The sequence below is a fragment of the Physella acuta genome, unplaced genomic scaffold (genome assembly GCF_028476545.2).
Source record: "Physella acuta isolate Inbredline_101_S28 unplaced genomic scaffold, ASM2847654v3 ptg000037l, whole genome shotgun sequence".
Classification (NCBI taxonomy): Eukaryota; Metazoa; Mollusca; class Gastropoda; family Physidae; genus Physella; species Physella acuta.
The window spans coordinates 59,530-131,618 of NW_026731557.1; the positions used below are offsets into that span (position 1 = coordinate 59,530).

At 36.0% G+C, this 72,089-nt stretch overlaps 2 protein-coding genes and 1 long non-coding RNA gene across 3 annotated transcripts; 1 reads left to right on the plus strand and 2 right to left on the minus strand.

Annotated features, from left to right (window-relative positions):
- The first annotated feature begins 4,123 nt into the window (after positions 1-4,123).
- On the plus strand, positions 4,124-21,482 carry LOC131942867 (translocation protein SEC63 homolog). Its single transcript, XM_059302831.1, has 19 exons — positions 4,124-4,287; positions 5,575-5,671; positions 5,780-5,894; positions 6,065-6,180; positions 6,297-6,358; positions 6,735-6,793; positions 7,108-7,158; positions 7,453-7,561; positions 7,788-7,882; positions 8,109-8,232; positions 8,351-8,446; positions 9,183-9,328; positions 11,905-12,052; positions 12,596-12,795; positions 13,683-13,844; positions 15,911-16,204; positions 17,139-17,237; positions 17,432-17,539; positions 17,954-21,482. Exons 1-19 carry the CDS (start codon positions 4,164-4,166, stop codon positions 18,092-18,094), a joined length of 2,346 nt encoding a protein of 781 aa, XP_059158814.1. The 5' UTR covers positions 4,124-4,163; the 3' UTR covers positions 18,095-21,482.
- Positions 21,483-24,934: 3,452 nt separating this feature from the next.
- Positions 24,935-37,553, minus strand: LOC131942876 (uncharacterized). The gene is made up of 7 exons (XM_059302841.1): positions 37,508-37,553; positions 34,991-35,244; positions 34,017-34,165; positions 32,762-32,884; positions 30,013-30,163; positions 25,294-28,688; positions 24,935-25,075 (listed from the first exon to the last, which is right to left on the minus strand). Exons 2-6 carry the CDS (start codon positions 35,218-35,220, stop codon positions 25,316-25,318), a joined length of 4,026 nt encoding a protein of 1,341 aa, XP_059158824.1. The 5' UTR covers positions 35,221-35,244; positions 37,508-37,553; the 3' UTR covers positions 24,935-25,075; positions 25,294-25,315.
- Positions 37,554-39,483: 1,930 nt separating this feature from the next.
- Positions 39,484-41,022, minus strand: LOC131942885 (uncharacterized). Its single transcript, XR_009386821.1, has 3 exons — positions 40,882-41,022; positions 39,966-40,400; positions 39,484-39,538 (listed from the first exon to the last, which is right to left on the minus strand). It is a non-coding gene; the product is annotated as an uncharacterized LOC131942885 (long non-coding RNA).
- Positions 41,023-72,089: the final 31,067 nt, after the last annotated feature.

Here is a 72,089-nt window from a genome sequence, read left to right on the forward strand (position 1 = left end):
GTTTCCAACCTCTGATTCAGAACAAAGATTATCTATTTAAAACACTAAAATTGACATACTTAGGTGCAAAAAATATAGACGATGGTATAAGGCAGAGGAGAAAAACTGTTGGCATTAGTTTAATTGATGTCTTAACATTTTAAACAGAATTTCCAACCATCCTAGTTAGGAAATTATTATTAGCATACAGGGCAGACTTAACTTTAAAAAAAAAACAATAAGCATAACATGTGCGTCAAAAACGACAACTCCGTCCTCTTAGGCGTAATCTATTAATGAAATATGTAAGGTTAAGTTAGGTTTGGCTGGGACATAGGCCGCTGACAAGAGCTTTCCAGACTTCTCTGTCCTGGGCTAGTCTCTCCAACTGTCCCCAGGTGTATCCAATATTCTTGGTGTCTTCTTCCAGGTCACGTCTCCAGGTCTGCCTCTCCTCCTCCTGCTCTGTGGATTCCAGGGGAGGGCCTGTCTTGTTATGCTGGATACAGGCTTCCTGAGTGTGTGGCCAATCCTTTTCCATGTTCTCTGGAGGATTTCAACTTCAGCTGGCTGTTGTTTTGTCCGTTGCTATAAGAACATCATTTCTGATTGTTTAAGTATGTAATTTATATAGAAAATATATACTTCAACAACTGTCCGCCTTCTCCCCCCCCCCCCTCCCCCAAAAATTTTAAGTGCACGGAAAAAAAATGTCTGAAATTTACACTGACTAGGACAGGCACCAAAGATTGCAGTGGACAGAGAGTAATGGAGGAAGATGGTCAAAACATTGTACTGATCGGAACGAAATACACCCGCCACCGAAGTAAATTGGGGGTAACACCACAAAAAAAAAAGAATTAATATATCTGTTTATAAATATTTGTTTCAGTACAAAGTAAAATGTTTGTATTTCTAAGTAAAAGTCAAGTTACTGTTTTGTTTAATCATTCTTTGGTTGCAATCTGTTTTTATAATTCTCAAAATATTAAGCATATACTTTCATATAAGACTAGCGGAAAGACCTCTTTATGGACATATATGTATGACGCACTCAAAAGCGACAATTTAAAAACCACACCCTTCCCTGACCTTTTCTTTTATCTATCTACCTACTGACAGTTTTAATACAATTTTGCATAATTTTTAGCGCAATTTCCATTCTGGAGAATTGCGTTTATTAACTCGTCATTTCTGGGAATGGATGGATGAATGAATGAATGTATGGATGAATGTGTGTCCGGGCTTTAAGTCGTATCTCCTCCTCAACGAAGCAATATCGATGACTAGTTCCAAAAGCAATTATGTTAAGCAAGTTACGAGAATGAGCCAAGGCCATAAAAATTCCGGGTTTCTTTCATGTATTTCCCGGAAAAGCCAAAAAACCTCGAAAAAATTCAGTTTTTGGCCCATATTTCGGCAACCAGACCACTTAGCGACTTGAAACATGTACCAATCGATTCCTGCCATGATTTAGAACAATATTGCCAAAGAAAGTTTTCAAAAATATCCTCTCGTTCGGTCACAAATTTTAAAATTACATAAACACCTACAAACCGATCGTTCTTCTAGCTTGAACGCACCCCAGCATTATACGTCAGAGCTATTTTTAGATAACATAAGGAAATTGCGCATAAATGTCACTAGACTTTTTTAATTAACTTGTTTTTTCATTTATTGAGAGGTCTCTGGGATATTTTTAAACACATTCTAAATGCATTATTAAGGTGAATCAATTCGCGTGTGACACAGTGTTTCTTTCATTCGTTTTCTCCGTTTTCACACACACACACACACACACACACACATACATATATATATATATATATATATATATATATATATATATATATATATATATATATATATATATATATATATATATATATATATATATATATATATATATATATATATATATGCATGCTGGGGACAAACGCATTCCCTAAGTAAGATCGAGTTTCTTCCAGGCATCTCTTCGGGGGGGGGGGGGGGCGAAGAAAGTCTACCGCCCCCCCCCCCCGAACGAAATGGAATTTATATAGAAAATATATACATTTGACAATGTTCGCCCCCCCCCCCCCCCGAACGAAATGGAATTTATATAGAAAATATATACATTTGACAATGTTCGCCCCCCCCCCCCCCCCGAAAATTTCAAGCGCACCCCCGGAGAAAAAAGTCTGGAAGAAATACCGAAAGCAGCCTGGTGCAATAGAATGACATGATAAGCAGAAGTAATATTTACAGCCGAATGTTTTCTGTTCTACAAAAAAACTTAATCAATAAGACTAGATTTGTCTCATTATATATATCTAGCACGCGTTTTATTTCATTCTAGTGCACTTAGACCAAACAAAAAAAATATTTTTATTATAAAAAATTCAATTATTTTTTTATTAGGCCCCTATAAAAAATTCAATTATTTTTTAGCGCAATTTCCATTCTGGAGAATTGCGTTTATTAACTCGTCTTTTCTGGGAATGGATGGATGGATGAATGGATGGATGGATGTGTGTCCGCAGCTTTACGTCGTATCTCCTCCTCAACGAAGCAATATCGAGGACTAGTTCCCAGAGCAATTATGTTAAGCAAGTTACGAGGATGAACATAGGCCATAAAAATTCCGGGTTTCTTTCATGGATTTCCCGGAAAATCCAAAAAACCTCGAAAAAATGCAGTTTTTGGCCCATATTTCGGCAACCAGACCACTTAGCGACTTGAAACATGTACCAATCGATTCCTGCCAGAATTTAGAACAATATTGCCGAAGAAAGTTTTCAAAAATATCCTTTCGTTTGGTCACAAAAATTTTTTTGAATTAATTAAAATTTGGACCGAATTAGTAGGCATTTTATGCAACCACACCACACGCGTCATCACGTTCAATAGCTGCGCCATCACGTTCAATGGCTGCGACGTCACGTTCGGTAGCTGGGCGCGCAATGGTTTTTAGTCATGTTACTCTATTGTAAATAAAACATGTAAAATACTGAAAAAAAATTAATAAAAAACGTTTTAACAACTAACCAATGGTTTTACTAACCCTGCTCTTGATTTACGCTACGACAGAGCTATTTTTAGATAACACAAGGAAATTGCGCTAAAATTGTCACTAGACTTTTTTAATTACTTGTTTATTATGAAAAATTCATTTCTTTTTTTTTATTATTAACTATTATTTTGTTCACAATGTCTGTTTATTTGCTCGTTAGTGGGATTTTAAATTACTTCTAAGGCAGCGATTTCTATGCAAATAATTCGTATCTGATGACAATGCAAGCATATTTAATTCTTACTCTAATTAGACATTAGATTAGTCTTTAAAATCTAATTAAAAGACGACTTAATTCGATAATGAAAAGGAACATAACGAGATTAAGTATTAACGTTTCGCTTGCCCTATCTAGTTGACGATGATAAACTGTTGGTCATGGCTGGTTGGTTTCTTGCCTGAAGTAAGTAAGCAATGGGCTAAGAAAGGGCACATACATGTTTTTTGTGTGGCGATATTTGATATTTTCGGGGAGGGGGGGGTGTTGTGAATCGTATTTTGGCGTATTGAATGGGTATAAGAGTATGTGTGTAGTGGAATGTGTTATATTAAAAAGATGTTGAATGTGACGAGGCAAGTAAGGATTTGACGTGTGAGAATATGATTTGGGGACGACGACGCGGACACTGGTAAAAGAATGTGTTTTCTATATTAATTCCATTTTGTTCGGGGGGTGGGGCATCCCCCGTAGTGTTATATAAGAAAATTCGAGAAATTTTAGGGGAGATCAATCCCGCATTATTAAATTGTATATTTTAATTTCTAAAGTGACCCGTAACTTTAACAGAAAAATTAATGCACTTGAAAATCTAAATCGGGAAGGGTGTCACCACACACTCTTTTAAAAGTTGTCGATTTGTACTTAAAAGACTATTTAACTATAATTAATAATTAAAAGAACTGGCAAAAAAAAATGTTGTTCTGTACATTTTGCAAGTATTTGCCTTGGTGTCACCCCCTAAATGGTATAACCCCCCGACCCGCCCTCGCTACGCCGAAACCTTTCGTATAAAAAAGTTGCTAAATGCGATAACGGGAAGTGGTGGGGGTTTTTTTTTTTTGGGTTGTTTCTGTTGCTTTGAATGACCATTAAGTAGAGTAGTGTTTTTCAGCAGTCTTCGCCAACAGTATGGCAGGCATGCAATTTGAGTATGATGAGGAAGGAGGGACGTTTTTTTATTTCTTGCTTTCATTTTGGGCCTTACTGCTTATCCCTGCAACATACTTTTTGTGGCCGTCTAAACAAAAAACAGGTAACTATTGAAAATCGTGGTAGACATTCTAAATGTTGCGAATGTGATAAAATTGTTGATGATGTGTCAACATGAAAATATTTCCGAATCACCCACGGAATAATTAAAATAAAAAAAATCAAGTAAAACAGCGCTTTTTTTTTTCTCCAAAGATCTACACATTTTAACCTTTTTTAAATTATTGAAATAGAGTCTAATTATCAATGTTAACTTAAACTTAATTAACTAGATCTAGTTCTTCAGTGCCCCCATTCAGTCAACTGAACTTGTGGTTGATCTTTTACTTTACTAAATTACTAGATCTAGTAATAAGTTAACTCAACTTTACTGAGACTTTTACCAGTCTTATCCAGATGTTTATATTTTTTACAGAAATCTTACTAGATCTACTAATAGAAGAATGAACTAGATTAAATTGAACTGCATTTAGTTCAGAATAATAGACTATAGTGTGTTAGGGTCTAATATTATCTACTTACTACTTAGGCCTATAGTCTATAGTAATGAAAATTAAAAATAGTTAGTACTTGGGCTAGGTGAATGTGAAATATAATTCAATATAACTACTATTAGATTTTATATAGATCTAGTAAAGTTATACTATAATCTATCTTAAATAACGGGAAGAGGCTATTCCCCTTTGGCTGGGAATAGCCCTAAAGTAGTAAGGGGCCTAAGTAATATACTAATATGCCTATTCTCACTTGACTATCATTATCATTTTATGCAATAGAGGGCCTATATGACTGGGAATATCTTACTTTATTATGGGTAGTAGATTTTGAGAATGTTGCTATTTTTTATTATTATATTTTTAATTATTTATTCTTGTTTCCATCACAATTTTCAGTTGTTTACCCCCATAGCAGAGCATGCAAAAATTTAGGGCGCATCCCCCCCCCCCCTCTCTATAAATAATAATCGATAGTAGTAGTAAACATTATGTCGCAAGTGAAAATAAATGAAATACAATTAGCCTGTAAAATTGAAAACTGTTATTAAAATAAGAAGTAAAGTCACTCTTTATATTATGGAATAATAGCTGAAATAAATGTGGTGAAATTCAAAAGACTCTAACTTAGAGGGAAGCAAGTGTCTAATATCCAAACCTAGGTCATCTGGTGTGACAGCTGTACTCTCCTGTCCGACCCCATAGTCACTTTATTGAAATTTGTGAATATTAGTGCTATCTAAAGCAAAAGCAGGCATTGTTTTTAATAGCCTACATTTGTAAATGTAATTTAGTGTTGATTTATTTTTATTTTTTTGAATTAAAAATCTGTTTAGCAACTGATGACAAAAAGAGAAAATGTCAATGCATCCCATGTATACAAAAGCGAGAAGACATAGAAAGGGAAAAAGCTACTGTAAAGCCAACAGTAATGTAAGTTTCTTTTCATTGTCAATTTTTAAATAATAACTTCTGATTTTTTTTCCTACATCACATTTGTAAATTATAGAAAATACAGTTTCAATTGTTTTGCATTTCCAGCAAAGTTGTTTTAGTGATTGGCTGGGTTGTCTTTGCTCTACTAGCATGGAAGGTGTCCATGATACAGTTAGATTATGTTGAATATGATCCCTTTTTAGAGCTCCAGATAGATCGAGTAAGTACTATTCTTATTTAGTCATGACTAAATTTACAATTAAAGATATATTTATTCACAGTGTACATCAATAGCCATTGTACTTTGGCTGTAACTGTGTTAAACACCAGCCAATTTTATCTGTTCCGTTTAGACAGTTTTTTGTTATATTTAGAGACATTTATGTTTAGGGTGCATCAACTGCAGAAATAAAAAAAGCCTACAGACAGTTGAGCAAAGTTTATCACCCTGACAGAGAAACTGGTGACCCCAAGAAATTCATGAGAATAGCAAAGGCTTATGCTGCGTGAGTGCACTCTTTTAGTTATCAATTTTAATTTTTATAAAAAAATATACATTATTAAGGTAACTTTGATTTAATAAAGCCTAATTTATTAAAAAACAAACCATGTTTTAATTCAGTCTCACAGATGAGGAATCTAGAAAAAATTGGGAGGAGTATGGCAATCCAGATGGGCCAGAAGGTAATTCTAACAAAACAAGAATTAGTATTTAAATAAATTAAAAATACAATAATGAACCCAATTTATTTTATCAATTTAGGTTAATTCTGTTATGTTACCTCTGTTTAAAGCTTGGAGCATTTAAAATTTTACCTTTTTAAGGAAATCCTATTTTTCTCTTTTGAGAATATAATATTTCTATGAGGAAAATTGAAAATGTAAATTTTAATTATTTTTTTTGTGGTAATATTTCTTTGATATTAACTTGAAACCACTTTTGATTTCTTGGCCAAAACATCCCATTTCAGAAATGTACAAAAATGCCCTAATTTTCTAGTGGTCTGCCTACTAACCTACTGCCTATTAACCTACTACTGTTTCCTTCACTTTTTTTTAGCCACAAGGTTTGGAATAGCCTTACCAAAATGGATTGTTGAAAGAGAAAATTCCATGTGGGTAAGTGAAGAAGACTCAGGCAGGGTATGATGCCTTACATTTTATTCTCTGTTCTCTTCAGATTTTTCTACTCTTTTGAAGATTTATTGTTTGGCTAATTCCTTATACACATTTTTAAATCAATTAAAATTTGGGAAAATTGGAGAATAAAAAAACCTTGTAGTCTGGCTAATACTAAAGTACATGTTTTAACCAAAATTACCAATTTCATTATTAAATTCTACAAAATTTTGTTTTATAGGTCTGAATGTTTTTGTGTGTATTTATTAAATGTTCTTATCTACATTTAAATTACATTTTAAATTTCGTAACAGGTCCTAGCAGTATATGGTCTTGTTTTTATGATCATCTTACCAGTTGTTGTGGTGAGTGAACACTTTACTAGAATGCAATATGAATAATTAGAAAAACCAAATATTAAGTAGTCTAATTTCTTAATGTATGGGACGGCGTGGCCTAGCTGTAACCCATGTTAGCCCTCATAGTGCTGACCACACTATCCCTTCATATGCTGTGGTCAAGAATAATACAAACTTTACTTCATCTACCCAATGAATTGCTAGGTCTAAAGAAGAAACTTTTTTTTTTTTCTTTTATTCTTGTATGTATCCTTTACCAAAGAGCATGTTCATCTATAAATAATTACTTGCCTATTCCAGGGTGTGTGGTGGTACCATTCCATCAAGTTCAGTGGTGATCAAGTGCTACTAGAGACCACCAAAATCTACTACCATTTCATTAGCAAGATGTCTAATATGATTCTTAAACGTAAGTTGTACCTGTCCCACTGAGCAATATTGACCAAAATTAAATTGAAAAAGTTGGTGTGTCCAATCCAACCCCATTTGCACTTAGTATAGCTAACTTGTTTGTGGGATCTAGTAATATTTTAAGTTCAAAATATTAGAGTTGAACATTTTATGTAATACATTCTGTAATTTGATGTACCACATTTCAACTTTTTTTTGAGTAAATATTTTTTTTTATTGAACAGGTGCAATTTTTGTTCTTGGATTATCATGTGAGTTTGATCATATGCATAATGCAGAAATTATTGAAAGGCCTACAGATAATGAAGAGTTGCCACTGGTAAGTGTTGTTGGACTAACAAGTAGCAAAAATGTTTTTGTTTTTTTTAAAATGTGAAAAATTATTGCAGTTATTAAATTAGTAAACAATTTCAAACTGTCAGTTTAGATTTTAAACTGTCTTCATCTGTCAACTTTTCAATACTTATATGCATAATACCAACTAAATATGATTTAGAAGTGCTTTTGTTGTTGACTTGTTGAAAAACACTTGTTTCCTGCTACAGTTATTAAAGCAGCTCCCTAATGTACAAGAGAAAGCTAGAGAGAGACCATATTGTGTTAAATCCAGAGCATTGCTACACGCCCATTTCCAGAGGCTCGAACTCAATCCTGATACATTAGGAGCAGGTCAGATTTTTTTCCTTTTCCTATCTTTTTTATTAGTTTAATATTTTTATGACTAACATTATTTTTTTAAGTTATCTTTCATCATGTTTATCTAATGTCTTTTGTTGTTCTGATCCAGATCAAAAGTATATACTGAAGAAGTGTCCCTATCTTATCAATGACATGGTGCACATATCGGCCAGCTTAGTTGCCATTGCTATGAACTCTGGACGAGGTAAAGTATGCATTTGATTCATGGTACCCGACATTCTACATGAGTTTAGTTTCATTTTTTTTAGTGTGTGTATTTGGTAATTATAAGATGATGATAGGTTTATTTTGAGTTTTTTTTTTTGCTAGTTGCTACACCCATTTCTTTTCCTTAACCCTAATACTTCCTGACTACAACAGTCAACTTTACCTAGCTAGCAGAAAAAAATACCTTGATACGATACTACTGTAATGTCCTTTTGGATATCTTAGGAGTACATTTTTTATTATCTCATTTCAAAATATTTTGAATAAAGTATGGTAGCTGATGAAGAAATAAGGTTTATAATTTTTTTTATTAATGCTAAATCTAGTTTAGTTGTTATGTCGTCTGAAATTAAACTTTTAAACATCCTTTATCATTTAGAATTCCTTTTTTCTTTTGTCATTCCTTTTTAAACAAAATAACAGCTATTTTGAGGTAATGAAAAAAAATTACCATAAAAAATGTGTTACTTTTTTCTCCTTTGTTGTTCGTTTTAAAAACATTATTTTGAGTAAATGAAAAAAAAGGGTTTATGTTTCTTTAGCCATTCCCTTTTTTTAATAATATTGAGTAACATTTGAGTACATAAAAAGCATCAACTCTATTGTTTCAGAATACTTTTTCTTTTTTGTCATTCCTGTTTTTAAAGAAACCACTGCTATTTAGTCAATGAAAACAACCACCATGAGCTCTATTGCTTGATGATTTCTGCCAGGTATCCAACCTCCCCGTCTTGAGTCTATAGAAAACATAATGAAGATGAGCCAAATGGTGGTCCAAGCACTGGATGAGAAATCCAGCCCCTTGCAGCAGCTGCCTCACATTACACCAGACCTCCTGAGACATTTCACAACCCGTAAGGTAATGTACGATAAGATGGCGTAACTATAGTTACTGTGCAGGTACCGTTTATGGTGGTATTTAAAAATTGTTTTCTTGCTCTAGAGGCTAACCTTACAGTCTATAGTGCAAGTGAAGTACGGTTCACCTGTTCCTGTGACCTTGGCTTTTGAAGGGATAGTGTGGTCAGTACTTTCCCTAATGTGAGTTAGGTACCAATCAGAGCTGGGTGGACTCAGGGACTGTCTATTGTCTCTAACCCAGATTCAAACTCCAGACTTTCAGATTAGCACTGGGATTTGGGTGTTGATTCATAACTGTTAATGTTGTTTAGGGACTCATCATTAGTGTTATGGTTAAATTCTGTTTTTTTTGGTGGTACTCGTTCTATAGAGTCCTTTCATATGACGTCACGTCCGTTCGTGATACCTACGCCCGCCGCCACATTGGTGTACACCAGATGTAAACACAATCAGCTGTTCACCAGCGCTGGACGTGTTCACCAGCGCTGGACGCGTTCACTGTGTGAAAAGAACCGCACCCGCGGAAAAGGAAAAATATGTTAAAAAACTTGAACTCTTAGGAATTGAAGATCCTTATACTGTTATTGACAGTTTCGTAGATAATATAAATATGTGGCCAAAATTTCTAAATAAAAATACTGTTAGTAATACTGTTTGCGTTTAGAGTTTAAGTAGACGAATCTGATCAAATGCAGTTCTCGATACTTTGTTTCACGTAAGGACAGTAAAATAATAAACTTCATTTTAATTATAAAAGATAACTATTAATAAAAGACAAAGTCAAAAGTAATAATAAGAAGAATAAGATCTAATAGTAGGCATAATAATAGTGTTTTAATACCTAGATCTAGAATCTAGCTCTAAACATGGCGTAAACAAAATTTGGACCACAGATCTAGATTCTGGATTTAGGGCGACTGACTCCGCTGGGTAGACATAGAATCTAGAATCTACTTCTTTACTTAAATTTAATTACAAAATTTAGATCTACATTCGATTCAAAATACACCCATAATAAATCAAAAGTAGTCATAATAGGCCTAATAAAGCATTTAATTGTCTCTAAGATCTAAAATCTCGCTCTATAATCTAATCATTTTTTTAGCAAACGAAATTTTCTGAAATTGAAATAGATTGTATGACTAGACTTAGATCTAGAATCTGCTACTTAAATTAAATTGTAAAAACTTTATACAAGCATGTAGATCTAGTTGATATTACTGTAGTAGAAGGCTTTAATAAATTACTAAGGCCTACCTACTTTGTTGTCTTTTTACAGCAATATGTATCTGATACTGGACTGAGTTTAATTAAATTCAAATTCATATATAGTAATTGGTCTACTAAGTTTTTGTAGCCTAGTAGTACAATCTAGATCATACCAGCCAACAACAAATAACCACATTATTATTATTATTTTGGTTAATGATTAGGCTATTTTTTTAATCCACTGTTTATAAAAGAAACAAATCAAGCTAGAAACGTTATAAGTGAGATGGTTTAGAATAATAACAATGGACCCAGTCTACAATTGATACAATTGCAGGTCTACATAGGGCCTACAGTCTAGTAGTTTAAAGTAGGCACCTAGTGTGTAGCTAGTATACTAGTGTGTAGCTGTCCAGAGTTAAGATTCTTAATGCCTTAATGCTTTCCCCTGATAAGCCATGTGTGCTATAAATGACATAACATGACATCGAGGTGAGAAATGTTGAGGGGAGAGCAGTGGGACTTTCCCCTTTGTTCTCCCTGCTGGGCCCTGAGGGTCAAAATTATAGAAGAAATACTTTCTCTGTGGGGCTGGGTATCACGGAGGTGAGACATTTTCAGGGGAGGGCAGGGCAGACTCCTCTTTGGTTTTATTGTGGGCTAGATACAGGTGGCGGCTGGCCACCATGAGGGTTGAACATCAGTATTAATGTGTCTGATCACTTCCCTGCTGGATTATAAGGTCTTAAATTGTATAACATGCTACCCAGATTGGTTATTACCCATGGATTATATTAGTCGTTGAAGTGTGGGTTTGGTAGAAGTTAAGTGGTCTCACGTTTGCTACAGTAGATAACCTATAATATATTACTGCATTTGATCAGATTCGTCTACTTAAACTCTAAACGCAAACGGTATTACTAACAGTATTTTTATTTAGAAATTTCGGCCACATATTTATATTATCCACGAAACTGTCAATAACTGTATAAGGATCTTCAATTCCTAAGAGTTCAAGTTTTTTAACATATTTTTCCTTTTCCGCGGGCGCGATTCTTTACATACGGTGAACACGTCTAGCGCTGGTGAACACGTCCAGCGCTGGTGAACAGCTGATTGTGTTTACATCTGGTGTTCACCACTGTGGCGGCGGGCGTAGGTATCACGTGATTTAGGTCACGTGTTTGCAAGGACTCTATTATGTAGATATGACTTGTTTAATTTTTTTGGTACTAATTCTGTTATGTAGATATGACTTATTTAATTTTTGTGATACTAATTCTTTTATGTAGGCTTATCATCTAGACTTTAATGAACTATTTATGAATTCTGAAAAAAAAATTAACTACTTTTTTCACAATGCAGCGGGATATAAGACACATTAGGGACTTTGTGAGTATGGATGATGAAGACAGGCGGTCAATGCTTCGTAGCCTTACAGATAATGAGTACTGTGATGTAATGACAGTGTGTGCACAGATGCCGTATGTTGAAATGACCGTCAAAACTGAAGGTAACTCCTAGTTTTAGATTAAATTTTCTGTTTTGGGTAGGCTTGCACTGATTCAATAAGTTACAATACTGTGAATCGTAAAGTAAATCTTTAAAGTACTCTGATGTGTTGTTACAGTTGTTATGGCATTGTGGTGGTGATACTTATTTGAAAATAAAATCACTAAATAATACAGACTATCAGAAAAGATAAACTAAAACTGACAAGCAAGTAAATAATTAAAAAACGTTGAGGCAATCACAAATGAATCGGGGTCTACTTTTTTCATTAGCAGCAAAGTTTAATCATCAAATATTGGCTTAGGTTAAAATTTTGTTTTCTTGAAATTTGTTTCTAAATAGATGGATCTTATTTTCATTTTCTCCACAATCCCCTGTATATGATCTGAATCATACATTAAATCTTATATATTTTATTTTACATATAATCTCAATCTGTCATTGTTTTTTTCTAATTCATTTTCATGTTTGATTTTTTTTTACTATTATTAAAATAATTCACGCGTGATTCAACAAAGTTTCTGTGATGCTTTCATCAATGTAGTGCTTGATGAGGAAGACTCAGCCATAACAGCTGGCTCTATTGTGACAGTGACAGTGTATCTGGTGCGCAAGGACATGGGTGAAATGTTTGATAAGCAGATAGTTATACCAGCCATTGGAGAGGAGGTGACGGAGAACACAGAGGAGGCTGAGAATGAGGAGCATGAGGAGAATGAGGACAGGGAAGTTGAGGACAAGCAGGTACAGAAATCCAACCTTTTCATTTAATGTATTTAAATAGTGATTTTATTTTAGTTTTCTTTTCATGTATTTCAATTAGGGTTGTTTGTAGCTATAAAAAGAGTTAGGACAGTGATAAAATCAATAAAATTGCTTTAAATAACCCTCGTAGCATTCTTGAAGAATTGCCTAATTATAACTTTTCAGTCTAAGCATTTGAATTGTCATATACTTAACTAAACACTTGATATATATGCCAACAAATACATTCGATTTGCAAAATAAGCTTTTTTTTTTAAACAGCCGATAATTTTTTAAACTTTTATAACTAGTGGTGTATTCATTTATTTACTTTTTTTATTACTTTGAGTGAAAATAATCATCAAAGTTAAAAGATTTTTATTACTGAAATTTGAGCAAAAATAATTATTAAAGTTAAAAGATTTAAAGGGGTCGGCGTGGTCGAGTCGGTAAAGCTCATGGTTGCTAAACCGAAAAGTCTCGAGTTCGAACCCTCGGGCAGATGAGGCTCGTTAGCTGGGGACAGCCGCTATTCTAGGAGAGACAACTCCAAAATCAAACAACTGCTGCCTTGTAGTTTGTTCCTGGTTGGACAAAGGCTATGGAAGCAAATCCAAAAAGAAAAGCAGGCTGAAATCGGAGTAAATGGCCTCAATGGCGCATAACCAGTTGACATGTATCCTTAATTGTGATGGAGACGTGGTCGAGTCGGCAAAAGCTCATGGTTGATAAATTCGAAAAAGTTTCGAGTTCAAACCCTCTGGCAGATAAGGCTTGATCCCCTCCAACACTAAAAATTAAGAAAGAAGAAGAAGAAGAAAAGATTTAACTGAAACATGGGACAATCTTTATACAATTGTTTGTAAATGTCGATGTGATTTTGACAGGGAGATCAAGCTGGCCAGGTGGACAGCAAAGCTAAAGGCTGGGATAAAAACAAGAAAGGTAAAAAGAAGGCAGGAAAGGTGAAGGCAAAGAAGGCAAAGCAGGTGTATCAGTGGAAGGCTGCTGCACAAGCCAAGGCAGAGACAGTGAAAGCAGCTCCAGGGGTGAGTATGGCGATGTTACACTGTGCGGGGGGGGGGGGGGGGGGGGGAAGGGGGTTTGTATGGCAGCATGGTGGTGTTACACTGTGGGGGGTTTGTATGGTGTTTGTACAGGAGTGGGGTTTGTATAGGAGTGGGGTTTGTATGATGTTGGTATATGAGAGGGGTTTGTATGATGTTGGTATATGAGATGGGTTTGTATGATGTTGGTATATGAGATGGGTTTGTATGATGTTGGTATATGAGAGGGGTTTGTATGATGTTGGTATATGAGAGGGGTTTGTATGATGTTGGTATATGAGAGGGGTTTGTATGATGTTGGTATATGAGAGGGGTTTTGCATGATGTTGGTATATGAGATGGGTTTGTATGATGTTGGTATATGAGAGGGGTTTGTATGATGTTGGTATATGAGAGGGGTTTTGCATGATGTTGGTATATGAGATGGGTTTGTATGATGTTGGTATATGAGAGGGGTTTGTATGATGTTGGTATATGAGAGGGGTTTTGCATGATGTTGGTATATGAGATGGGTTTGTATGATGTTGGTATATGAGAGGGGTTTTGCATGATGTTGGTATATGAGAGGGGTTTGTATGATGTTGGTATATGAGAGGGGTTTTGCATGATGTTGGTATATGAGATGGGTTTGTATGATGTTGGTATATGAGAGGGGTTTGTATGATGTTGGTATATGAGAGGGGTTTTGCATGATGTTGGTATATGAGATGGGTTTGTATGATGTTGGTATATGAGAGGGGTTTTGCATGATGTTGGTATATGAGATGGGTTTGTATGATGTTGGTATATGAGAGGGGTTTTGCATGATGTTGGTATATGAGAGGGGTTTGTATGATGTTAGTATATGAGAGGGGTTTGTATGATGTTGGTATATGAGAGGGGTTTTGCATGATGTTGGTATATGAGATGGGTTTGTATGATGTTGGTATATGAGAGGGGTTTTGCATGATGTTGGTATATGAGATGGGTTTGTATGATGTTGGTATATGAGAGGGGTTTTGCATGATGTTGGTATATGAGAGGGGTTTGTATGATGTTAGTATATGAGAGGGGTTTTGCATGATGTTGGTATATGAGAGGGGTTTTGCATGATGTTGGTATATGAGAGGGGTTTGTATGGTGTTGGTATATGAGAGGGGTTTGTATGATGTTGGTATATGAGAAGGGTTTTGCATGATGTTGGTATATGAGAGGGGTTTTGCATGATGTTGGTATATGAGAGGGGTTTTGCATGATGTTGGTTTATGAGAGGGGTTTGTATGGTGTTGGTATATGAGAGGGGTTTGTATGGTGATCATATGCTGTAGGGCTTCGTAAGGTGATCATGTACTGTAGGGTTTTGTATGGTGTTCATATGCTGTAGGGGTTTGTATGGTGTTCATGGACTAAGTTTGTTATGAAAATGTTCATAGTGCAAAGTATCATGAAACAAAACTCATAACATAATCTGCACAGTTAAACCTATTCTACTTACTAGTATTGTCCCACTGAGTTCTTACTAAAAAAAGCATTGTTAAGTTTAGAAGGGTAGTGCTGGTAAAATTTTCATATAGAATAATGACATTCTTTAGTAACAGTATTAAGGGGATGGCATGGTCTAGTGTAGAACCTTTGATTGTTCATCCAGCAGTCTCCTATTTGATCCACCAGGAAAATGGTAAGATCCTGCCTAATGGAAATAGATTCTGTGCCCTTTTGCAGTCATCTTAGGTTAAGAGCATTATTCAAGCTGGTTATGCTTAAATAGGAGTGAGAGTAACAGCTCATTACACACCATCTTGCTGTCAGCATCTAGTGAAATGGATACCATTTTTATCTGTTAAACCCCACTTTTCTGATGCAGTGAAATTAGTTAGCTTTGCTTAAATCTGTATGCCTGAAGACATTAGAATGTCTATGCAATACGCCATAGCAAATGTAATTCTGAACACGTATTTACAAGTTGCCTATGATTATAGATGACTTTGTAACTACACCGTAAAATGGCATAACTTATTTTATTTAAACTTACATTTTCTTTATTCTTCTTGTTTTTAATTTACAAACAGAAGACAAACTCAGAATCCTCTGATTCACCCAAAGCAATAAAACCTCCAAAATCTGAGAAGAAAGAAAAGAGTACAGAGGACAAAGAGGAAGCATCAGATGATGGGAACAATGCTACAGAAGATGAGGAAGAGGAGAAGCAGGAGAGCCAGCCTGAAGAAAAATCAAAACCTAAAAAAGACGACGGTGACGAAGAGGACGACTGGGACAGTTACAAGATGGAATCAAAGAAAGAGAACTCACTAGACACAAAACTGAAAGAGAGCCATTTAGTGCATTGCCCTTACTTTCCAGGGGTATGGCTAATTGTCATTTCATTTTCATCATTAGATTTTTCTATTATTTTCTGTAATTGAATATTTATGTTTGCTGAATTGCCTACAGCATGCTTACATTTGAAAAATACTAAAATCATTTAAAAGAAATGACAAAAATGCAATTTTTAAAATATTTATATTACCTTCTGTGGGACTGATGTCGAGCGGTAGTGTGCTCAACTGCTAACCCAAAGAGCATTAAATTCGGATCCCAAATTTGAGTCTGTAATATCTCATCCTGTTCTGATTGGTACCTGAATTCCATTGGGGAATGTAAAGGCGGCTGGGCAAAGTACTGAGGTTACAGAAACAGATCAACTCTACATCATCTGCCCTATGCTTTGTGATGTCATAAATGGGCGCTTTCTTATATATATTATTATCTATATATATAATTCTCTTCTGGGAGCCGTTAGAAAACAAGCTGCAAGCTCGCGCCTTGCAGTCCCCTCTCTTCCTCTCTATCGCTACCCCCCCCCCCCCCCCCCCCTCACATGGTCAGGTGAGTTGTAGTTCACGCTAGGCCTAAATGTTTACAAAACAATCGTAGAGTCGGGTTTGGTGACGGCTATTAGGGGCAGATAATTCAGTTTGAAACTATTTTAAACTTAGAGGAGGTAACTAAGAGGAGGCTGCTTTTCCTGGGGGGGGTGGGAATGGGGGTTTAGTGTTTTAAAGCAAATATTTTCGGTGACAGCATTGGTACTGTCGAATTCACAAATTATGAATTACTGAAATGTAGGAAAAACAACTAAATAGCGGCGTATGATACGCCACGGGTCGGCTCGTATTTAATATTATGTATTCCATCAATGTGCCTCCATAATGTGTGATTAGTACACTTTTATGCTAGTATAAATGAAATGTATCCAACCATTAAAAGTAGACTGTATTCTTTTTCTTTATCACGTAGGAGAAGCAAGAAGCTTGGTGGGTGTATGTTGCTGAAAGAAAACGTCACTTATTAATTACGGCACCCGTCCATGTATGTAGTTTAAAGAAAGAAGAAGAGGTAGGAACTATTTTGTAATTTCAATACGTAATAGAATGTAGACATCTGGGATTTTAACCTTATTAATGTAGTTTCTTGCTTAAAGACGATTTTTTGAAGTCTTATATGCACAGTTACATTATACATAGTATGTATCATTTGTATTTACAATAATTTATACAGGACATATACAAATTTGATTTTTTCCTTTAAAGATTCAACTGAAATTCTCCGCACCTCAAAAGCCTGGGCACTACCAGTATTCAGTCCACCTTCGATCAGACTCTTATTTTGTTGATTTTGACCAGTCCCATGTTATAAAGGTGAGTGCAACTGTCTCCATCTATCCTTTTCTCTCTTAGGTGACTTAGAATTACAGCTGCACAGTGGTAGAGGAAAAAACATTTTTTGTACCCAGAATTCTTAATGAGTGTTATTTTTTAACAACTTTTTTTAACTTAGCAGTTTTTTATAAGTTTTGTGTTAGGTGTATTGTTAATATCCGAATTTGCTATGAAAAATCAATAGTAACAAGTTAATTGCTACAAAACTACAACACTTTATTCAGACATGATCATCCAAGCTAAAATTTGTTTTAACTTTTAAAAGAAAGCCAAAATGAAAAAAAAAAATTTATGTTGACTTTATTTCAAATAAAATTATAAATCTTTTAGTCCAAACATTTATGGTCCGTGGTTTCTCTGTTTCCTATTTGATATCCATGTTGTTTTCAATAGTTGGAGGTACAAGAAGCTAAAGTTGTCAAGGATCATCCTCAGTGGGATATCTCAGAGGATGAGGATGAAAAAGACAAAGATAATGAGGAGGATGAGTCCGAGGATGAAGACTCAGATTACAGCTCGGAGGAATCTGAATAACCAGCGCCCATTGCCATTGTTATGTTAATAAACTCTGAGAACATTTATTTATCTTGGAGAGTTCCATTGTGGATTTTTAAAAAAAATTTATCTGCCCTAACCTTGAACAACATTTAACTTTTTAAAAAAAGTGTTAGCCATTTCATTTTCAATATCTTCCTCACAAATTTTTATCAGAATATTTCGTTAAGTATGACAGCATAGGTTACTTTCTCTGTGTTAAAAAAAAAATCAGGGTATTTTATGGAAGCTCATAAGTAATTCTTTTGGTCTGGCATTCCTTTAAAATCAACACACTTGCCTGGTTGGCCATCATATCTGACATGTTTTGTGCTGTTTTTATTTCTATATTGCTAAATGTACAAAAAAAAGAACATACATTTAAATTTTTTTCCCATGTTTTTAATAATTTTTGTGTGTGTGCTAATTATAATTTTTTTTGCTGGGATCACCGGTAAGTTTCTCTGTTAAAAAGAAAAAAAGTGATAAGTTTTAATCTTCAATTTGTCTGTGTATATTTTATTTATTAACTAATAAGGTGTTGAAGTTTGTTAAAAATATAGCATTTTAGTCAACTGTGTTCCTCACATGAGACTTGTGTAGATCAGGCATTACAAATTTACATTTTTTTTTCCTGTAACTTACTACTTACATTTTGTTATGATTTCTGTTAAACATTTCATAAATTTTTTTCCTTCAAATTCTGTTATTTCAAAAGGAAATTTTAATCCATTATCAGTGTGTGGTGTATTGAGTTTTTTAAATTGTAGTATTTGAACAAAATCAAATGTTACATTTTTATTATATTATAACAGCCGGGAGTGAAACTCCTGACATATTATTTAGCTAACATTCTAATTGATGGTCAGAGGTTATTGTTGCTAAAACAGTTTTTTCAAAAGTAGGATGAGGTAAGCGGAATGCTTCTGACCATTCAAGAGTTAGTGGTATAGCTAAGGATGCCCTGCTTCTAAAGAGACTAAAAGGGATATTCTCATTACTGCATAGCTGGGTATAAACTTAAATAGCTAAGTTGAGATTGTAGGTGGGCATTATGTCTTCTAGATTCTTCCCCCTCTCCTACATAGAAGACATAACACTGCCCATGTTATGAAGAGGATACTAGTCACTGCATTTAAGTCCTAAAACTTGTAATCTACTCTACTTCATGGACTCAAGAGGCATTGTCAGCTATTTCAGCACTCGTAGTAGAAAATCAAAATCGAATCTGTTGGATATTTAAAAAAGTATCTTTTAAAAAAAAAAAAAACTGCCTTATGTTATTTGTTTCATTTATCGTAAACTGACATTTGAAATTTTCAAAGAGAATTTTTTTTCTACCCAGCATTAGATTAGACTTGTCACGAGACTGCAAACTATTCTGCAAATCTCCTTTGATTGGAAACTGTTAGTTGATGCTTGTGGAACAAAAAATATTTTAAACAACATTTATAAACTGGAATCAGGGATTATCTATGTTGAGCATGTCACAGACTCTCACTAAAAAATATTGAGTTGTCTATATACTGTATTCTGGCATATACGATGACAGGGTGTTAAAATTATAATATTAAATTTAGGATATACAAGATGACACCTGGAACATAAGATAATAAGATGATCTAACTTTTGAGTTGATATTCCAGGGTAAAATATGATAGTTTTTTTTTTACTTTTGACTCACCCCTTTGGACTCATCCATATGGACTCCATTTAGTCTCAAACTCCAAGTTTTGATATTTATTTAAAATGCATGATGAATTCTCAAAAGATTTCCTTAACTCTAAATAAAACTTCTCGTAGATCTAGTTTTATTGTTTAAAATTTTACCTTTGTTAATTGTCCTCTTAAAATTTTTTTTAGCTTCATTAATCCTACTACTACTACAATTTAGCTTTTATGGTTAAGGAAATAATTCTATTCATTTATGTGTAATGTGTTTTATTACATTTATTACACACCAAGAACAAGTGCATTTCTGAGTTTAAGTGTAATCCATGGGCATTAACTGAAACTATATTTAGTGGATAGTAAAATATGACAGAAACTTATATTAGTCAACATCATGATTTTTCTTAGAGTTTGAACAATTTATCATAACATATATTAAATTCACCTAAAAATAATAGGGATTTCTTCTTAAAATTTTCTGGTTTTTAATACTCCCAGAAATCAAAATGCTAAAACACTACTGAGTTTTTATCTTAATATCCTATTTAAATAATTGTATAATTGAAACTTATTTTTTAAAATTTTAAAATGTTATTTCCGAAATATTTGCATGGAAATCTTTCTTATTTTTGTTTTTCTTGAATTTTTGACCATGTAAACTATTTATTCTTTCCAAAAGACAAAAAGTGCAGAGCTATTCATGCTAATTGTAATTTTCTCTCTTCATAAGTTAAGTTGGCCTACTTACATGAAGCCTTTCATTTCTTCCTTGGAATAGGCTAAACCATACACGTTTTCTTTTGTTCATTGAAGAGCTGAACCATAACACAATGTTTTAATTAAGTATTCGTTTCTCTTTTCATTATTATTGATATGATACATCCTTCAACTTTTTTATAAGGCCAGTTAATACATTTTGCACATCCGTAAATTGAAAGAAATATACAATAGATTTTTAACAATAATCAATGCTACTTCACATTTTATGTTAATGATATGCCATCATTGAGTGAATTAGTGTAGCGAAACATTTTATAATTTTTTTTCTTCACAATCACAACACAGAAAGTTTAAAATATTTAATTTTTTAATTGTATGTTTTATTCAAGCACTACTAAACAATCCTTATTGATCTTTGATTATTATAATCAGACGGGAAAAACACAAGACTAAAGCTTTTTTTTTCAAGATAAGAATAAGATTCCTGAAAGGAAGTGACATTTTTTTTTTCGTTTCTTAATACAATAATAGAGCAAATATTTCTTTAAAAGTTATAATTCATTGTTACTTTTTAGAAACATTGTTACTTTGTAGTGACTTAAAAATAAAAATAATATTTCAAAACAAAATTTAAAGCAAGGGACTTGTGGAGGATGTTAGTAACTTTACTCAAGTGATCATTTATAACTAAATCTGTTGTTAAATAGTTAACACAAAAATGTATCACAACTGCCAACTTTTTGAAAATGTTCCATGTTTTAACTTCATGTTCTGTTGACATCCTGATGTGTGTATGTGTGGTTTATGTGGTACGTGATGTTTATCAATTGTTTTAAGGTTAGGGAACCGTTTTAGAAGGATGGCCTTATGGTTACGGTTTAATTAAATTTATCATACTATTGTTTAATTTATTTTGTCTGGTATGTCTGCTGGTGGAAGAGGCAGGAAAAAATGTCAATAGCCTAAATAAGAACTATTAAACTTTTAATTTGAAACTACGCAATTTCAATTTGTTGATTCAGTTAATTTTTTTATCTGAATGAGTACAATTTTCTTTGATAATTTGTATGCATTGTTTGATCATGTTACAAGACTTCATAATGGTTAAGTCATTAGTTACCCCAGTTTTTGCATCATACATTTAGATGTTAAATATAAGAAAATAACCTTTAAAAAAACACGATAGTAAGTATAGGTGTTATGTAGTTATTAAAAACAAAAGCCGAATAGATCTATAGGACTACTGCTGATTGATAACCATTTTAAAAGAAAGTTACAGCTAGAAGTGTTGTGTTCTTCGAGACAATTTGTTTAATTTATTATTATTAGTATCTTCTTCTTCTTTTGCCTTTCAGCTCCTAGTGGAGCACTGGTAATTTACAACTTCATTCTTTGCATTTTTGTACAGAGCTATTTTTTCCCCATTTATTTCCAACTCTTTCCAATAAAATTCAATCAATTTCTCTGCGTCAGGTATTTATGGGGCTACCTCTTTTATCTGATCCTTGTGGATTTCATGATATGCCATTGCTGGCAATACTTCTGGTTTATCCACGTATGGTCTATCCATCTCCATTTTCTTTTCCGATTTTCTTGTTTCACTAGGAATTGTTCTGCCCTTTCGCATACAGCTGTATTAGATCATTATTATTTGGGTCGCCCGTAGATCTAGAGACCACAATCCTGTTCATCCATGAAGTTGGTCTTGTTTAAATCCCCCAACATAAATTCAATTAATAACGCAGAAGAAGAAGATCATTAGACTACCATAAGCAATTAAGTCACATGCGCGAATAGTTTATTAAAGTAAACACGGAGCGCTTTTAAGCAGACGAAGTGTATGAATAAGTGATGTTGTTTTGAATGGTTGATACCTAATTCTAAATTTATATGTTCGAGTTCCACGCTTAATGCTCGTCTAGTGATGTCTTGTTTTCCAAGAATGTACCGCATCAACCTTCTCTTCCTTTTTTGTTATCTGACCTCTCGTTTGTCCTAAGAAGGTATCACGGACTTCATGTTGTATGCTAAATGTAAATCCAGATCCGTTACAGACCTGGTTAATCCAGTCATTTCGAGACGTTAGATCTTCTAAAGCCAGTGGCGTCTTCGTTACGACCGTACATTTCTCAGCTACTTGTTTCCGTGCTGGTAGTGTAGAATAAACAGATTTCTAAACTTCGTGTTATAACTGTAGTAAATACTCACGGGAACGCTGGAGTTGATTGTCTGAAATATTTCTCGCACGATGTTTAAAAAAAGGTAAATTTTGTCCAACTTCTTACCGATCGTAAACTCTGGTAGAAACAGACCCGTACCGTTGATTAGAATTTTAGGCGTGTTGCATATTAGATACACAGTGCAGATTAACACCATTTGTTGAATTATTAGAATTTCTTTTGTATTTATTGTAGCTTGAGGAAGGTCGTCATGTATTATATCATCATCCCTGTCTAAATTTGTCTTGTGTTTTATTGATGAGGTATGAAGATCCAAAGTTGTAAATTGTTTACTTTTCGCGACAGTCGTCAAAAATGTCCGACGAAACTGAACAGCTTTATTTAAGGATTTAGACATGGTGACGACACAAATGACTACGGCGGAGACGGTGAAGGCAGGGACCAAACAATCTCTTAACACCCAGATAACGTTGGTGGCCTGCTGGCGTGAGGGGGATATCCACAGCGTGATTCTCGTCGAGTTGGTCCTGGGATCCAACGCCGGTCTCATGCCGTTCAGAGCTAAAACAGGAGCTGAGCTCAGCAACGTCAGAACCGAGGTCACCGACACAAACAGGACGGTTCGTGTTTTGGTGAAAATATCCCGGAACTGGAAAGGTCTGGAGATACTTAAACAGCGGGCAACAGCCAGGTAGGTGATGAGTAGAACGCTGATGGTGTATGGCGTGCTGGCGATGTTGACCAACAGGACAAACACACCGTAAGGCTCGACAGGAAACCAGAAGAGATACCCGCTCCACACCTCGTAGACATGGACGCCGTAGCTTACACTAGACGTGATCACAGACAACAGGTAGAGGAGGTCGCAGCAGGCTAGGATGTAGAACGACAAGGTGACGCCATCTTTTAGTCCCATTCTATAAAAAATTTGAAGATTTATTGTGTTTCCAACAGCTCCGATTAGAGATATGGTTAGTTGCAACATGCACCCTGAGAATATCGCAAACTCTAGCCAGTCTAAACTTAACTCAGGTAAAGTCGCCATATGCAAACTCTAGCCAGTCTAAACTTCACTCAGGTAAAGTCGGTTTATGCAAACTGTAATCAGTCTAAACTCAATTAGGAAAAGTTGCCATAAAAGTTTATAACAAGCCTTTGTTTCCATATTATCTTAAAATAAAGGGTAGACATGGCTTCTATAAGGTTAGTAGATTGCTTCGTACCTTCATTTTACAATTATATTGCATATGTTGTTATTACAATGCAAAGCCGAACTATATTAAGCCCTCTTAATATTATGTACTATGATTCTGTGTTTTTGGTAGAAAAAAAGAAAGACAAATATTTAAACTTCTTAAAAAATATAAGACAATTAAAGATGTCAAATAATATGGTAATTCGTAATTGTCTCATCGATACCCCATAATAAAACCAAAATAAAATGCAAAGCCTCTGAGTTGTACAAATAGATCTATAAGTTATTCTATCATTACAAATATACATTCAGTAGATAAAAAACTTATTTCGGTTAAAAAAATGTATGCCCTATCACAGCTCATGTGTTGACTATTACATATAGGAAGCGTTGCAAAAATTTACATAAATATTATTTGGTTTATTTAAAAACATACCTTCCAAGAAAAAATCCCGATAGATGTTTAGCAAATAAAGTTCTTCAAAGGAATATTTAATTTCTTCAAATATCAAAGGAATAATTTGTAGACTTAAAACAATACAATTGTTCATTGAAATGCTTGGTTTTTACTACGCCATATTGATTTAAAAAAAAACTTAGCAGACGAGCGTTCCATTCTTTTGTGTGTCCTGGAAAAGTACAGTGATGTCTGATGTGTGATCACCGGTGTGAATAAATATTATGAGAAAAGGATTTTTGTTTTCATTTAACAGAGTTTTATTTACAATAGCCGCAAAGGTGTTAACTAAACAACCGATCTGCCCGCATATGTAAAGATAGAGACGATCTAGGGAGGGGGTGGAATGTTGGGGGGGGGGGGGGGGTAGATGAGTGGCAGGCGTGAGTGTGGAGTGGGGGTAGCGGGGTGGGGGGGGGGAATTTTTTTGCGTAACATTTTCAAAGATCGACATGCAGATTTCTTGTCACAGCTTTCCACAACCGTCAAATATTTGTCTGCCTCCGCTGCTGTATTCCCCAATGTTGACTCATTTGATTAGTATTTTAATTCCGAATAAAGCCATCGAAACATTGGAAACAAAACACAAGGTTTATGATCGTCATTGTGCATTTTTTTATTCGTATGTATAAATAAGAGAATATGTTGTATGAGGCATGCTGTTGCATTAGCCCCCGTATTTCCACAAATCGCACCTTCCGAAATACGAGTTATAAAGGTAGTTTTGGTTCAAGTTCGTAGTTGTCGGGGAATCATACCTAGATTAGAGTTTGGTTTATAATAATATACGCACATTTTTGTGAGGCGAGTGTGTGTATGTGTTTGTATGTGTGTGTGTGTAGGAGGGTTATTGTTTAGGAGTTTACTTCAGTGCGTTTATGCACTATATGGTATTTAAAAAAAAAACAAAAAAAAAACTAGCATATCATCTACATATATTTAGTAAAAATATTTTAAAGAAATATAAAAAAAAAACCTCTTGAAATTTTTTCGTGTGGTTAAGACTCGTCCGACTCGTTGTCCCCATCGTCCATGAACCCGCCCCCCACGGCCAGGGCGTTGATATAGTCGAGCACAGACAGCATCGTCTCCAGCGTGGCGCTGATGATGATGTTGAAGACGGACATGCCGATGAAGCCGTACACCGCCGTGAAGAAGTACATGCTCGTGGTCGGGAGCAGATCCCCGAACCCCGTCGTCGAGATGAGGACGTAGACAAAGTACACCGAGTCTAGGTAGGTCAGCTTGAGAGTCTCGTCTGCCAGGTTGTAGATCACGAGACTGCCCAGCAGGACGAACATGATGCCGAAAGCGTACAGTACCATGAGGGGGGTGTGGAATTCCGGTTTTGCATCTTTGACCTGCTGCTTGGATTCCTCATCCGACGAAGAGCCTTCATCCAGGCGAGGGGTCTTTTTAGTCATAAAGAGGTCCATGATTAACCGACCGGCTTTTAGCCGCTCTTCGTCTAGCATTTCCGGTTCCTCTTGCTCCTGTTCTGGTTGTCCTGAGGTGATGGATCCCTCCTCCCCCCCGCTTTGATTTGTGTTGTTGTTCCTTGCAAAGTCTGGTCTAAATTTTTCGTGGAGTCGCAGGAAAGTTTCGTCATGGCTTTGAGCACTGTTCTCTGTGGCGTTGTTTTTCTCACATGTCTTTGGGAGCGTGCGAGAATCGGGGCTTACACACACTTTATCACTTGAATGTATTTTCTCTGAAGGATTTTTCTGATCAGTATTCAACTGTGTTGATTTATTATTTTTGTAACCAGCTGTTACCTTTTCTTCTTTGCATATTTTACTTTCGATTTTACATCCCATACTTCCGGCCCGTTCATCCGTGCCATCTTTAAGAAAAATCGAATGTGTTTTACCGTATTCGATTGATTCGAAATTGTCAATCTCGTGCGACTGAGGGCTCCCTACGTCTGCTAGACTACAAGCCGTCGGGAAGAAAAATTTGGACCTGTACCCGCCCGAGGCAGCAAAAAATGGAGGAGACGCTTTGAAATGGGAGAGCTTCCTTGGGTTGTACATCAAGTCAATCTCTTCACCCCCGTCAGATTCTTTCGTACCTTGTTTGTTAGATGGCTGAACATAATTTTGACGTGTTTGTTCTCTGCTTCTGTTCCATGGTAAATATTCGCTGAAGTAGGAAGCAAATTTGTGGCTGGGTTTTGGTGGGACGTTATTGAAGGGCAACTTCTCTATTTGTAGAACGCGCTGAAAAATGTTTGCTAGTTTTTCTGTTTTTGGATCTAGAGTTTCTGGAACATTTTTTTCATCAGTCTTATCTTCGATACGATTTTCATGTCGGAAGTTTCGATTTGATGACGGTTTTTGATAAAGATAATTTTCATTTACAACAACCTCATGGAATTTATCTTGTTCACTGCTTTCATTTTGACGGGATCCAGTGTAATTCATTATGTTTCTGTCAATAGATTCATGACTGATTCTTGGATTATAGTTCAAAGGAGAATGATTCAACTCTGTTTGAGATTTTCTAGTTTCTGTGTTGTAAACGTTGCACTGAATTTTGGCCTTGTTTTGTGCGTGAGAAGATACATATTTAGTATCGTAGAATTCGTCAATCTCAGGGTTAGAGGCTTGGTCCATGTTGTCCGAGTCGTATTGAGTAGGTTCATGAAATGTATTCTTTTTGTGTTGGTGCCTTTGGTTAGAGTTATCCTGGGTTGTTTTATCTTCTTGGATCACGCCAATCTCTTGAGCTAGGGTGACGTACCTTAAGGTAGAGTCACCGTGAGCTAAAGGCGATTCACTACGTCTTTGAACACGGGGTTTGTTTATAACAGTGTCGGGCAGGTCGTTTGGTACTTGGTCTGGCTCAGCTGAAGGTGCACACGCAGACGCCAAAGGCGTAGAAACAACGAGAGCAGATCTGATTTTCTTCTGTCTTGTGTTTGAGCCACGCAGTTTGAGGTCGGCTTCTGCGGTTGGCGGGTCTTCACACAGTGAGATGGAGGTGTTGATTGTCGTGTTGATTGTCGTGTTGATTGTTGTGTTGATTGTTGTGTTGTCACCACACGCGCGCAAGTCGTAGTCTTCACTAAGACCAGCGTTATATTCACTAGGCGTGTCGATTTTTCTGACCCAAGAAGCCACTCTTTCATGACGATGGGATTCCGCTGGAATCGGATCATGTTTTCTCCTGACATCTTTCTCTGAAGACGGAGACCCTGCCAGAAACTCGTCGGTGTTAGAAGGACCAAGGGATCCATCGTTCGATATGTTATCTGTTTTGAAAGACACATGTACACCGCTTTTAGGCGATACATGGAATTCGTTTTCAACATTGTTTATTCTCCCATGTTCAAATTTATTATCGTCATGAATTCGCAGCTTATTTTCAGCGTCGGAAACTTGCACTTTCTCATAAAAAGTGTGTAATTCCTTTTCGGTTTTAGAAATGCGATCTTTTTCCAGAGAAGAATGCAAATTATTTTCAGTATCCAAGATAAGACTTGAATGAGGATAGCGCATCTCATTCAAAGAGGCTGCATTTTCATGCAGAAGATTGTCATTGGATGGCTGTTCGGGAAGGATGTCTTGTTGGTCCAAGCTTTCTGCACGAAACGACTTTGGTGGCGTGGTATGTTGTAACCCCGATGGACTGTTCTCTTCAACAGGCAACCGTTCAGTCTCGGTAAAATACCACCCTGTCTCGTCTTTTAAACTTAAGTTTGGCTGTGACACAGAAATAAACCTGCTGTCTTTAATCTTTGTGCTCGTTTCGGGGTAATCCGACGCCTCGCTGTCCATTAGGTCGTTCTCCGTGAACCCGGCAAACCTCATGCCTTGCAGGAACTCATCTCTCGTCATCATACTCAGCTGACCGGTCAACAAGATTACGTCCTGGATGGACTGAATGCGCTTGTGAGGCATGAAGTCAACGCTAGAGATCTGATCGTCGTATTTGGAAGCACACACCATAAAATCAACAGTGGATTGGAAACTGGCCAGGTAATCCTTAGAATAGTTACAATCCTCTTTGATCGCACGGCGCCAGGCTTGATCTAGGTCAGCTTTTGTTTTAGAGAAGATGCTGCGTCGTCGTTGGGGTTTGCGTTCCGTATGGCGGTTTTCCGAAGCGTCCCTGCTCTTAGTACGCGCCCAGTTCCCTGACGCGTCTTTGGAGGAGGCTTCTGTCGCAGACGCGGTCCGGCTGTCGCTGCCGGAAGTGCCAGTCTGGACGTTGGTCTCGCTTTCATCGCCCTCGTCTCCCTCGTCGCCCTCGTCGCCCTCGTCGTCCTCTTCGTCAGTTTTGCTTCCTGTTTTTGAGACACTTTTCTTTTTCTGAGCTTTGGCACCTTTTTGTTCCTTCTCGGCCCCCGCCACACAACGATCGTACAAGCTGCAATGACACGTTTTCACACTGCGTTACTCGACTTTTTAATTGTATGAGCACATAGAAACAGTCAAAGAAAAATTAAAACCTGCAAACGATGACAGAATTAAAAAGTAAATTACATAAATACTTTAAACAAAAAATTAACTAAGCAAAAACAAACATGCTTGTCGTTTACCGCTTGTGAAGAATGGAGAATTTATTATTTACACCTTGATAAGATTCCAGAGTTTTATGACTGTTTTGATCAATTACTAGAGTTTCTATCTAGCAAATTTAATCGAATTCCACATTTTGAGACTTAGTTTGATCTTTTTCTGCATTCTTAATTTTAGTGTTGGAAAGGATTCCCCCCAATACATTTAAGTATCACGCACTATATAGGCCGTGCACTTCGTTTTTTAGCCTCAGTAGCGTAGCGAGGGGGGGGGGGCGGGGGGGGGGACATATGTCCCCGGGCGCCGACCTTAGGGGGCGCCAAAATGGGTTGGAAAAATGAATAGAAAGGTTGAGGGGGGTGAAAATCGAAAGATTGAGGGGGGTGCAAAAGGAAATCTCGAGGGGGGGGGGGGGTGCAAATCGAAAGTTTGAGGGGGGAGTGCAAATCGAAATCTCGAGGGGGGGGGGGTTCAAATAGAAAAGTTTGTCACCAGGCGCCGGGAAGGGTCGCTACGCCTCTGTTTAGCCTGCTTATTTTTTGGATTTGCATCCATGGAATTTGATCAAACCACAAGGCAGCAGTTGTTTGATTTTGGAGTTGTCTCTCAAGAAGAGTTGCCGTCTCCAGCTATCGAACCTCATCTGCCCGATGGTTCGAACTCGAGACTTTTCGGATTAGAATCCATGAGCTTTTACGACTTGATCACGCCGCCGACACCTTAGTTTGATCAAGTTCCAGAATTTGTGACTTACAGTTTGATCAAATTCCAGAATTTCTGACGTACAGTTTGATCAAATTCCAGAATTTGTGACTTACAGTTTGATCAAATTCCAGAATTTCTGACGTACAGTTTGATCAAATTCCAGAATTTCTGACTTACTCAGTTTGATCAAATTCCAGAATTTCTGACTTACAGTTTGATCAAATTCCAGAATTTCTGACTTACAGTTTGATCAAATTCCAGATTTTGTGACTTACAGTTTGATCAAGTTCCCGAACTTCTGACTTACAGTTTTATCAAATTCCAGAATTTCTGACTTACAGTTTGATCAAATTCCAGAACTTCTGACTTACAGTTTAATCAAATTCCAGAATTTCTGACTCACAATTTGATCAAATTCCAGAATATCTGACTTACAGTTTGATCAAGTTCCAGAATTTGTTACTTACAGTTTGATCAAGTTCCAGATTTTCTTGTTACACAGCGACACCAGGTTACCGACATCTTGGCTGAGCGTGAAGAGGAGCGGCATGCCAAAAAGGCCGTACACAATGGTAATGAACTTCCCCAGTCTCGTGGAGCAGACGATATTACCCCAGCCTATTTTTAGATAACATCTACGTTTTAATCTCGTCAGGGAGTGTTTACTTTTAAGAGGGACACCACGTTGAAGATTTTGGTGAGCCCCTATCACTAGTGTATTATAAATAACGAGCCGACACGCGGCGTATCATACGCCGCTATTTAGTTGTTTTATTTTCTACTTTTCAGTAATTCATAATTTGTGAATTCGACAGTACCAATGCTGCCACTGAATATATTTGCTTTAAAACACTGTCAGTAGCTAGTTAAGGACGATACCCCCCTCCTTTCCCCAACCCCTACCCCCCCTCCGCCCGTGAAAGCAGCCTCCTCTTAGTTACCTCCCCTAAGTTTAAAATAGTTTCAAACTAAATTATCTGCCCCTAATAGCCGTCACTAAACCCGGCTCTACGATTGTAAACACTTAGCGTGAACCACAGCTCACCAGACCATGTAGGGATGGGGGCGGTAGGGAGCGCGCTTACAGCTTGTTTTCTAGGGTCTCCAAGAAGAGAATTATATATATATATAGATAATACATTTTCTAATAACTATGGAACCCAATAATTTCTTGGACCTCCCGCGATATTCACTCCAAGGAGCAAAGGCGCCTGGGCAAATTATATCTTGCATGCGCGATGCACTGAAATCATTATTTTGAATTCAACACAGAGGCGTAGCGATGGGGGGGGGGGAGGGGGTACATATGTCCCCGGGCGCCAACCTTAGTGGGCGCCGAAATGGGTTGAAAAAAAACAAATTAAAATATCATTTTAGCTTGAAAGTTTGATTGAGGGGGGGGGGGGGGGTGTAAAATTGGAAGTTTAAGGGGGGGGAGTACAAATTGAAAATTTGTTCCCGGGCGCCGGGAAGTGTCGCTACGCATTTGATTCAGCAAAACGATTGCGTAACAGGTTCTCAACTTCCGGGCAGCTGCGCAGGTTTGATCGTTTATCTCTTTACCAGACGTCCCCTGCCACAATCCGCCATCGCGTGTGGTTATGAAGATGTTGTGATGACGCAAGGTTGCGTCGGAGAGCTCAGATAGATAGCAGAAATACGGGAACTGACCGGTCACGTGAGACGGTCAGCTGACCACTGAGGCGTGGGTCAGGAGAGATAAGCGGAGTTTTTAGGTAGCTAGCGAAGAGTAGAGAAGGTGTTAGGAAGCGGTCAGAGACATTCGAGATGTGTAGGGCTAGATAACAGTAGATAATTAGGGAAGTGAACGGTCAGATAGGTAGATCTAGGAAACGGCAGACAGTAGTAGTAGTAGGGAGTATAGAATATGCTAGTTAGTTAGGTAGAACTTGGTTTTATAATTTTAATAAAGAACATTTATACTTGAACTTGTGTTATTGGATTCATTCGTGACGTCCTCTTAAAATTCCCCACCCTCACAAATGTTATAGAAGAGATCTGGTCTTTTGCAAGTGTTTAAACGAATGATACTTCTATTTACGCACAATTGACTCATGTGCTTAATGGTAGCCAACCTATCTGTCGTATGTCCTTTACTGACTTATTAGTAGTATTACCGTTACTGACAATTCCTTTATATATTTAACCTTTGACCTATGGGATTATTTTAAATTAATGCACACAGCGTTTACAATTTCAAGGTTGGGGTGGGAGGGGTGGGGTGAGTTTTAAAATACAAGTCGCCTATACCTATTTAACTAAGTAAGAATCTAAAAAAAAAACTTAATCGTAGAGCAGTAAGCTTCGAGAGAATAAAAGTAAATTCCAACGAAAAAATAAAAAAAATCACATTCACAAACAACAAAAAACAATACAATTACTGTTTGTCCCAGGGGCTACAATCTTAATCTTTTACGAGACAGATATGGTAAATCTGCATCGGATGAACATCATTAGCGTGTGGCACGAAATTAAAAAAACAAATAATCTAATTATTTATAATTGGTATTACTAAGTTTTTTTTAATTAAAAAAAAAACGTGTTTTTTTCTTGTCAGTATGGCTGTTCGTTTATGGGAAAAGAGAAACGGGGTTATTGTAATCTAGAAAACATGTCTAGTACCGACCAATTGTTGTGATAAATGGATAGCGTGTCTAGTACCGACCAATTGTTGTGATGATTGCATAGCATGTCTAGTACCGACCAATTGTTGTGATATGAATGGATAGCATGTCTAGTACCGAACAATTGTTGTGATGATTGCATAGCATGTCTAGTACCGACCAATTGTTGTGATATGAATGGATAGCATGTCTAGTACCGACCAATTGTTGTAATGAATGGATAGCATGTCTAGTACCAACCAATTGTTGTGATATGAATGGATAGCATGTCTAGTACCGACCAATTGTTGTAATGAATGGATAGCATGTCTAGTACCGACCAATTGTTGTGATATGAATGGATAGCATGTCTAGTACCGACCAATTGATGTGATGAATGGATAGCATGTCTAGTACCGACCAATAGTTGTGATGATTGCATAGCATGTCTAGTACCGACCAATTGATGAATGGATGGCATGTCTAGTACCGTCCAATTGATGAATGGACAGCATGTCTAGTAACTACCAATCGTTGTTATGATTGGATAGCATGTGTAGTACCGGCCTTGGATAGCATGTCTAGTACCGACCAATTGTTGTGATGATTGAGTAGCTGTAGATGATGGCGCCGTAGCCGGTCCACAGCTTCGTCTGTCCACCTGTAGTGTTGTCCGACTGGACTTTCAAGGTCGCTCGCTTCCGGTAGAAGTTGGCTGCAAAGTTGGAGTTTGATGGGTAGGGGGGGGGGGAAGTGGGGGGGACGGGGACGGGGAGGTTATTTTTGTTAGGTGGTATCCAGTGTATATGGATAGATGGTAGTATGGATGAATGGGTAGATGAATGGATAGAAGGATTGGTGGATGGATGGGTAGATGGATGGATAGAAGGATGGGTGGATGGATGGGTAGATGGATGGATAGAAGGATTGGTGGATGGATGGGTAGATAGATGGATAGAAGGATGGGTGGATGAATGGGTAGATAGATGGATAGAAGGATGGGTGGATGGATGGGTAGATGGATGGGTAGATGGATGGATAGAATGATGGGTGGATGAATGGGTAGATGGATAGGTAGTTGGATGGATAGAATGATAGGTGGATGAAGGGGTAGATGGATGGATAGAAGGATAGGTGGATGAATGGGTAGATGGATGGATAGAAGGATGGGTGGATGGACGGACGGACAGATGGATGAATGGGTCAATAGAAAGTGGATATTATTGGAATGATGAAAAAACGAACGGTTAAACGTATAAACGAAATATGGAACAATCGAATAAAAGAAAGAACTAAATGAGTAGTTAAATGAATGAATGAACGAATGAAAACATGAATGAATGCATTATAAAGTAATGAATGAATGAATGAATAAATGAACTAGTGAATAAACGAATGAATGATTGAATGAAAGAATGAAAGAGTGAAGGAATTAAAGGAAGAACGAAAGAGTAACTCAAAGAATTAATAAACAATCAAACTAAAAAGCAAATGTCTGAACGACTGAATGACTGAATGACTGAACGACTGAATGACTGAATGACTAAATGATTGAATGCATGAATTATTGCAAGACTGCATGACTGAATCACCGAATAACCGAATGACCGAATGACCGAATGATCGAATGACCAAATGACCGAATGACCGAATGTCCAAATGACCGAATGACCGAATGACCGAATGACTGAATGACCAAATGACTAAATGACCGAATGACCGAATGACTGAATGTCCAAATGACCGAATGACCGAATGACTGAGTGACTGAATGACAGAATGACCGAATGACCGAATGACCGAATGACCAAATGACTGAATAACCGGTGTGTTTTTTTGACTGATACCTAACTTCAGTTCGTATTCGGCCAGCGTTGTATCGGCGCGTGCGTCCCAATTCTCAGCGTTTGTCCCTAAATTCATCAGTTCTTCCACTAGCAGCCTCCGATCCTCCTGAAGATTATTCTGGAGCGATTCTTCGAGTGGCGATTCGATACTGCAGGGTAATTTTAAAACAGAGTGTAATCGATAATCCAAGTATCGGTGCGGTAAACTATTGTGTTGTCCCAAAGGTCTTGAGTTCGAGTACCAGGTACGAGTCTTTGGACGCCCCTGAGTCCACCCGACTCATACCAGGGTACCTGGCTCACACAAGGTAAACAAAGCGGCTTGGCATAGTGCTGACCACACTATCCCCTTATATGAAACACAAACTCTACTTCATCTGCCCCACGTGTCTTGGAAAATAGAGAGGTTAGAGATGATTGTAAATTTAACAATACCAGATGAACATGTTAAAAATAATATTAGCTGATCGCAGTAGCTTCACAAAGCTGATGTTATGGGACACCAAAGCAAAATATACCTAATTTGAATGAAAAAAAATGTTCTCGATGTAAGTTTAACAGCTTGTTTATATATATATATATATATATATATATATATATATATATATATATATATATATATATATATATATATATATATATATATATATACACATATATATATATATATAAATAAATAAATAAATAAATATATATATATATATATATATATATATATATATATATATATATATATATATATATATATATATATATATATATATATATATATATATATATATATATATATATATATATTCCCCCCCTCTCTCTCTCTCTCTCTCTCTCTCTCTCTCTCTCTCTCTCTCTATATATATATATATATATATATATATATATATATATATATATATATATATATATATATATATATATATATATATATATATATATATATATATATATATATAATATCAGTAGTAAGTGGTGCTAACATGTAAAAGATATACGAGCCGAGCATCAGGAAGGCGAGGTTGATGATGAAGAGACCGACGGTCGAGGTGAGGATTTGCAGGATCAGGCTGAAGAAGAAAACGACACACTTGACCGGGAAGGAACCTTTGATGCCGCCCGATTCCGATGGCGCCTCCGAGCCTTCATCGGAGCCCCGATTGGTGTTCGTGTTTGTCCGTAAGGCGCCGAGCGCAGACAATGACAGTCTCATTTCCGCTGTGTGGGGTTGTACGCGCTAGGCGGGGGGAGGAAATAGTTATCGATTAAGACATTAGAATGCCGATACAGAGGCGTAGCGATGGGTAGGGGGGGGGGGGGCAGGGGGGTACATATGTCCCCGGGCGCCGACCTTAGGGGGCGCCAAAATGGGTTGTAAAAAACAAATTAAAATGTCATTTTAGCAGCATTTTTGCATTATAAATAGTTTGAGGGGGGGGGGGGGAAGGGGGAGGGTGCAAATCGAAAAGTTTGAGGGTTGGGGTGCAAATTGAAAATTTGCTCCCGAGGGGGCTCCAAATTAAAAGTTTGTCCCCGGGCGCCGGGTATGGTCGCTACGCCTCTGTGCCGATAAACCCATAAAATTGGGATTAAGCTTGGGCTTAGCAATGTTACCAGGATTTGACTCAAGGTTAGTAGGTTATCGCTTGACCTACTTTATAAAGCTGTTGCCTTGGTAATGATGGCTGCACGAAACGACCAATTCACCTTTTAGTTTTTGTTTTTACAACTTTGACTGTCGTTTCCAAACTATATAATGTAATAAGCTTAATCAAGCAAATTCTACAACAATACTGATTATATTATAATAACGAAAGTTTTGTGTTTGCACGGCACTATCCATCTGAGGTGTATTCGTTCAATACGTTGTGTAAAAGACACATACAAAAAAAATCTTTTATTTGATATTCTTAATTTCTAATTGGAAATATGAAAATCAAACACCCGCCATGATAAACTAATTTAAATCATTAAAAGTATTCCTGAAGAAAAAGTAAACGAAAATAATAACTTGATTTAGAAAGCACTAACAATGTTTATTATAGGTCTCTCTTGGCGGGGGAGGGGGGGGGGGGTTGTGGGAGTGAGGGGGTGTTCACTGCACCCCCCTCCCTTTTCGAGGAAGCAAGACTACAGCTCCCTTCCCCCGTGAACGGAATAGAATTTATAGAATTTATACAGAAAATGTATATGCTACTTTTACTAGTGTCCGCCCCCCCCCCAATTTTCAAGCCCCCCCCCCCCAACCCACAGGAGAAAACAGTAAGTCTGAAAGAAACACTGAAAACTACTTCTCGGCCTATTTTCCCCGACGTGTATTTGAACGGAATTTAAATCATTTAAATCAAAATCATCGTTTACGATTTTAAATAAGTTAACCATAGCGGAAGTAACATTTCAATTATTATATTGTACTGATTTAATAGAACAATTCATTTTTGGTTTGAAAATACTACCTGGCAAATTCAAAAACGAGAAGTTGTGGCATAATTACAAGTCCTATAAATACAACATCGTAGCCATTTAATAACAAACGAATTTTTTTTCTAAAAATAAAGCAATTTCTAGGCTACTAACTTATTTTGATAATAAGAATTGGTATCTAATAATTAAAGGTAAACAAATGTAGTTATTAATGGTTTAAGTCATCTTAAACAATAATAAAGTTTAAAATCAGAGGCGACACCACAGGTTAAGGTTATAAATAAATTTGGGGGTGTTAAGAAATAATTAGAGTGTTAAAGATATTGTGGTTGTGTAAAAATGGCTAATAGAAAGGCAAGACAATTTTTTCAAAACATAAACTTTTTGGTTTATATTTAAGTATGTAATTGTTTGATATGCTAGATGGCTATGTGATGGCGTGGTCAGATACTAGAGCACATGACTCCTAATCCGAAAGTTTCGATTCCAGATCGGATCCCTAAATCCAGTTTCTAGTACGTTTTTTGAGCCCACCCAGCTCTGATGGGTACCTGACTAAAGCTGGGGAAATTAAAAGTGGCTGAGCTTTACTCAATAGGGATAAAGTTAAAAAAGGTAAGGGTCAGTTTACGACCAGAACATGTTACTTGTTAGAGCATCAAACTAACTTATTCAATGATATTATTTTAGGAGCGCTAATGTGAGTCAGGTACCCATTATAACTGGGTGGACTCAGGAGATCTGAACTCGTGATTTACAAATTCGTAGTCGAGCGCTCTACCACTAGACCATACTTCCCGAAATCCCTAACCATAACTCTAGCACAAAGTTTGATAAATAAAAACAACTCTAGATCTTGATCTTGATCTAGATCTAGATCTAGACTATATACGATGCCAACCAAATTTTTTTTCAAACCGTTGTTTTATAGAACCCTATGTAATAAAACACAACAAGCAAACTACAACCACATTCTAGGTAAAATTTGAAAAATTATAACTAAAATAATTTGACACGTCGATAAAAGTACTCAACAGTTCGCTAGTCTCTAAGGCTGAGCTCTAACTGCGACTTACCAAAACACTTCAGTTGCTGTTGTTTAGTTCCACCATATCCGTGCGTGTTCAGGGTTGGTGCTGTTTTGTGTAAACTATTTTATTTGCATGTGCATTTTTAATCTGTTATATTAAACTTCTCGGTGTTTACACTCTTTCTCGTTCACGGTATTGTAGTCGTGCAAAAAAAAATCTCGACGCTTTACACCTTCCTTAGTAGGAACAACCGAGTTTTATTGTCTGAATGTGTATGTGTGTGTGTATGTGTGTGTGTGTGTGTGTCTATCTATTTGTCTATCTGTCTACCTGTCTATCTTTCGTTTATCTATCTATATGTTTGTCTGTCCATCTGTCTATTTGTTTATTCGCCTGTGAGCAAGAAAATTTAGGTGCCATTTTAATGTCTTTGACGAAATTTCATATAAGTATTAGCTCATATTCTTTTATTTCTTGAAATCTTTGAGCGATTTCCGATAACCGGAAATTGTACTTTATGTCCAGTTTTTCTTCAGAGTTCATATTTTCCCCACGTTTTCTTTAACTTGCTTTCGCCTCTGTTTGTTTGTTTGTTTGTTTTTCCAATCAAATCTTGCGATCGAAATTTCGTGCACTTCCCAGTTAGCTAGCGCGCTGAAATTTTCAGGGAAGCTTTGTTTCGGATGACAATAGAATATTCAACTGTTATTATTACTAAATTGATCCATGGAAACATTTTATTGATCATTTTATACCCCTATATAATAATAATATAAAAACGTGGGGAAAAAGGGACATAACCCAGTAACTGTAATTTGATGAAAAGAAGGTTCGATACTCTCCCTCTTTTTGCCTACTGAGTAGTTGTCACGCGTTGTTTGTCTACAAACAACCAGAACGTAACAACTGGTGGCCAGTATGGGGGAGAAGATATGGTCGAGTGGTTGGGCACACGATTGCTAACCCACTCGACACGGGTTCAAATCTATGTGTTCTAGTCAGTAACATATTCACACAACGTGTTTTTTACGAGTTGTCTTTTTACGAGTTGTCTTCGTTTACCCAAAAAAAAGTGAAAAGATAAAATCGATAGCAAGATTTGAATGCAAACAAACATACAAAGACTAAAAAGTAGAAAATAATAATCATTAAAAAAGTTTTAAAAAACCCACGTTTTCTGATTGAACTAAAAAGTAGAAAATAAATGCTATACATCACAATAATGCAAGCGATCACTCTACTATAAGCGATGAAAAACGTGGGGCGCCGTGATTTTCTTACAGTTTCTAATACTGTTGATTCTCTACAAGCTCCCTAATAAAAGTCAATAGTATTATCTAATCAATAGTAATATAACTTTTACATCTTATATTAACAATGACCGATAAAAAACTTTTACTTCGGCGCCCCACGTTTTTCATCGCTTATAGTAGAGTGATCGCTTGCATTATTGTGATGTATAGCATTTATTTTCTACTTTTTTAGTTCAATCAGAAAACGTGGGTTTTTTTAAACTTTTTTAATGATTATTATTATATCATCATAAAAAAACAGGGCACTCCATGAGTTTTTTGTCCTCTATGTGTTTTGTGTTTTCTCAAGTCATGCGGTTTTGTCAAAAACCTTACCCACCTATCTATAACCCGTTTCAACGGGCAGTGCTATCCGAACAGTTCCGGTGTAGGGGAGATCACTTCCGCTTTATTTTGCTTTAACTTTAATCGTTAGAAAATAAGTGATTGCATTAAAGCTTGTTCTCCCTCCAGAAACACGGACGCATACACTCACAATCACTCACATACACACACGCATGTACGTACGCACGCGTTCACACTCAGACATACTCACACATACAAAACAACTAGTGAAACTAGCTAAATTGGAACCTTAAACTGGAATTGATCTTTCAGGTACTACATAGTTCATACATGTATATAGTTTATAAGTACTTGAGCGCAACCAACCCTTTCGCGACAGCTCTTGAATGTACATACATGAAAACAGATAACAGAAAACACAAATCAGGCAGATATTTATTTTCTAATTATTTTGTACGCGTTTCCATAATTTGGAGATCTGCAAAAAAAAAAATAAAAAAATAAAAGCAAAACGTATATGTAGTATAAAAAACGGAAAAATTATTTATGTATATGCGTTCTCTGAATGTGTTTGCGTGATCATTGTTTAGATTGATCGTTTACTCTCTCTCTCTCTCTCTCTCTCTGTATGTGTATATTTATATATATATATATATATATATATATATATATATATATATATATATATATATATATATATATATATGGGGTTCGGTAGGTGGACATGGGGTTTGGTAGGGGGGTTTACTTGGACGTGGACCACCCATAGTCTCAACCAACGTGTCTTTCAGGTGACCAAGCGCCCGTTCAACAACTAAACCACGTGTTGTATAATGACTCCACCAATGCAGGTTAGCAGCTTCAACCGTTTTAACGCGCTAATGAATGAAAAGTGTTTGACTTACATCTGGAGTGGTCTGAATCTTCAAGGCCGGGCGACCTTCACTTGCCGATCACTTCCCCAGGGTTGGAGCAAGTGGACCAGCAGTTGATGTCGAATGTTCCACAAAACTGACACAACCCTCTTTTGCTGTTGGCAACCCTCTTACCAATCACTTCCCCTGGGTTGGAGCAGGTCGACCAGCAATTGATGTCGAAAACGCCACACCCCTGACATAGCCCCCTTTTCCTGTTCGCAATCCTTTTACCAATGACCTCCCCAGGGTTGGGGCAAGTTGACCAACAGCCGATGTCGAATGTTCCACAAAATTGGCAGAGCTGTCGTTTGCTGTTCACAATCCTTTTACCAATTACCTCCCCTGGGTTGGAGCAGGTCGACCAACAATTGATGTCAAAAACGCCACACCCCTGACATAGTCCTCTTGTCTCTGCACCCGCCTCTATAAGAACAACATCACATTCTGAAATAAACTTTTCTATTCGCATCAAGTAGTGATCGAATGTCATTTCTTTCAAAAAAAATACAAAGACGACAAAAATTCAACTTAATGTTGGACAAAATGAAGTTAAATATTCACATTTTTTCTACTTATTTATATAAACAGGCTTAAGCAGTTAAAATAAACAATGCAAAAAAAAAAAAAAAACTGCTGGAATGTTCTAGAAATTTAAGTTATCACTCGTTAAACGTTGGATCATCTGAAATGTTGTCGAAGATGGATTAACTAAACCTAAAGTAAACTGTTTTAAAAATAGAAATGTCAAGCGGTCGAGTGTTAGTTAAACAGTCGAAAATCTGAAGCAAAATCATTGTCCATTGAACACGCCTACATCTGAATGTCTTAAATATGTTATTGTTTCAACCATATTTATTATGCTAAACTCTACGTATTATTAATATTAATTAAAAAAAAAGATCACCTGCTCTGTACAATGTGAAAAATAGAAAACACAGCGCTGAAATAATAAGCTTCATGTTGGTTTCAATCAACAGCAAATCAATTTAATTTAAATATGAGTGAATGGAACAAGACAGACTTTTTTAATACATAAATTTTATCTTATCTTTGTCTTAAGTTTTATCTTAGGTTAACAGAAAATGACCTCAATAAACTTAAAAAATCGGTTGTTGAATTATGTCTCGCACCACTTTGTTCTTATCTGTGTATTAAAACTGTGCTAATTTTTAATTGCATTTTTAAAAATCGCTCCTGTTTTAATGTAAACTAAGTAGGCCTACATCAATGTAATGTATGTTATACTAAAAAGAAAAAAACTAAAGATCTTATGATTGTGACTAAAGTACACTAAGACGAACAAGATAAGGTTGATCAATGAAGAAAAAAAATTACAAATTGTTTTCAAATTCTGGTAGGCCTACAGCACTGCTTTAAAAAAAAGTTTGCCATTAACAAAATTTTATGTAAGTGTGCGCTAAATTAAACGAAAGAGTACAATCTAAGATTAAGTTTTATAATAATGATTTACATAGAGAAAAAAAAGCAAATTAGTTTAATATGTAATCAACGCTTGGTATTTAAACAACGACAAAAGTATTTCTTGAAAATCTTCGAAAATTTCGAACTCATGGTCACGTATACAATAAAACCAAGGGAAGCGTTCACTTGATAAACAACTTCTAACAGACACCAGACAAGAATCTGGCCTCTTTGTGTGAAGAGCTGACTGTCTGAGATGAAGTAAAAATAAAACGTGTTTGACGGGATTAAGACGAGAAACATCAAACACAAACATAACGTTAGAGTTATCTTCACAGACTTCAAGTCTTTGATCCTCTTCGTGTGGGCTTTCTCTGACATGGTTTTCACTTGTCTTGATGAGAGAAGAAGTCTGGCAATGATCATAAAAGAGAATAAAGCATTTAAGATTATAGGTATAACAGTAGAAAACGGTAGCAGGACCGCGCGCTCATACGTGTTGTATGAAGTACTTTGGTATTCAAATATTACACGGCAATCGTAAGGTACAGCAACCGATGTACCGGTTGAATTAAAATGTAACCATTTAACACAGAACTGAAAATAATGAGGAAGGTTAATAAAACCGATGAGACAAAAAACAGAAATCGTCATGATTGTCGTACGAAATGGCGTGAAGATTAGACCAGCTTTAAAGGGAAACCACACAGCGATCATTCTCTCAAGGGCGATCATCAAGACGCAATAGACGCTGGCTTCCACGGCGAAGTAGTTCCACGTATCCACGTAGGCGAGGTAGTAGGTGTAGTAAGTTTGTGACGCGGTGGAGTCGAGGGTCGATACCACCGAGGGCATCTCCAGGAGCATCTCAGTGATAGAGAACAGGAGATCAGACACGGCTAGCGATGTGATTAGAATCGTGATCGATTCCTTGAAGCCTTGACAGGACATGATGAAAATAGTGAGACAGTTTCCCACGATTCCCCATGCACAAAGTATATGAATGATGACGCAGTTGACACAGAAGTATACAGTGTCTAGTACGTCATCAGGTACGTCATAGACAGGACCAGATGACTCGGGTAAAAGCTTTTCTTCTGTGATGTCTGTTGGGTATGTGACGTTCATCGTCATCGTTTTAGTTTTGTGTACGTTACAACTTATCGTGCCTGTAGAATATACCAGAGGCCAATACAATGGCAACGTATTAATGTTAGCAAAATACCTCCAAAATATTGTTAAGCTGGAAATCTAGATGGAATGGCGAGAAGCAATAATCTAATTTAAAAAAATATTGTTTTTTTGTGCTTCTGATTTTTATCAAATTGCACACGAAAATATCCTAGCAATTAAGAAATGACCACACTTATATAAAAAAAAACAACTATGAACTATAACAGAGATATGTGTAAGAAAATATGTTTTAAAATTTGTGTTAGAGAATTTATAACTTTATGATAAATATGTGTGTTCAATAAAAAGTAACTAGACAAAGATTTGAAACATACAAAAAAAAAACACATAATGCTCGGGTAAACGTAAAAATAAACCCATACATGTTTTTATTTCACTTTTTTCAGGCTTGCTTTACATTTAATATAATTGTGTAGCACATGTGTACAATTAAAATCTACAAAATATAGAAATGGCTCCATATTATTTTTATAAACTTTCATTATGAAATTAATTCAAATTACAGGTAATCTTATTATCCAACATAATTTAATACGACATGACCTAATATTATTAAACTGTATAATTTAGTACGAGACGTCTAGACATCTTCATCGTAATTTCCAGCGTATGTTTTAATTATATAAACCTTGTTCATCAATTAGAAACGGAAGATAAACAATTATTATTTATCTTGTAATTTGTTTATGATGACAGATGAAGAAAATCAATACCAGAACTACCCCTCGACCGATGCAATACCACACAACACTAAGCTGTTTTTCCTTTATGCTTATATGTTTTATTTGCGTTAACACATTATAAAAACATTGTGTTTGGTATAACAGTATGCATTGGAAACATTCTATTTAGTAATATAGTGTAAACAAAGAACAGCAACATTGGTTACACGTAAATCATAGTGAACCAGATTTGTGCATTATGTTTGCATTTAGTACTTTGTTTTACCTTAAATTACACTACCCAGTAAAGGCATCTGTTATGTATATCATAAAAGTAATTTTGATTTCCTCTACTTATATACACTGTAGCTGTTTATATATTTTTATTCAGTTTATTTGGTAACGCTTTGAATTTATGTTTCAAATCTACCGGACATCCTTGCCCAAGGAAAGGGCCAGATTTCTGAAAGGGATTTTCGTCAAAGCGATTCTCAATTAAAGTACAGGATTGACTTTTACAATGTCAACCGTTGATGTTGTTATATGAGGATGACAGTTTATGGTGTGATGGTTCAACTGTAAAAATTTACATAATTAATATAAAATAAAATGACGAATTGTAGATGTCACGATATAAATTAAGATTTTTAAATATTAGAAACGCTGTGTACATCTATTTGATAGCTGTATAGTAATTAAACACTATATAATGCATGTGTTATCCCACAGCTGTAAAGAAATTGCGAATGGTTACAGGAAGCTAAAATCTTGTTTACAAAAAAAAAAACAACCTTTAGCGCTACGCTAGAAAATGTTTGAGAACGCATTTGAATTTCAAACAATCATTTTTTACTAACTATTTATAAAATAAAATAAATTAAAAAAAGATTAAAAAAAAAGATTTCCAACTTTTCATATTTTAATTTTGTTTTACAGCTAACAATACAGATAGACCATCCCCCACCACTAAACACAAAAGAAAGCATGAATTTCTTTACTTTTTGCTAAAAAACGCGTTTTGTTTCTCATGTTACTTCCAAAATATTATTTATGAAAGTTTATTAAAAAAAAATAACAACTCAATTATGTATTCCTTGTGTCAGTTTTATACGACTTCGATCTATTTTATGTTACTCATAATATATAAATAATGTAAGTAATTAAACAATATGTAGCACAACACGTGTAAAGACTCTTTTTCTGTTAGTCACATTATTGCAATCTAAACAAAGACATGAACCAGATATACTGACGCACTTTGCGTTCTTTATAATTGAAACATTTCTGATAGAGTATAGAACAAAATTGATGTTCATATTCATTAGCCATCCAAGACGTATTACTTAAAACTTTATAAATGTAATCACGAATATGTTTTTGTTTACTAACAAGGATCCTTTAGGTACAATTATCCTTTTCGAAATTTGTGCATTTACGCATTTTCTGCTTCATCTTCCTAGAGCATAACATAACAAGCGTTAACTATAACTTTAGTTTTAAAAAATGTGATATTTCTCAGAAGATAATAGACAAACGTAAACACATGTTTTCGTCATAAGGGAATGGGTAAGACGTCAAAGTTTAAATAAAATAATAATTAAAATACTAAATTCAATTCAAAATTTAATGTATTTGATTTCAATTTATTATCATGTAAGTTGTAGTCTCTGTGACGAATCTGTTAGTGCGTTCGGCTGTTAACCGAAAGATTGGTGGTTCAAGCCCACACAGGGATACATACATTATTTTTGTGTCACGACGCGGTGTAGCAGTAGAGCGCTAGACTGCAAATAGCGAAAGTCTAGGTTCGAATCCGGGTTGAAAGTCCTTGAGGACATCCAGTTCTGATGGGCACCTAACTCAATGGGAATAAAAAGGCGGATAGGCACAGTGCTGACCACACTATCCCTTCATATGAAAGAGTCAAAAAAATAGATGAACTATACTACACATGCCCCATGGACCGTCATTTTTGAAACGGGAACTTTTCTTTAAAGCATGAAAATAAAATAGCAGGTTGAAAGATCAGAACATGACAAAACTGATAAAATTTTTAAAACTTTGAAATTATAGTACACAGATTTAAAAAGCTTATAACCAGAGATAGACATTTCTAAGATACAACCTTTTAATTAAAAATACAAGAGATAGACTTAACATGATACAACCTTTTAACAAAAAATTAACTATACATACATTTAATATTAAATTATTTAATAGACTAGGCCACATTTGTCTAAAGCAAACATGTACTTAATATGCATTTATGATGTATTAAATTCTTTAATTGTTTACAAAATGCAACACTAAAAGTGATTAAGCTATTTCAAATAATGTACATGCATTGATAGAAAAAGCATTAAACGATAATAAAAGTTCTAAGAATACATGCTTAAAGCCATGCATGAAAAAGGCGGAACAATTATAATATAATCGGAAAAGTAAAAAAAAAAATAAACACCAGAGATAAAATATGTGCATGAGATTAATAAATAAATATAAGAGTTAGTAACTTAGTTTATATTTATCAGTGTGCCTTTCTTGTCGAAGTATTTTATTTGTTCATTCAGTGGTCAATTACAATCTACGAACACCAAGGAAATATGTAGGTTCTGATTATGTAAAATCATGTAAAATTGAATATAGACAAACAAGTTGCTTAATAGCAACAGTAATTATGGCAAAAGTAAATTTCAAAATAAAAAAATCAACATATTTTGTAAGTTAAAACTAGGAGTGATAACTCCAAACGTAAACAACTGCTGCCTTGTAGTTTGTCCTTGTTTGGATGGAAGGAAATCCAAAAAGAAAAGCAGGTTGAAATCAAAGGGCTATATGTTGCATAACAGGCTGACAAGTAACAATTAAATGTGTTGTAGGAAATCCCTTTCAACATTTTAATTAAGAACGAAGAAAAAGAAATCTTAATAGAAATATTAATTAATTTTTTAACGACTTTTAGTTTCCTTAAAATTGAGTACACTATATTACAACTGGATGGGGGAAGGGCTAGGCTAGAAAGATAAAATATTTAACCCCATGTGTTCAAACAACTATCTTAAATGGGAATAAAAAAAGTTTAACGATTTAATTTTTTTAGAAAACATGCTTAAAAAATACAAATAAAAAATATGATGTACATTCCAAACAGTGCAGATGAACGAAACATGCTTTATACTTAAAAAAAACCCCAGCTAATCAAAAGGCCTAATACACGACAGAATCGTATAATTAGTATTGATAAATAAAAGCCATTCCACTTTTGTATTAAGAAAAGTTAATTAAGATAGTCTATTAAAGCATAAGCTTTTTAATTATACATTCAATACATGTATTTGATTTACACTAGACAGAAATGGGCAGATATGAACATTGTCTAAATGATAATAGAGTAATCACAAAGTAAGGAAAGAACGTCATATTCTTTTCACTATCTCAATAGAGGACAGAGAGAAATTGAGTGAAATGACTAACAGGATCCTAGTGGCGCCACATCTCTCCATCGAGAAAGCGTTGTAAAAATATCCTTGATATTCGTAAATCCCGTAATCAAAATATTGCGCTGTGAATGCATTATAAGCGTTAAGGTACGTCCATGTAATACACCATTGGAGATGGTAAGGAATATGAACCAAAGCTAAAAAAGAAAATACAAAAATGCTCATAACTGAGGTTCGGATGGGTGTTAACCAATCTAAACTAACTCTAATGTTTAAAGCATAGGAATCGAAATTAACCATTTTGGAGTAATTCACTCTGAAAATTAAATGCTGTCAAACAGCGGATCTTTATATAATCCAGTAACATTCAATACATTTGATTATGTTTATATTTACTTCCTATGTTTTTAGTAACATTCAATACATTTGAATGTGTTTATATTTACTTCCTATGTTTTTATTAACATTCAATACATTTTAATGTGTTTATGTTACGGGCCAGTGTAGGTTAGACTAGAATAGGATAGAATGATCTAGAATTAGGGGAGAGTGAGTGTGTGAGTTGAGTTTACCCTAGAATATTGTTAACCCCGGTGTGTTTGTGTATTGTTATCCCAAGGTCGAATGCGGTATAAAAGCTGGAGTGAATGGTTGTCAGGGTTAGTTAGTTGGCAGTCAGCGGGTTAGTAGCGGTTAGGACGAGGGCTGTTATGGTACGCTTGAATGCATTGAGACAAATAAAAGGAGTGAAGTTATACACGAAGCGTTGTTATTGAATTCGAATCTAACCGGGACGTAACAACTGGTGGCCAGTATAAATCAAGTAGAAGCATAAACGTGATGCTGTCCTGTCGTTTGCCTGATGCTGTCCTGATGTTTGCCTGATACTGTCCTGCCGTTGCCTGATGCTGTCCTGTCGTTTCCCTGATGCTGTCCTGTCGTTTGCCTGATGCCGTCCTGTCGTTTGCCTGATGCTGTCCTGATGTTTGCCGGTTGCTGTCTTGATGTTTGCCGGTTGCTGCCCTGATGTTTGCCGGTTGCTGTCCTGATGTTTGCTGGTTGCTGTCCTGATGTTTGCCGGTTGCTGTCCTGATGTTTGACGGTTGCTGTCCTGATGTTTGCCGGTTGCTGTCCTGATGTTTGCCGCTTGCTTTCTGATGTTTGCTGCTTGCTGTCCTGATGTTTGCCGCTTGCTGTCCTGATGTTTGCCGGTTACTGTCCTGATGTTTGCCGGTTGCTGTCCTGATGTTTGCCGGTTGCTGTCCTGATGTTTGCCGGTTGCTGTCCTGATGTTTGCCGGTTGCTGTCCTGATGTTTGCTGGTTGCTGTCCTGATGTTTGCCGGTTGCTGTCTTGATGTTTGCCGGTTGCTGTCCTGATGTTTGCCGGTTGCTGTCCTGATGTTTGCTGGTTGCTGTCCTGATGTTTGCCGGTTGCTGTCCTGATGTTTGCCGGTTGCTGTCCTGATGTTTGCCGGTTGCTGTCCTGATGTTTGCCGGTTGCTGTCCTGACGTTTGTTGGATGCTGTGGGGATGCAGTTAGCCCGACGCTATAGCTGTTTGACAGAGTATGTAACAACATCGACTGTGAGTTGCAAAATTTTGATGTAGAATGGTTGAGATATAGGTAGGAGTCGTAAACCAGTGTAGCCATAGAGCGCAGGTTGACTCAAATTTTTTGTGATGTAGAATGGTTGAGATATAGGTAGGAGTCGTAAACCAGTGTAGCCATAGAGCGCAGGTTGACTCAAACTTTTTGTGATGTAGAATGGTTGAGATATAGGTAGGAGTCGTAAACCCGTGTAGCCATAGAGCGCAGGTTGACTCAAATTTTTTGTGATGTAGAATGGTTGAGATATAGGTAGGAGTCGTAAACCAGTGTAGCCATAGAGCGCAGGTTGACTCAAATTTTGTGTGATGTAGAATGGTTGAGATATAGGTAGGAGTCGTAAACCAGTGTAGCCATAGAGCGCACAGGGTAGACTCAAATTTTTGTGATGTAGAATGGTTGAGGTATGAGTAGGAGTCGTAAACCAGTGTAGCCATAGAGCGCAGGTTGACTCAAATTTTTTGTGATGCAGAATGGTTGAGATATAAGTAGGAGTCGTAAACCAGTGTAGCCATAGAGCGCAGGTTGACTCAAATTTTTTGTGATGTGGAATGGTTGAGATATAGGTAGGAGTCGTAAACCAGTGTAGCCATAGAGCGCACAGGGTAGACTCAAATTTTTAGTGATGCAGAATGGTTGAGATATAAGTAGGAGTCGTAAACCAGTGTAGCCATAGAGCGCAGGTTGACTCAAATTTTTTGTGATGTGGAATGGTTGAGATATAGGTAGGAGTCGTAAACCAGTGTAGCCATAGAGCGCACAGGGTAGACTCAAAAAAATTTTTTGGTCTGGAAAGTTCTTAGATTCGGTACGATGCAACTGGGTGTGTATGATTTTTTTTTTGTTTGTTAGTTACACGAATGATTTGTGCTAGCTCGAAATTGTAGCAGTTCTGTATATTGTCATTATGTATTTCATTGTATATACAATCTGTCATATACATTCTTCGGAATGTATATTTTTAACTTGTCTACTAGTGTATGTGTATGAAAGGCTTTGTGTTTTTTATTTAGCTAGGATTTGTTAGTCAGTATTTGTAGTTATTACTACAAATACTTAGGTGGGGGGTAGTGTTACGGGCCAGTTGTAGGTTAGATTAGAATAGTTTAGAATAGTCTAGAACTAGGGGAGAGTGCCTGTGTGAGTGGAGTTCACCTTACTGTGTAGTTACCCTTGTGTGTTTATGTCTTGTAATCCCAAGGTCGAATGCGGGTATAAAAGGGGGAGTGAACGATTGTGGGGGGCAGTCAGCGGGTTAGTAGCGGTTAGGACGAGGGCTGTTCTGGTACGCTTGAATGCATTGAGACGAATAAAAGTAGTGAAGTTAAACACGAAGCGTTGTTATTGATTTGAAACGAACCCAGAACGTAACAACTGGTGGCCAGTATGAATCAAGTAGAAGCATAAACTTGATGCTGTTCTGTCGTTTGCCTGATGCTGCCCTGATGTTTGCCTGATGCTGTCCTGCCGTTGCCTGATGCTGTCCTGTCGTTTGCCTGATGCTGTCCTGTCGTTTGCCTGATGCTGTCCTGATGTTTGCCGGTAGCTGTCCTGATGTTTGCCGGTTGCTGTCCTGATGTTTGCCGGTTGTTGTCCTGATGTTTGCCGGTTGCTGTCCTGACGTTTGCCGGTTGCTGTCCTGACGTTTGCCGGTTGCTGTCCTGACGTTTGCCGGTTGCTGTCCTGACGTTTGCCGGTTGCTGTCCTGACGTTTGCCGGTTGCTGTCCTGACGTTTGCCGGTTGCTGTCCTGACGTTTGCCGGTTGCTGTCCTGACGTTTGCCGGTTGCTGTCCTGACGTTTGCCGGTTGCTGTCCTGACGTTTGCCGGTTGCTGTCCTGACGTTTGTTGGATGCTGTCCTGACGTTTGCCGGATGCTGTCCTGACGTTTGCCGGATGCTGTCCTGACGTTTGCCGGATGCTGTCCTGACGTTTGCCGGATGCTGTCCTGACGTTTGCCGGATGCTGTCCTGACGTTTGTTGGATGCTGTCCTGACGTTTTCCGGATGCTGTGGGGATGCCATTAGCCCGACGCTATAGCTGTTTGACTGAGTATGTAACAACATCGACTGTGAGTGGCAAAATTTTGTGATGTAAAATGTTTGAGATATGAGTAGGAGTCGTAAACCAGTGTAGCCATAGAGCGCACAGGGTAGACTCAAATTTTTGTGATGTAGAATGTTTGAGATATGAGTAGGAGTCGTAAACCAGTGTAGCCATAGAGCGCAGGTTGACTCAAATTTTTTGTGATGTAGAGTGGTTGAGATATAGGTAGGAGTCGTAAACCAGTGTAGCCATAGAGCGCAGGTTGACTCAAATTTTTTGTGTTTTGTAGAATGGTTGTGATATGGGTAGGAGTCATAAACCAGTGTAGCCAGAGAGCACACAGGGTAGACTCAAAAAAATTGTGGTCTGGAAAGTTCTTAGATTCGGTACGATGCAACTGGGTGTGTATGATTTTTTTTTTTGTTTGTTAGTTACACGGATGATTTGTGCTAGCTCGAAATTATAGCAGTTCTGTATGTTGTCATTATGTATTTCATTGTATATACAATCTGTCATATACATTCTTCGGAATGTATATTTTTAACTTGTCTACTAGTGTATGTGTATGAAAGGCTTTGTGTTTTTTATTTAGCTAGGATTTGTTAGTCAGTATTTGTAGTTATTACTACAAATACTTAGGTGGGGGGTAGTGTTACGGGCCAGTGTAGGTTAGACTAGAATAGGATAGAATGATCTAGAATTAGGGGAGAGTGAGTGTGTGAGTTGAGTTTACCCTAGAATATTGTTAACCCCGGTGTGTTTGTGTATTGTTATCCCAAGGTCGAATGCGGTATAAAAGCTGGAGTGAATGGTTGTCAGGGTTAGTTAGTTGGCAGTCAGCGGGTTAGTAGCGGTTAGGACGAGGGCTGTTATGGTACGCTTGAATGCATTGAGACAAATAAAAGGAGTGAAGTTATACACGAAGTGTTGTTATTGATTTGAAACGAACCCCGGACGTAACAGTTTATATTTACTTCTAGTAACATCTAATACATTTTAATGTGTTTATATTTACTTCTAGTAACATCCAATACATTTTAATGTGTTTATATTTACTTTCTATGTTTTTAGTAACATTCAATAAAGTTGACTGTATTTGCATTTACTTGCTATTTTTTTTAAGTCCGCCAAATTTAAATCTAAATTTTAAAAATAAATAACGTTTTTATACCTAATGTTTTATATTTATTGCTAAAAAAACAACAGACTCGTTGTTTGAATATTTTCAAAAACTTAGAACTCATAGTGACATAGATCAGGAAACCAATCGAAGCGTTGACTTGATATATGACCTCCACTAGACACAAAATCAATTTTTCACTTTTCTCTGTGAATGGTTGGTACTCGGCGAAATCAAAATACAAATAAAACGTGTTTGTTGGAATCAGAACAAGCAGCATCATACAAACACAGAGGGTCAAAGTGATCTTGATCGATTTCAGGTCTTTGATTCTTTTTCTGTGAGCTTTGGCGGACATGGTTTTGAATTGTTTTGTTGACAGAACCAGCTTGATTATGATCATAAATGAAAAGAGTGAAGTTGTAAACAGAGGCGTGACTACGACTACGGGTGTCATAACTGCTTTCTCGTACACGTTGTAAAAATATCCTTGATATTCGTAAATCCCGCAATCAAAATATTGAGCTGTGAATGTATTAGAAGCGTTTAAGTACGTCCATGTAATACACCATTGGAGATGGTAAGGAATATGAACCAAAGCTAAAAAAGTAAATACAAAAATGCTCATAACTGAGGTTCGGAAGGGTGTTAACAGAATCCCGGCTCTAAGGGGAAGCCACACAGCGATCATTCTCTCAAGGGCGATAAGCACGACAAAATAGACGCTGGTGCCTGCGGAAAAATAATTCCAGGCATTGATGTAAGCCATGTAAAAACTCTCGTACGTTCGCGCCTTGATGGTGTTGAACTGTGATACAACTGGCGTCACTTGCAGCAGCATCTCAGTGATAGAGTACAGGAGGTCAGACACGGCCAACGATGTGATCAGAATCGTGGTCGATTCCTTGAAGCCCTGACAAAGCATAATAAAAATGGTGAGACAATTTCCCACAATCCCCCACACACAAAGTATGTGAATGATGACGCAGGTGACACAGAAGTATACAGTGTCTAGTACGTCATCAGGTACGTCATAGACAGGACCAGATGACTCGGGTAAAAACTTTTCTTCTGTGATGGCTGTTGTGTATGTGATATTCAACGTCATTGTTTTAGTTTTGTGTACGTTATCGAATTAAAGTTGTGAGTAGTATACATAATAGATCTACATAGTTTCAGAGAAACCGTTTCAATAAAATTCAATATAGTAATATTTATTAGCTTATCACTTTGTTGGCGAAGTATGCATGACTACACTAAAGGTTATAGCTATTTTAAAAAAAAATGGAATAACCAGACACAAAATACAATAAATAGCTAATCTTTTTATCAGTAATACAAGCCTAATTTCGAGATAAACCAACCCACATCTAAATACGGAAAACTAGCAATTAAAACAATAGTTTTACATCGGATACTTGACAGCTGTAATTATGTATCGTGATTAGAATTTTAGTATTTGATTTTTTGGTAAGAATTTATTACACCGTAATTTCATCCATCGGCTAAGAATTCGTAACGATTAAAAAATTAGTTGACGTTGTCATAAACTATGTTTGCACAGTATCTTTAAATTAAATCTTCGTGTAGTTATATGAAACAATTACCACAACAGCTTATTATCGTATCGATAAGTATTCAAAGAATTCAATTAAGGAGCATAAATAAATTAATAATTTTTTAAAATTGTACATAATTCGCGTAGAATTTAATATAATTGTCTTCATAAATATGGCTAAATTACAGTAATTTTCTATAATTTTTGCTAATGTAAAGGAATTCTAAATGGAATAAAATGACCCTATTAATGTTAAATAGCTGTCAAATTACGCGTTGTACTTTAAAATACTGAAGTCTTTGCTTTGCAATTTAGACGTTTAACAAATATTTACATAACAGTCACCATCAAATCCGCATCAACACAAATCTGTTATTTCATGTCTCTGTATGCAGGCCGGGGAACTAGTATCAATACAAAATATAATTGTCCGTTGTTTGACTGTGTTTTGTTCTGTTTTGCTTAATTTGTTAATTACTCACCTGTGTAGTTTAGTTAAATATTGAAACAAAAATGATTTTTAAAATAATTGATTAATGCAAGTATCAAATAATACACGTAACTTTAATCGATTATGATAGAAACACATTTTTTTCGGTCATGGTAGGCCTACCACAAATGATCATTGAATATAACAAAGGTAGTGAGGCGTATCTAAATGTTAAGTTTAATTTGTACATGAATGGTTAGGCGTTATATCGTGTAGTATTGAAATTGTATTGTATTCATTAACGAAACAGAGAAGTGATCAATACAGATATAGCGATGCCTACTAGGACTGGTTTTAATGTTTTATACAAGGAATTTTACAGGTAATTTAAGACAGAGGCGGGGGGGGGGGGGGGGGGGGTGACGCACCGGGTGACAACCGACCTAGGTACGCCACCCAGATCCAACTCACGAACGTTACATCCTTACGTACTTCGTTACAGTCACACTCTTTTATTAAAATAAAATCATTCCACAACACACATATTCTCATACCCATGCAGTACACTGAAATACCATCCACAACAATAAGCTAGGGTAAGTATAGTGTTTGCCCTGGGTCGATTAACACGAGAGGCTTTTGTAGGCAGCTCATGTTCTAGAAGACTTTAAGTTTTAAGCCAACATCTACTAGTATAACATTAGTTTTAGACCATTATGTTTAATCTAAAATAAAATTGCCAAAGTCATAATTCTGTTGAATGTCAATCTAAAAGTTGTTAAACGACCCCTTGTATTTTTTTAAACAAAAATACTTGTTGCCAGTAGGATGTAGTAGGAGAATTAAAGTTCAATTCATTTAGTTTCATCGAGAGATTGGTAATTAGTGTAGAGTACTGATGTAAACCGCTTTTTTAAAGCTAATTAAATTTGTTTTTGTATTTTTCTTTTTACTCACGAATTTTTGTTTTCGGTTTAAAAAACAAGCAAAAACAGAAAAAAGATAATGACAACTTTATTTTTGTAATTGGTATCAAGGGAGTTGAATTACGTAAACCTAAAGTCACACGTTAAAGTTTTGAAATAAACCGTGAGTGATCTCCCGTAAACTTTCTCGAATATCTATAACGAGCCGACCCGCTGCGTATCATACGCCGCTATTTAGTTTTTTTTTTCTACTTTTCAGTAATTTATAATTTGTGAATTCGACAGTACCAATGCTGCCATTGAAAATATTTGCTTAAACACTAACCCCCCCCCCCCCAAGTGAAAGCAGCCTCCTCTTAGTTACCTCCTCTACGTTTAAAATCGTTTCAAACTAAATTATCTGCCCCTAATAGCCGTCACCAAACCCGTCTCTATGATTGTAAAATGTAAACAGAGTGAACACCGCTCACCAGATCATGTGGGGGTGGGGTGGGGGTGGTAGTGATAGAGGAAGAGAGGGGACTGCAAAGGCGCGCTTGCAGCTTGTTTTCTAACTGATCCCAGAAGAGAATTATATATATAGATAATAGTTTCGCTGTTTGTCTATCTATCTATCTGTGTATCTATGTATCTATGTATCTGACAAGAACGGTATAGAGAAAACACAAGCAAATTAAAAACATGCATAGTAAAACGGAAGCGAAATATGACGTCACATTGGAGCATATAGTAGAAAATAGTATCAAGCCGGAGAGTGCACACAGTAATATGATTTCATTGATTCTCGAGTAAACGTTGAATTAAAAAAAGCCAAAGTTTGTCTAATCTTAAAAATGGTTTGCTTACAGAGTTTCTTTCATGCAATTCGCCCCAGCCCACCACCCCCCATCAAAAGAAATGACGTCATCGATACTCTATAATAAAAACACAGACATTACGGCCTAATTAATGTGTCTAATCTTTAAAGTGTTTTGCGTGAAGAGTTTCTTTCATGCATCTCATCGGGTAGGGGCGAAGCCCCACTCCCGGTAGATCGTCTATGCCGACCCCCCCCCCCACCTCAAATAAATGGCGTCATCGAGAATCCATAATAAAAACACTGACATTACGGCCTAAATTATGTGTTTAATGTTATAAGTGTTTTGCGTGAAGAGTTTCTCTTCTGGTAGGGGTAAAGCCCCTTCCCCCCACGGTAGAACGTCTATCCCCCCCATGGTAGAACGTCTAATTCCCCCCCCCCCTCCCAAAAAAGGCATAATATAATTTATAGAGAAAATATATACTTTTACCAGTGTAGTCCTTGCCCGACCCGTCGTAATTCAAGTGCCCCATCCCCCGGGAAAAGCCTGAAACGAACACTGCGTGAGTAAAATTTATATCGTTCGAAAGTAGGAAACAGGTCTATATTATAGAAGTGGGCTCTACCTTTAGTGTGTATGAGCTACAAATGCGACCAGTGTTTCTTTCCTAGTTATTCCTCCACAGAAGAAGAGGGGTTCTTGAAATTTTCGGGGGTGAGGGTGGACTATATTTTTTGGAAGGGGGCGGACACAGGTAAAAATATGTTTTCTATAAAAAGTATATTTCGTTGAATGGGACGGTAGACGTGCTTTATAGTGTATGTGTGGGGAGGGGGGCGTGCTCGGGGCAGAGCCCCCCCCCCCCCCCCCCACCTAAATGCGACTTAATTCGTGTTTGAGATTAGGTGCAAGGTTTAGGGATTTGACTTCGGCTGTGTTTAGTATCAATGTACAGTAACTACGTGTAGATCAAGTTTAAATCAGGTTAAAATGCAGATTCTGGATAAAAATCCGTTTTCAATGACATTTTTCGTTTTCAGTTAAATTTGAAGTTTAGGTGGTGATTTTCTTTTTGATTTCGAGTTAAAGAAAAAAGACACCACTATCAACCTAGCGCCCGTTGTATCTCTCCCTCAACGGGCCATTTATCTCGTATATAATAATAGTTTCGCTATCTATGTATCTGACAAGAACGCTATAGAGAAAACACAAGCAAAATAAAAACTTTCATAATAAAACGAAAACGAAACATGACGTCACATTGAGCATATAGTAAGATATAGTCGAAAGCCGGGAGAGTGCACACAAAAATATGACGTCATTGATTCTCGAGGAAATATTGAATAAAAAATAATAATTCTCATCTTAAAAGTGGTTTGCGTGAAGAGTTTCTTTCATATAATTCTTCGGGTAGGGGCGAAGCCCCACCCCTGCGTAAGAACGTCTAAGCCCCCCCCCCCCAACTCAAAAAAATTTCGTCATCGATGCTCTATAATAAAATTACCGCCTAATTAATGTGTCAAATCTAAAAAGTGGTTTGCTTGCAGAGTTTCTTTCATGCATCTCTTCGGGTAGGAGCAAGCCCATTTAACCTCCCCCCTCCCCCCGGTAGAACGTCTAATCCCTCCCCCTAAAAAAACGAAATATAATTTATATAGAAAATATGTTATACTTTTACCAGTGTCGGGCTCCCCCGCACCGGATAATTTTTTTTGCCTATGCAAATTTCATCAACCTAGCTGTAACGGTACTCAAATTATCGTGTTTACACACACACAGACACGCGGACAGAATTGGATAATCCAGTTTTTCCAACTCCATTACGCATAAAACGCCAAAATTGTAATAAATCTGGATTTGTAAGTTTTGCCCGATTAAAAAAGTCCTCTATATCCCGGATCAATGAGTTTTACAGTATTTTCTAATCCGTACCACTTTTTGAAAATGTTTTGCCTGACCTATTGTGTATATTGTCTCAACTTGAGGACTATTCGTTTATGCTGGAGTATTTGCTTGAAGAAAGTCTTTGATGTAAATGGGATGATCGTTAATACATCAAACTTTTAATTAATTTTTATATTAAATGTTAAAATAAAAACAACACAAACTTTACATTTGTACACTTTAATTTTAAAAGAACAATAAAGTAAAACAAAACAATTTAGCCTTTATTTTAGAACGTATCTTTCATTTAAAATTAAAAAAAAGAGACATTTGGAACTTGTTCTATCACTAAAATTTTTTTGTAAAAATGTTACTTAAAAAATGCAAAAGGCAAAAAATGGAAGAATTAGCCTAGAGCTCAAATTAATAAAGCGGGAGTGATCTCCCCAAAATGTTCTCGTATATGCAATCAATATAGTATACAGAGTATAGATAGAGGAAGTATTGTAATCGTGCACAAAAACCACATGAAATTTTGAGTTTTCACCGTTTTACACCTCAGTACTTCATCATATACGGAGTATAGGGGACTTATTTAAATCGGGCAAAAAATCTAAATCCGGATTTATCAAACTTTTCGGCGTTTTACGCGTAATCGAGTTGGAAAAACTGGGCTTTGCAATTCTTTCTGTATGTCTGTGAACACAATAACTTGAGTACCGTTACAGATAGGTTGATGAAATTTTATATATATGTATTATATCAAATTTGTAGTTCTGTACTAACTTTACATCGATTTCCGGTAACCGGAAGTGGAACTTATTCTACTTTTGGGTTTTCAAAAGCCTATAACTTAAGTACTGTTTCATATAGCTAGACGAAATCTCACAAAATAAGTGAAAGATCTAATTCTCTGCCTTCTTTCAAATTTCGAGTAATTTCCGTAGACCGGAAGTACTTCTTTACGCTGTTCACGATTTATCAGAAAACGCATATGAATTTATAAAGTACTAATATTCCGTACTATTAGACACACATTGCTTGCTGTTCACCTGGTGCGTAATTTTTTTTATCTACGAGATTCTTTTCTATTTTAAAATGTTTAAGTAAAATTCATGTTTATATCTCGAGTTGCCATCACCGCTAGTGTTATATAAGAATATTCGAGACAAAAGTTAATTAAACTTCTAATTAACACATTTTATATAACAGTTCATTATCATTAAGGCTTTAACTTCATGAAAAGTTAGAAACAAATCCGCCCAGAAGAAATACTTTTTTGAGAAATCGGAAATACCGTAAAGTACTACTTCTGGTCTTACTGAAAATTCGAGAGATTCAAGATAAGATCTTATACCTATGTATGAAATTTCTTTCACCTAAATGAAACGGTACTTACGTTATCGGTATTTTGAAACCAGAAATCGAGTAACATACCGGAAATAGTAACACACCCCTTCCGGTTATCGGAGGTTACTCAAAAATTGAAAATAATCTAGGTATAAGATTCTATACATATATATGCTATATACTCTTATAATTGCTTTTACCTAAATAAAAAAAATACTCAAGTTAAATTGTTCACATGGAAATAGAGTAAATTACCACTACCAAAAATCTTTCAGAAGTTGATAGAATACTGCGCATACAATTTAATATATAATGCATTAAATTTCGTCCACCTAACTTAAACGGCGCTCAAGTTATTAGCTTTTTAAGAAGCCGGAAGTAGAGAATGTGCAAATCCGGTTACTGGAAATCGTTCAAAATTTGATATAGAAGAACACATTTGATTTTTTACGTATATTTCAAATTTCGTTAACATAACTAAAACGGTACTCAAGGTATCGTGTTTAAAGAAACACAAACATACATTGCTAAACAAAATTATCCCGGAAAGATGTAGCCTACATTGGGAAAGTTTGTCAAAATCTCTATGTAGATATTTTGCATGATAACAATGTATCCTTTATGTTTCGTATATGATAAAGTATGGAGATGTAAAACGGCGAAAACTGTCGAAATATCTGTTAATTATTCAGTCAGCACGATTACAATACTTCCTCGATAGCCTGTACACGAGAAAGTAAAAACATAACAAAAAAAAAACAACAAAATATTGAAATGTCTTTAGTTACGTTGGAACTGAAAAAAATAAATAAATTTTCTGCAAAACACGAATTTTAAAATATTGCCTAAAACGTTTTAATAACAACATTTTATGTATTAATGCACTAAAGAGGAAAAAAATAAATATTTTCTTTATATATATAACAATACACTACTATTTAAATTACTATAAAGAAAAGCTTCTGGATATTTATTTTGTACGTTTGAGAAGATGCTTTGAATTAAAGCAGCAACAAAACTTAAGCTTGAATATTTTCGAAAACTTAGAGCTCATGGTGACATAGATTATAAAGTTTATGGAGGCGTTCAGTTGATAAATAACTTCGGTCAATCGATAGAATAGTTCCTGACTGTTTTCTGTAAACGTTTGGTCAGAGTCATATTGAAAGTAAGCATTAAATGCCTTCGTTGGTACCAGCACAAGAAACACCATACACATACAAATAGTTAATGTGATCTTGATCGATTTCATGTCTTTGACTCTCTTCTTGTGGGCTTTGGCGGACATGGTTTTGACTTGTTTGGATGATAGAACAAGTTTTACTATAATCATCAAAGAAAACACTATAGTTGTCAAGACAGGTGTTACTACTATTACGGGAAGTATTACCACATTCTCGTACATGAAATAAAAATTGCCTGAAGAGTCGTAGATTCCACATTCAAAATAGTTAGCGACTAATACATTGCTACCGTTTAAATAATGTGACTCAATACAAAATTTAAAATTATGTGGAATGTGCATTACTGCAATGAAAAAGAAAACACATGCAGATATTATCGAAGTACGAAATGGTGTGAAGATTAGACCAGCCTTAAAAGGAAACCACACAGCGACCATTCTTTCAAGGGCGATAAACACGACACAGTAAAGACTAACGGCAACTGCGTAAAAGTTCCACAACAAAATGTAGGTTAACGTATAGCTCTCATAGGTTTGAGCTGCGATTGCATCAAATTTTTCTACGACAGGTTTCAACTGGACTATCATTTCTGTTATAGAAAACAGAAGATCAGACACGGCCAAGGATGTGAACAAAATGTTGGTGGATTCTTTGAAGCCTTGACAGACCATGATAAAAATGGTGAGACTATTTCCCACAATTCCCCATACACAAAGTACGTGAATGATGACGCAGCCCACACAGAAATATACAATGGCTAGAACTTCATCAGATACGTCATAGATAGGACCAGATGGGTCATGAAGCGATTGGTCTTTCCTGAGATCTGACTTTGAGACTACGGTTACAGACATAGTTTGATGCCAAATTCTTAAGCCTTTTAAAAATACTTTTAAAATAATGTTGAGCTAAACAAAACTTGAATTTTTTCTTATTAAATAAATGTTTCTTGAACACCAACAAAAATAAGAGATATAAACTCTTCAATATCAGGTCTTAAAAAATGTCCATTGCCCACACTGAAACTGCCCAAGCTGGAATCTGTCTTATAATAAATATTTAAAACGGCATATGGTATCCTGCGTTGCTAAACCAACATTAATTTTCCACTCTCTTTATTTCTTTTGATTAATTTAAAAGCAAAATATCTAGAAATAAGAGGCTGGTATGATTTTGTTTCAAAATAATCTACTCTTGTATCATAGCAGAAAAAGTCGATGTTAAAATATCACAATATATGTATACAATAGAGAGTAATTTGAAGATAAATTTTAAACGTAGGATTAAATTTACGAAAATAATTAACTCGAACCGAAAAAAGAATTGAGTTAATGTTATTCGAGAAGTTTCGAGATTTCTAATGGTTAGTTTTCTTTCTTTGTCAATTTAAAAATCATCATTACTTAAATTGGAAATTAAAATGTCAAAACATAAGTATCTGACGTTGTCGAAGGTAATGAAAAAATGCCGAAATTAAAATTTAGAAAAGAGGGCAGCGTCCTGAAATAATCTACTTCTACAACTATCCACGCCAGCATATATTTTTTTTTTACAAATATCGATCCCGGGGTGTTCTACTTTTCTTTCTAAATCGATAATTGTGCCGTTGTATTATTGATATCAAAGCACCGGAGTGACTTCAGGGTTGCAGTGTATATCTACTACTGTATTCCAGTATTCTGGGTGCCACATTCAACTTACTTTCTTTGCTTAGATTAATTTTTAACACTAAATCATCTCTACCTGTTGTTCACCAGCGTATGATGAAAGTGACTGTACTTGGCTATCCAAGAGTCCGATGTGATACTCGAATGAAATTAAATATTATCCTAACACGCCAATGTGCGTTAAGCGTCTCTATAGATGAAGTGAAAGCCGATGTACCCCTCGTTATAGAAGAAGAAAGTATATAGAGTAGTCGAACCTGGTGCTGTTTTCTACTATTATCTTTGACGACAAAGAGAATTATATTTTGTTAATTAACACAGACCTACTCGTAACACCATGGTGAATTATATTTCACATTGGTCGTTACATAAATATAACAAGATAATGCATTTAGTTTGAAGTTCTTTTAATAGCTTTAATGTTTTCTATTTAAATCTAGAAAGGATATAAAATATTTTTTAGTTCTAACTTATTTATTTCTAAAAAAAACAAAAAAAAAACAAATAAACAAAAGGACTGGAAAATCGAAAAATGGAAATAGCACACGTTCGAAAACAAAGTTCAAAATAGTTTTATTTAGTGCTAGACATTTTTGATGAGTATTAATTGTATATATTTAATATTTTAAGATAATTTTACAGATGAATCATTCGCATTAAATTTTATAAAATCGATACCTTCCTTGCATTTTAAGTATATCGTGCTTAGCATAGCATTAGCACAATGCACGCAACATGTCTTAAAGATGACAGTTTTAATACTAATTTAAACTTATCAGAGTTTCAAATTTAATTTACATTACATTTTATATTTTTCAACTTCTAGAGCAAGTAGAAAAAGGTTGCATCATTTTTACCTTCTCGTTTAGTATTTTATTCGTGTAGAAAAATGAACCCATGATTTGTCAAATGTCGACGTTTTAAATTTTCCTGAGTCGGGAAAACCGAGTTTTTTACAATCTTATCCTAGTATTTTACGCAATTTATAGTTTTCTTTCAAATTTTGAGCGATTAACGGTAACCGGGCGTGTTACTTACTCACTTCCAGTTTATCAAAAGCCAATAATCTGAGCACTGTTAAACCTTGGTGGCTGAAATTTCATATAAGAGTTTTTCTTTGTACGAGAAGGGTTTCTGAACACCTCTGAACGATTGCCGGTAAATGCAGGTGTTATTTTTCTTTATTTCCGCGGAGAATTTGATAACGTGGCCGTTGCTTCAATTGGATATAGACCATTTCATATATACTTATATTACTTTTAGTTTTTAAGTGATCTCCGATATCAGGAAGTGGTACTTTACACTACTTTCGGATTCTAAAATACCGATAACATAAGTATCATTTCAGCTCCTGTAGGGGCGTACGTAGATTTCCTCATTTTAAATTAAGTTTGACGCTTTAGTTCTACAATTGGCTATATCAATGACATAGTGATGTCTGATGTCTGTTTTCAAAGTTTCGAAAGTTCACAAAGATTAATTCAAATATTCAAAGAAAACGTTTAGCTCCACATCGATTAAAGAAATCAAGACATCCCTAATAAGATGCAAAATAAAACAGTTTTAGTTATTTTGTTTATTTTTCTACACCTGAGATGAACCAAAATTTGAGTTGTATGGAAGCATAGTACTTGCTCCAGAAAGTGTTTATTGTCAACTATACCCAGATATAACAGTTTTCTAGCTATTAAAAAAACTTCTTTGGTGACCATGTTTATAATTATACCAGTGGTAACTATTACTGTCTTCTCTGTCATGATTATAGCAAAACTAGTTCGGTTATCAAAAGCGGTGAAAACCAAGTCAGAGAAAGCCCACCGGAGAAGAATCAAAGATATAAAGTCCATTAAAATAACGCTGACCCTTTGTATTTATCTGAAGTTTCTTCTGCTAATACCAACAAACGCATATAACTTTTATTTTGGCTACGCCGAATATCATAATTTTATAGGAAATACGTTTAATGGTGTTACTTGTTGTATCATAATAATTTATAAAATTAACCATTCACTTTATTTTTTTCTATACATAAAATGGCGTTTTAGATTTTCTTATCTATATATAGTATAAAGATGAAACGCACTATGTTTGTGGATTGATGATTTGTGTGTTTGTTTCTGAATTACTAGCAAATAGTAAGAAACTGCATTTGATCACCCCTGTTTAATATTCTTAAGGTTTTAATTTTGTACATATATTTGAATTGATTACTGATTGTATTGATGGTCTAAAAAATTCATTAATTATATGTTCTAATCAGTGTGTTCATTTTTCAGCTAAACATTGTAATTAACTTAAAATAAAACAAACTAACTCAAATTTATTACCCATCACAAAAAATAAACCATTTATCGGACAAAAATTATACAGATTACTTTTACTTCCCTTAATCATAGATATATTTCAAAAATAAAAAAAATGATATTAAATATTTTTCCCTTTTCTTTTTATGTTAAATAACATTATAGAAATTGCGTTTAATTAATAAAATACAGTGTGATTGGTAAAACAAAGGTATTTTGAATAATAAATTCATTTAATTATAAACTTAATGTACTGTCTACTAATTTAAAAAAAATCAATATTTTTTAGGAGTCTTTCATTTTTCCTGATAAGGGTGTGAGGGTAGGGGAGGGAGTTAATAGTGACGTCACAGTTTTTCATTTCAAAAAGTGTCTTTAATTATTATTTTAAAGGTTAAATTTGTATTTCAATTTTTCGTTGTAAAAACGTCTATTTGGGCAAGTGTCCATTTGGGCGTTTGTTGCATTCGGGCAACTGCTATTGGTTATTCCACTGTCTTTTACATTTCCGTTTAGAAGAAAATAAAAAAAACCGATACAATAATATGGCAACATATCTTTAAGATTTTTCAAGTGTTTTGTGGTAACGACTCGCATACAAGCTAAAATTGAATTGTTTGCTTGTAACATTTCAACTGTTTTTAACGCTATTTCAGTAACAACGCCTGCTTCCAAACCCTCTACCAAATTTGTAACTTGAGATTCTATTCGGCTAAACATTAAAAAAACCTTGTAGCTCATTATAATTCTATCGGTTAATGGTAGGAATCACCACTGTATATCAGACATAATGTCTTAACTGTTGTTTTCATCCACTGTCATGTATAGTTTATTGGGTTCTGAATTTCTCGTAGAAAACTGAGTTGATTAAAAAAAAAAGTTTGTTTTAAAAAAATAGAAAACGTCAACGTGCCGACTATATTTAGTGTAAGTATAGTCATATTTTATTTCAATATCAATGAGACCATTGGTTTAAAAAATAATTAGGCCTACACGTCATCTTTTATAGTTTTAGATATAAATTTAGAGTTTTTGAATATTACAACTAAAGTGTAGGTCTATTTAATCTAAAAAGATTTAAAATATTGCTTTATTTTTTTAATTTTCTTATTAGCTATGAGTATAATTGCCTGCATACGCATTATCATGCAATGAACAAAGACAGTTGTTTCATGTATGCATTATGTATTGTATGCAGGGTTTCTTTCATACATTTTTCTCCATGAGGGGTGTGTGTGTGTGTGGGGGGGGGGGGGTCTTGAAGATTTCTGTAGGGGATAGTCACTAGTTGAAGTGTACATTTTCCATATAAATTATATTTTTTTCTATTTACTTGGGAGGGGGTGTAGTGGAAAGCGTAGGTGCTCCGGAGTAAATGCTCACTTCCCAACCCCGAGATCAATGCCTGAAAATAATTCTGATCTCTATAGCTTTATCAAAAAAGTTTAGTTTCTATACATTATGTATTTATCAAAGTGCACTTAATTAAATAAAATTAACACAGGCATAGTTTTATGTTTTTATTCTTAAAGTGTAATTCTTTGCATATTCTTGCAAGTGATATAGCCTACTGCAACACAGTATGAATGCGTTATTTATAACGGTGCACGTTGACAAACCTTTTTCCGGCCACTCTTATTTTGAAACCTGTCTAGTTAATTACTGGCAATATACAATAGCGTTTTCAGTTATTGACTTACATTGTTCAATCAATAGGAATGAAAAGTCTATGTAATCATTCTCAATTTATAAAAAAAATCTATAAAAAAATATGACAGTTACATTAAAAAAACTTAAAGCTTTTTGGGAACCATCGATTACACTCATTTTCATACTTTGTATTGAGAATAAGCGGTTGAAAAGCCGTTTAGAATTATTTTATCAATTAAAAAAATAAATAAAAAACTGCTAATGAAAGTCAGAACAATTGTTTTCCATGATAAAATACACGATATTGGTCTATGATAGAATAGAGTTTTCTGAAATGGCCGAAAATGATATAGGAATTTACCAGAGCACCAGTGTATTCTCTTGTGAGATTCAGTTTACAAGGTAAGCCTGAAGATTGTACATCGTTAACATAGTCTCTGTTTCTTGGCTTATTTGTGGTTTTAGGAGAATATTAAAACTGAATTTCGACCCTCTTCTACTGAAGTGATTTTGTTTAAGATTTACAGATACATTCGTTAGAATATCTAAGTTTTAAACAAATTAGATAATTTATCATGAGGAATTAATTAAAAGATTACTAAATTTGACGGAAAAGTGGAGATAACAAGATTAAGCACCAATCGTCATGGTAAACTGTTGGTCAAGAAGGGTTGTTTTCACTCCTGAAAGCCGACTATGGACTAAGAAGGGGCAGATCATTGCAAAAAAAAAAAGAAAAAAAACGGACACACAGAACAAAAAAAAAAAATTAAATATAAAAAAAAAACAAAGAAAAAAACAACAAAAATACGTCAACAGATGACTTCTTTCTTTTTTTCTACTTTTAATTATTTATTTTAATTATAAATTTTAATTTACAAACAAAACAAATGACATCAATATATTAATATGCGTTTGTGTGCTTACATCTGTAAGATCAATTCGAATATTTACAAAATATTTTAAATTTTGTCACAATAAAGTAAACAATTTATTACATGAAGAAATGTGTTGGATAAAATTATAATATTGGGATATTGGGGAAAAAGGAACGACTAAGAAATATTTAATGATACCCTATGAAAAACAGATTTAGCTCTTTTTAAATTTGAGGATAATTTGATGATAAAAGAATATTTTTTTCGCCTCAAACATATAATATGTAGCTACAGTTTGCCTTGCAGGTTCGCTTTAGAATTAAAAGTTTTCATCATCGGCTTGTGGGGACTGATACAGATTTACAATAGTAATAATTTTTTGTGACATTTACTTTCATTCCAAGGTTTAATTACACTGTCTTACACGTAATACAAAAAGTCTAGTTTAGTTAAAAAATAAAAACGGAAAATTCACATATTTAATTAAACGGTGATCCAATTTTCTGTGAATTGTTGGTAAGGGTTTGCAGTATGAAGGGCATTTTTTTTATGGTGGAGAGAGGTTGGGCGGTAGGGGTGCGGTGTGGTCTTAAAAATAGAGCTGTAATAATTTTGGTAATTAAGAAAATAATATTGTGATATAATAAACAATATGGATGATATGTAGAGTAAAATGGGTCACCTCAAGTCAAAATTTCTTCCATTTCAAACAGTTTATCTTTAGAGTCCTCCAACAGACATGTAAAATTATTTTATTATTTTTATTAAACTAAAAAACAAAAGCCGGATGCGATTCGATACCGTTCATCCGAGTGCCACGAAATTTTGGGGGAGTTGATGAGAATGCTCACGAAAAGATTTCTGCGAAAATTTTATTTTATTATTTGCTGCGCACGGAAAGGTGCGATTTTTGTTACGGTTTGGAGCCCAGAGTTTCAGAGCGGCTATGATAGCAGGAGAGAGGTACTACTATATTCCGCGGTGAAACTGCAACAGACTCAGCCCCAATGATTGCATGCCTCGAAGCGCCCTGGGCTCTCGTACGAACACTATCGCGCCTACATTCGTTTAAAAAAAAAGTCCATATAACAAAGACACGATGGGCAACAATAATCGTTGACTATATCGAATCAGGCGCATCTTTTGGCGCCCCGGCAGGGGGCGATTTGGCTCATCCGTGATGACTATGACACCTACGTTAATTTTAAACAGCGCGATAGGCTGTTGATACAATGGAGCGCTTACTAAATTGAGCAGGTTTCTATTGTCGCCAAGGGCTTTCCCTTGGCACATAAAGAGTGTAATAGAATATGGAAACAATTTGGTATTATAGTAGTTCACTAAATTGAATCAGGCGCGTTAGCCGGCGCCCCGGGTTGGTGCGATTTGGCACCCTGTTCTATCACGCGAGCACTATGGCGCCTTCGTTATTTTTAAGGAGTCCTCTATAATATTGACACGGTGGCCCAGGCCATTAATCGATTAAACCGAGCAAGGGGTCCCCTGCGGTAGTGTAACTGTGGGCTCCCGACACCTGGGCGGTCACAATAGTACGTTCTAACTCACTAATACTGAAAGTGAAAGTGATTAACGTATACTCACGGCTTTCGCACACCACGCACTGGGGCGTGCAGGACGGTAGTGTTAGCAAACCCCTGACCCAACCAATACGATCCAAGAAAAGGAGAGAACTCAGATTTAGGAAACAAGGTCGCGCGTCTAAGAATATAGAATTGATAAAGCATCGGCGAAACCCTCTTAAAATTGGAGCTTCTAGACCACGTATGCTGGAAATTAGCAGCCTGATCAGTATTTTTTAATCTGTACACATTTTGGAACATATTTTGCCTGACTTATTGTGTATATTGTCTCAGCTTGAGGACTATTCGTTTGGAGCTGGAGTATTTGCTTGAAGAAAGTCTTTGATGTAAATGGGATGATCTTTGTTCAATTTGTTGATTTCGTTTCTCTTTACAAATCTTATCACTTTATTTGGGTGTATATTGTACCACTAGCTGATCTTCTCTATATGTGTGTTTGCCACAACTCTCTGGAATTTTATTACACCGAAGAAGACGGTAGACGGGAAGTCATTGTACAACATTTTCCCTCCCTGACGTAGCGGGTAATTGAGTTTTTATTTTACTTCAGGGATTAACTGAAAGTAGTTGGCAGTTACAACAACTGCATGCTATTAAGTACGATTTGTCAAAGAAAAGTTTGGACTATCTCCGAAATTGAATAAACATACTCTGTTGCTTTTTATCTTAATTGCAACAAAAGTAAATGTAATTTTCTAACAGTAGATACGTTTAAAATCAGTCGTTTTGAGGTTGTGTTTCAATGCTCTAATAAAGGTGAAATATATTTTTACGAGACTAGACTCGCTACCCGGCATTGCTCACTTATGTGATGAAATACTCAAATTTTATAGGCTATATATCAAAAACAGGAAAAAGGAACATTTAACACATCAAACTTTTAATTAATTTTTATATTAAACTAGCGTACCCGTCCCCCGTCTGACGAAATATATTAGAAGGATATCACCAATGCATTACCAATCATATGTTCTTAGACGCGTGACCTTGTTTTCTAAAACTGTTATTTAAATGTAAACAATGCCTGCGCTTGGATAATAATTATCGGGACACGGGTTTTCCTACACTACCGCATGAAAACCTTGAGTGTACATTAATCACTCACCAAAATAATGAGGTAGAACACACTTCGATGACCACCCATGTGTCAGGGACGTAGAGGGGAGCTCTCAGGAGCCTCCCACTCCCCGATTATACTACCGCATAGGCGCAGCGTGCGGCCCCTGTCTCCTTAAAACTAACAGGCGCCATCGTGCTCATAGGATAACCCAGCGTGTCAAATAGCATCCTGTAAACAATGATGCAGATTTCGTCATTCGCTAAAGTGACACAAATGAACAGGATTTTTTTCTTTAACACGTAAAAAAATTATTTGACGTGTTTTAAACATCAGTCTGATTGATGTAATATGCTATCGTTACTAATGGGCTATTATTAGATGCTCGATCTCAATTTCTGACTGGATCGTCTAATAATAGATGCTTATTGCATCATTCACAAAGTGACGAAACTCTACAGTAGGCTCCTCATATTCAAAAAGTTATTTTTTCATCTTTCGCAAGGTGACGAAACTGTACAGAAGGATTTCCTCGCGTTACAAAGTTATTTTTAGAAGCCTGTTGTAGTTTTACCGCTGAATATAGTAGTAGCCCTTACTCGCTATGCAAGACGCTCGATTAATGGATGCCAATTGCCAAGATAGTCGCTCTAAAACTTTGGGCGCCAAACCGTGTATTGACGAAAATTGTACCCTACATGGCGCCGCCCATAAGAAACTTTAGTTTTCTTTTTTGCAGAAATATTCTCGGGAGTATTCTCATCTACTCCTTAAAGTTTCATGGCACTCGGATGAACCGTATCCGAGTTTTAATTTTTATATACCGTGTATAGAGAAAAAAAAATTGCTCCCCGGGGGCATCGCCCTTGCAATATGAATTTTTTTTTTTTGCAGAACCCTACCATTGAGTGTTCTAATCATCTCCCCAAAGTTTCATGGTACACGGATGAACGGTGTGAAACCGAAATAGACTTTTATTTTTATAAACCGTATATAGAGGACAAACAAATCGCGCCCTGCCGGGGCGCCACCCAGTGTTTCTTCCAGACTTTTTTCTCCGGAAGAAACTCGCCTGGAAAAAACTCTGGCGCCACCCCTGCGAATTTGAAAATGCTTTTAGCGCAGAAACCTCCCAAGGAATATTCTCAACATCTTCCCAAAGTTTCATGGCGATCGTGTGAACGGTGTCACGGCAATTCACTTTTATTATTTTTATATACGGTATATAGAGAAAAATTGAACCCTCCCGTGGCGCCGCCCTTGTGAAATTAAAAATGATTTTTTTTTACGGAACCCTTCCTTAAAGTGTTCTAATGAAGTTACCAAAGTTTAATAGCGATCAGATGAATTGTGTCAAACCAAAATCGACTTTTATTCATTAGAAAAACAAATCGCGCTCTGCCGGGGCGCCACCCCTGCGATTTTAATTATTTTTTTTTCGCAGAAACCTACCCTTGAATATTCTCAACAACTTCCCAAAGTTTCACGGCGATGTGATGAGAGGTGTAATAATGCATAAAGGACAAACAAACAGACAGACATACATTGCTTTTTATATATATATACTAATACTAGCGTACCCGTCCCCGCGCGTTGCCGCGAGAATAGAAGAAAGTCAGACGAAATATATAAGAAGGGTTTGTTCTAAGCGTTACCAATCCTATATTCTTAGACGCGTGTCCTTCTTTTCTAAAGCTGTGTTATTTAAATGTAAACAATGGATCATACATATCGGGATACGGGTTCAACTACACTACCGCATGAAAACCTTGAGTGTACATTAATTACTCACCGAAATAAACATCAGTGTGACTGATGCAATATGTTAGCGTGACTAATCGCCAAAGCGTTCACGGGAAAGACCAGGGCGCCAAACCATATTCTGCCTTAAATTAAATCCCCCCTTCCACCAAGACAAACCCACCCACCCCCGCCCATCCCCCACGTCCCACCCACAGAAATCTTCCCGGGAGTATTCATTAACTCCCTAAAGTTTTATGGCACCCGGATAAACTATCGGACCGCAATCGTCTTTTTTTAGATACCGTATATAGAGAGAAAACAAATCGCGCTCTGCCAGGACGCCACCCTGGTGTCACTGCAATTCACTTTTATTATTTTTATAAAACGTATAAAGAAAAATTCGCACCATCCCGTGGCGCCACCCTTGCGAAATTAAAAATGATTTCTTTTACAGAACCCGTCCCCAGAGTGTCCTAATCAACATTTCAAAGTTTGATGGCGATCAGATGAACGCTGTAAAACTGCTATCGACGTTTATTTTTATATACCGTATATATAGAGAAAACAAATCGCGCCCTGCCGGGGCGCCACTCCTTCGAATTTGAAAATGTATTTTGAGTAGAAACCTCCCAGGAATATTCTCAACATATTCCCAAAGTTTCATGGCGATCGTGTGAACGGTGTCACTGCAATTCACTTTTATTATTTTTATATGCCGTATATAGAGAAAAATCGCACCCTCCCGTGGCGCCGCCCTCGCGAAATTAAAAATGATTTTTTTTACAGAACCCGTCCCCAGAGTGTCCTAATTAACTCCCCAAATTCTCATGGCGATCGGATGAACGCTGTCAAACCAAAATCGACTTTTATTTTTATATACTGTTTATAGAGAAAAATTGCACCCTCCCGTGGCGCCTCCTCCCTTGCAAATTTGAAATATTTTTTTTTCGCAGAAACCTCCCCAGGAATATTCTTAACAACTTCCCAAAGTTTCATGGCGATGTGATGAGAGCTGTAGTAATGCATAAAAGACACACACACAGACACACAGACACACAGACATACATTGCTTTTTATATATATATATAGACTAGCGTACCCGTCCCCCGCGCGTTGCCACGGGGATAGAAGTAAGTTTGACGAAATGCATTAGAAGGATTTCACTAACGCGTTACCAATCATAAAGGAATATTTCTCAACAACTTCCCAAAGTTTCCCGGCAATGTGATGAGAGGGTAGTAATGCATAAAGGACAAACAGACAAAAAGACAGACAAACAGACAGACACACACACAAACATACATTGCTTTATATATATATATATATATATATATATATATATATATATATATATATATATATATATAGATGCATGTAAAAATAACAACAACTCATACTTTACATTTGTACACTTTAATTTTAAAAGAACAATAAAGTAAAACAAAACAATTTAGCCTTGATTTTAGAACGTATCTTTCAGTAAAAATAAAAAAAAACAAAGAGACATTTGGAACTTATTCTAACACTAAAAAATTGTAACAAATATTACTGCAAAAGACAAAAATGGAAGAAGTAGCCAAGTGCTCAAATT

Excerpts from the sequence above, each read along its gene's own strand:
- LOC131942867 (XM_059302831.1), top strand. The coding sequence starts at position 4,164 with ATGGCAGGCATGCAATTTGAGTATGATGAGGAAGGAGGGACGTTTTTT. Across the intron at positions 7,562-7,787 it reads GTCTAATATGATTCTTAAAC|GTGCAATTTTTGTTCTTGGA; the intron begins GTAAGTTGTACC and ends TTTATTGAACAG. Across the intron at positions 8,233-8,350 it reads TCCTGATACATTAGGAGCAG|ATCAAAAGTATATACTGAAG; the intron begins GTCAGATTTTTT and ends GTTCTGATCCAG.
- LOC131942876 (XM_059302841.1), bottom strand. The coding sequence starts at position 35,220 with ATGAGACTGTCATTGTCTGCGCTCGGCGCCTTACGGACAAACACGAAC. Across the intron at positions 32,885-34,016 it reads CGAATACGAACTGAAGTTAG|CCAACTTCTACCGGAAGCGA; the intron begins GTATCAGTCAAA and ends CCAACTTTGCAG. Across the intron at positions 30,164-32,761 it reads CTCAATCATCACAACAATTG|GCTGGGGTAATATCGTCTGC; the intron begins GTCGGTACTAGA and ends ATCTAAAAATAG.